This window comes from Nomascus leucogenys, chromosome 1a (assembly GCF_006542625.1).
Source record: "Nomascus leucogenys isolate Asia chromosome 1a, Asia_NLE_v1, whole genome shotgun sequence".
NCBI lineage: Eukaryota > Metazoa > Chordata > Mammalia > Primates > Hylobatidae > Nomascus > Nomascus leucogenys.
Window position 1 is genome coordinate 37,495,226 of NC_044381.1, and position 72,089 is coordinate 37,567,314.

The 72,089-nt window shown below is 38.9% G+C and overlaps 2 protein-coding genes across 8 annotated transcripts in view; both read left to right on the forward strand.

Moving 5' to 3' along the window:
* The first annotated feature begins 6,849 nt into the window (after positions 1-6,849).
* On the forward strand, positions 6,850-43,869 carry ZNF782 (zinc finger protein 782). Of its 4 annotated transcripts, none has more exons than XM_003260531.4 (6): positions 6,850-7,274; positions 8,293-8,508; positions 9,356-9,414; positions 16,365-16,491; positions 35,189-35,290; positions 39,862-43,869. In XM_003260531.4, the coding sequence occupies exons 2-6, from the start codon at positions 8,367-8,369 to the stop codon at positions 41,715-41,717; spliced, it is 2,286 nt and encodes a 761-aa protein (XP_003260579.2). In that variant the 5' UTR covers positions 6,850-7,274; positions 8,293-8,366; the 3' UTR covers positions 41,718-43,869. The 4 variants fall into 4 exon arrangements, with proteins under 4 accessions (XP_003260579.2, XP_030653812.1, XP_030653869.1 ...); XM_030797952.1 differs by having other exon boundaries at positions 6,993-7,274; positions 8,348-8,508; XM_030798009.1 differs by having other exon boundaries at positions 6,993-7,274; positions 8,411-8,508.
* Positions 43,870-63,329: 19,460 nt separating this feature from the next.
* The window catches only part of ZNF510 (zinc finger protein 510), a 25,682-nt gene continuing 16,922 nt past the window's right edge, over positions 63,330-72,089 (forward strand). Inside the window, exons 1-3 of one of the 4 annotated variants that reach the window (XM_003260530.4) lie at positions 63,330-63,426; positions 65,223-65,468; positions 66,641-66,699. In XM_003260530.4, coding sequence (XP_003260578.1) covers positions 65,399-65,468; positions 66,641-66,699 — 129 coding nt within the window. In that variant the 5' untranslated portion in view covers positions 63,330-63,426; positions 65,223-65,398. Of the gene's footprint in view, positions 63,880-65,222; positions 65,469-66,640; positions 66,700-72,089 lie in introns of those variants that run through there. The other 3 variants (XM_030798270.1, XM_012500632.2, XM_030798334.1) reach the window with 3 other exon arrangements.

Sequence of the window (72,089 nt, forward strand, 5' to 3'; positions counted from 1 at the left end):
GTCTTTGATTTAAATCTTTTTAAAATTTTTTCTTTAAGAAATAGAGACAGAAACTCACTGCATTGCCCAGGCTGGTCTTGAACTTCTGGGCTCAAGCAATCCTCCTCTCTCAGCCTTCCCAAAGTGCCGGGATTACAGGTGTGAGCCTCTGCACCAGCCGAGATTTAAATCTTTAATCCACTTTGATTTTATGTTTGCATAAGATGAGAAATAGAGGCCTAGTTTCGTTCTTCTGCATATGGATATCCAGTTTTCCCAACACCACTTATTGGCGAGACTGTCATTTCCCCATTGTATGTTCTCGGCACCTTTGTTGAAAATGAGTTCACTGCAGATGTATGAATCAGTTTCTGGGTTTTCTATTCTGTTCTATTGGTATATGTGTCTGTTTTTATGCCAATGCCATGCCGTTCTGGTTACTATAGCTGTACAGTATAATTTGAAATAAGATAATGTGATTCCTCCAGTTCTGTTTTTTGCTCAGGGTAGCTTTGGATATTCTGAGTCTTTTGTAGTTGTATATACATTTTAGGATTCATTTTTAAATTTCTATTTCTGTGAAGAATGTCACTGGTTTTTGCAGACTTGTGGAGGCACCACATTGGTGGTCTTGGATCAGAACTGGAGGAATTGTCTGGATTAGCAGGCAGAGACTCACTTCTTCCCTTACTCTCCCACAAATGAAGTCTCTCTCTTTTTGTGCTAGGCTGCCTGGAGTTGGGAGAGGAGCAATACAAGCACCCCTGTAGTCACCACCACTGGGACAGCACTGGGTCAGACCTGAAGCCAGCACAGCGCTGTGACTGCCCAAGACCCCCACTGTAACAACAACCCAGCTGCCACCTATTTCACTCAAGGCCCCAGGGGCTCTCCAATTAGCAGGTAGTGAAGCCAGCCAGGCTTCTGTCCTTCCCTTCAGTGCAGTAAGCTCCCCTGGTCCCTAGATGCGTTCAAAGGTGCTGTCTGAGAGCCAGAGCTGGAGTCATAAACTTTATAAATCTACCTGGTGTTCTGTTCTACCATGGCTGAGCTGTCACTGAATCCACCCGGCAAATCCCTTCCCACTCTCCCCTCCCCTCTCCCCAGGCAGGGTAGTCTGTTCCCACCTACAAGGTCATCACAGTCTCATGCGGATTACTGACAGCTCACCACTGATGTTCACTTAATGCCTCTGGGCTCTCAGTCAGCCTGTGGTGAATGCTGTCTGGCCTGGAACTCACTCTTCGGGACAGTGGGCTCCCGTCTGGCCCGGGCTAAGTCCAGAGATGCCATCTAAGAGCCAAGGCCTGAATCAGGGACTCCAACAGTCCACTGGGTGCTCTTCTCCACTGTAGCTGAGCTGGTGTCTAAGCTCCAGAAAAATCCTCTTTACTCTGCCTTCGGCTTTTCTCAAGCAGAGGGAGTCTCTCCTCACAGCTACCACAGCTGGGAATGTGCCGGGTCACACCTGATGCCAGCACATCTCTGAGTCTCACTCGAGGCCCATGGCATGTACTACCTGGTTACCACTGCTGATTATTCAAGGCCCAAGGGCTCTTTAGTCAGATAGTGAAGAATCCTGCCATTACTGAGTCCTTCCCTTCAAGGAAGCAGGTTCCCTTCTGGCCCAGGGTTTGTCTAGAGATGTTATCCCAAAGCTGAGACCTGAAAGGGGGGTCTCATGACTCTGACCAGTGCCCCTTCCTACTGTGAGCTAGTATCCAAGATGCAAGACAAAGTCCTCTTTCCTCTGTCCTCTCTTCAAGCGGAAGAAAGAGGTCTCTGTCAGAGCTGCGAGCTGCACTGTCTAGGGTTGGAGGAGGGGTGGGCAAGCACTCCATAGCTGCCCTAGCTGCTGTCTCTCTAGGTCACATGCCCCCAAATACACTGGCTCCAAGCAAGGCACAGCACTAGTACTTGCCTAAGAGTTGCAGTCCTTGTGGCTTAGACAACCTTTCAGGTTTATTAAGGACCCTGAGTACTTTATCCTGCAGTAGCCAGGCTTTCCACAACTCAAGTTCCAACCACTGGGATAAACAATTCCCTTCTGGCTAGCACTAATGTAAACGTTTCCACCCTGGGTGGGCACTAGTGTAAATGTTTCCTCCGTGGGTAGGCACTAGTCTAAATGTTCCCTCCGTGGGTGGGCACTAGTGTAAATGTTCCCTCCGTGGGTGGGCACTAGTGTAAATGTTTCCTCCGTGGGTGGGCACTAGTCTAAATGTTCCCTCCGTGGGTGGGCACTAGTGTAAATGTTCCCTCCGTGGGTGGGCACCAGTGTAAATGTTCCCTCCGTGGGTGGGCACCAGTGTAAATGTTTCCTCCGTGGATGGGCACTAGTGTAAATGTTTCCTCCGTGGGTGGGCACTAGTGTAAATGTTTCCTCCGTGGGTGGAGGCATCAGATGAGTGCAGCCTTGTTTTGCTTTCTGCTACAACGAGGCAGCACTGAGTTGAGTGCAAAGTCCCACAGCTGCTGTGCTCTCCCTCCGCCAAGCACGGACTCTCTCCTCGCCACAGGTCCACTGCTGAGGCTATTCCTGTGGGGAGCACAACTGGCAGAGATTTCTACTTAGCCATCAGGCTCCACTTCTGTGGCCGCATACATTTTGAATGACAGTCTTACCTACAGGCAAATGTAAAACAAACAAACAAACAAAACCTCGTGCCACTGCCTGTCACGATCTTGATCTTCACATGAGGTGTTCTTTCATATTTTCCTAAGCGTCACCCACAAAGCCATTCTCACTGTCCAGTGGGCACTCTGAGAGCCTTTGCTAAAAATGCCTCCCTGGGTCACCCTGCCTACCAGCTCCAAGGCCCTTACCTTTACAGCAGTCATGAGGCCAGACTGGAAGAAAGACCCCATGAAGCTCAAGTTTCTGTGTCCAGTTGGTGCCATCTGTGAGCAACCCCCTGACTCAGCAAGATTTATTGCACTCTCATAGGTAACTCAAGGACCCCAAAGTGCTGTTGTGGTTGTATGAGTGCCCTAGGAAGCTCTTGAGTGAGGTGAGCATTTGGTGATGTCCAGCAATGCAATGTTTCTCAGACTGCCCGAGGAGAGCTTCTAACTCATCAGCCCAATCTCTAAACACAGGCAACACTCCTGGGGGAGGGGATAGGGGCACAGGGATCTGTGGCTATTCTGTATGTCAAGGTTTCTATAAAACAGATGTTCAGATAAAGGCAGGGGAAACACCAGCAAGAGCAAATACACAATGTATGACTCAGGGTGAAGCTACACATTTTTCACAGTCTAGAGGCCCTAGACCTGTCAGCGGCCAATTATTTCAAAGGCCAGACATGTGCACCTTAAAGAGAGACTGGAACTTGCAGACGGCCTCTAGAAAGCCATAAAGATATTTACTGTACTATTATGTTCTGGTAGTATACTTGGAAGATAATTGCCAAAAATCACCAGAAAAATACTTTTCAATTTATGAGCAGATTATTACAAGAGCAATTTACCAAGACCTACCAATGAACAATGAAAACTGAACTGTTATTCTAAAGCTAATAGAAAGATGTGGTTTTCATGTCCATTTCCATCATCTGCACAATGTAACCTTTAAAAATATTTCCTAAAGTGTTAAGTTTATGGGAGCAAAAAAAAATTGAAAAATGATCAGAAAGTTCACAAAAACCTTACAAACTCACATGTCATCAGATGAAATGTTCTCAGAGAGCCTGCAGTTTTTCACACTCCCTGCAACCTCATGGTCATCGCTCCACAGCAATGGCTGTGGAGACAATCCTGTGGAGACAATAAATGGCTGACAAGACAATCCTCTTCTAGTTGGTTGGACAAATGTCAATATCAGCATAACTTTCAAGTCTTTCTGTGTAAATCTGCAAAATAGATCACTGGCCTTTGATTTAGCTTAGTTTGAGTGCTGTAATAAGAACTCTTAGGAATGACAGGTTTCTTCTGGTTTTGACCAGAAAGTAAGTGCCTTTTATTCTTATGTTCTACAGAGACTTTGCTTGATCAGGCAGAGCAAGAGGCCATATCACAATCATAGGTCAGATACTTCTGCTACCTACTGTGCCCATAGAAATGTACAGCCCAATTTTAGTCACAAGAATGATGGTACATCTCAGCCAAGGGCATCATGAAAAGAGGCAGTGTTGTCAGCTTCACACTCATAAAAGGCAGCTCACACACAGGCCCAGTGTGGATTTAAAGTCATTCAGTAAATCCTCAAGTGCCTACCACATGTAATGTCTGACACCTAGCTGGTAGGCAGATGGGAACTTTACAAGTACGTCAAGCTTGAATATGTAAAACCCATGTGATAGTGAGCAAATGTTAATCTTTTCACAAAAACTCACCCTTCTATATAGGGCACTAGCTTAAAAAACTGCGGTCAAGAGAGCCCCCCAGTGGCTGCTGTGCAGAGCAGCATGGCAGGCGCAGGTCTCTGAGGTTGTAAAACATTCCCCACAGTCAGTTCCTGGCTTGATAAGGAACACACGTGTATAAAGAATGGTCCTTCTTACAGCCCTTATTTTTCACATCTTCAAGATCACGTCGTAAAAATTGTTCTGTCTTACATCGTCTGCAACTTAGACAATTCTGTTGGTTTTAAGGTGGAAACAGCTGCCAGTCTATGTATCCCTGGGATTCCTCTAACCCTGCTAAGCAGTTTGTGAGATAATCTCATGAATTACTTTACATCTATCAATCATCTGTCCTACAAAGAACTGGGCAAACCTTCTTGGAAGGCCAGAAGGTTTTGCAAAAGCTTTAGGAAAGGATTATGGCTGAAGGCAGCCTGATCCTCTTACCTTGAGTTAATAGTAAAAAGCAAATAACAAGGGAATGTAGAGGAGTTTATCTAAATAGCTTGTTTTCTCATTGTTGTCCTAAGACTGACCTTTGATCATTCGCATGCAGGACTGCTCTCTCTGGGGAGGGTGGGAGAAAGGGAGCAGAATCTCTGTAAAATGTGATGTTCAATAACCATTTGTTTTTGAAAACATATTTGAGTTTGGTAGCTTAGATCTGGCAATGTTCTCCCATCTGATAACCATCAGACAAGAAATAAACTTGCTTAAAATAAACTTTTTCCCTTTTGTTTTGATTTAAAGAGTTCAAGTAGCTCATGGATATACTCTTCTGCAGAGCACCCTCTGAGGTAACAACACCTCGCAGCTCACCTTTAATCTTTACTCAGCTGTTCACTTTGCCCAGAGAGTGGGAGAAAATCTTCACGCTCTATGTATCTGACAAAGGACTAATATCCAGAATCTATTACGAACTCAAAAAAATCAATCTCATCAAAAGAAAAACAAACAATCCCATCAAAAAGTGGGCTAAGAACATGAACAGACAATTCTCAAAAAAGATATACAAATGGCCAACAAACATATGAAAAAATGTCAACATTACTAATGATAAGAGAAATGCAAATCAAAACCACCTTACTCCTGCAAGAATGGCCATAATCAAAAAATCAAAAAATAGTTGACGATGGCATGGCTGCAGTGAACAGGGAAAACTTGATACTGCTGGTGGGAATGTAAACTAGTACAACCACAATGGAAAACAGTGTGGAGATTCTTTAAAGAACTAAAAGTAGAACTACCATTTGATCCAGCAATCCCACTACTGGGTATCTACCCAGAGGAAAAGAAGTCATTATATGAAAAAGATACTTGCACATGCCTGGTTATAGCAGCACAATTTGCAATTGCAAAAACGTGGAACCAACCCAAATACCCATCAATCAACAAGTGGATAAAGAAACTGTGATATACACATGATGGTATACTACTTAGCCATAAAAAGGAATGAATTAATGGCATTTGCAGCGACCTGAATGAGATTGGAGACTATTATTCTAAGTGAAGTAACTCAGGAGTGGAAAAACCAAACATCGTAGTTCTCACTCATAAGTGGGAGCTAAGCTATGAGAATGCAAAGGCATAAGAATAACACAATGGGCTTTGGGGACTTGGGGGGAATGGCGGAGGGCGGGGGGGCAAGGGATAAAAGACTACAAATGGGGTGCAGTGTATACTGCTCAGGTGATGGGTGCACCAAAATCTCACAAATCACCACTAAAGAACTTACTCATGTAACCAAACACCATCTGTTCCCCAATAACCTATGGAAATAAAAAAAAATCAGCAAAAAGCAAGAAAATTCGTTATGAGCATGGAAATCTAAGATAATTAACATTAAATTTAAATATGTTGAAACAATAAGAGAATTCGGCAAGAAGCAATGTTGAGGGATAAAAACCAAAAGCTTTTCTCTAATACCTGCAGCACCTGGCTCGACCCGCCTTAGAACCCTCACGCCTGGGGGCGCCAGGACAGGGCTCACAGGTCAACAGGTCGGGTAGGCTGTAAAGAGACAAGGTGGAGGTTACAAGTTGAAAATGTATAAAATTGTAAAGTAAATTCAAAGTTATATCATTTCAATGCTAAATACTTCAGTAGTGATTCCTTTTTAAAAAAAATCTATTTTTCTACAAAATTCTTAGTTTTTTTTCACAGTTCACAAAAGTAATGGTACTTTTTTTCAATATTTGCAATTCCCAATCCATATTCAGCTTCCCAATTGTCTCCGAAAGTCTTATGGAAAAAAAAAATGCTGGTTCAACCGGGAACCAATGGAGGGCTACTCTTTATATTTGTCAGTAGCGTTCAAGATTTAACCTTTAACTTCTCCCTGTTCTTAGAGAGCCTGAGCAGGAGACTATAAAAACTCCATCCCCGCCAATTCTGAATCGCCGAAACGTGGGGAGTCACGTCGAAGGCGGACTCAAGAGCTTATGGGAAATGTAGTCCTGAATGAGTCTAGTTCGCCGCGCAGCACTCTGGGATGGGGCTACTGGGCTCCTTCTGCGCCTGTGCAGCCAGAGCCCCGCCTCCTCATTTGGGTTCTCGAGACTCCCGGGAAGCTGTTTGGGAAGCTCGGGGGTCGGCTGGGAAAGTAGAGGGAGCGCAGCTGGGGCGGGAGGACAGCGTTTGTGCCCGGAAGCGGGAGAGGAAGCGGGAAGTTCGTGGGATCCCCGCCCCCAGCGTCAGTGGGTGCGACCGGGCGGGCCCTCGGCCTTCCTGGCCCGTGGAGAGGGACTTCGGCCGCTGGCTCCCGGGGCGGCTGAGGCTGAGCGCTGGTCCGGAGCAGGTGCCGGGTGCGGGCCGCGGTGTGCGGGACGGGAGCCTGGCGCGAGCGGCGGCGGGAGGAGAAAGCGCATTTGTAACGTGGGCGACAACGTGCCCGAAATCCCCGGACGGTGGGTCTGCATCGAGACTCCGAGCTCTGGAGCTGGAAAAACCCGGGTAAGTTCCAGCTCTGGCAACTGGAAACCGAGGCGAATGCAGGGACCTGGATGAGAATCAGGTTTCTCATCTGAAAGTGAGGGTATTAATAATGACTGCTTCATGGCATTGGTTTAAAGCTCTAAGTCACCACCTGTAAAGCAAACAGCCGACTGTAGGCTACTAAGCCATGAGCGACTGCTGCTGTTATATTTAGAAGATACTTTGTTCCATTCATTGGGTGCCTATGTATACCTCACAACCACATCTGCATTAAATATAACAACTGAGGCTCAAGTCACAAGCTAGCAGTGAGGGAGCTGGGGTTCAAAGGCAGGTGTGATTTATTTCCCGTTTCAGGCGCTAATATCACACCTGCCTAAAACCAGCATTGCAGCCTTCACAGCACTTAGCAGAATGGCATGTCCCCAAATAGGGAGTGGATGTAGATGGAATCTTACCATGTGTCAAATGTAGTCTGGATTTCTGGTGTGTCTTCAGATCTCTTGGGTCAGACAGGTTCCTGGCCCCTTCTGCATTGTCAGGGTGTCTCTCTTTTAAGTCTGATGTAAAGAATTCTAAGAGTCAGATTTTTGCCACCAGCATGGTTTCTCAGGTCAGGTCCGTCCCAGGCTCCTTGAACAGAGCAGCCCTTGCGAGGTGGGAAGCAGGGGTCTCTGTGAACAGTTTTACCTGGAAGAGAACGCCTCTCAGACCTAGACCTCCCTCCCGAGCTTCAGAGCAGAGGCAGAAGAGTCCACAGAGGATCAGATCCTAGATGTGTATGGTCAGAAGCAGTTCTTGATCCTCCTTCCCAGAATGAGCCAGACTTGGTGAAGCCTCCAGAAGCCACCACAGAATGGGTGACAGTGGGTGGTTTGGGCCAGCTTTGAGAAGAGCAAAATGAGCTAGGTGGTGGCCAGGGACAGGCTGCTCAGGAAAGGCCACATCATTGCTTAGATCTGAGGGTAGGGGTAACTGGAGATTCTGTCCCCAGATCCCAAAGTAGCCCCCAGTCCTTTTGTTCTCCACTCTACAGATGCCATACTGCTGTTAACACATGTGACACTGGAGACTTTGTCCCTTCCTCATAGAATCCCAGCATGATGATACATGAAGGGTCTTCCGTGGTTATCTACTTCTGATTCTTTTGAAAGCTTTAAAGACATTGGGCATGAAAGGTTCAGTGAGTTTCCGGGGATCCCTCGTTTGTGGCAGAGCCAGGAGGAAAACAGTTCCGTGCATTCTTTCACAGGTGAGTCACCAAAAGCATCTTATCCAAAGGGCCTTTTGAGAAATACATCCCAGTTAAAACATCTAAAACTCTTTTCCTTAAAGTATCTCATCTCTTTTACAAGACTTTCTGTGGATTGTCTATACCAAGGGTAAACAATATTACTAAGAAAAATAGTTAAATGATGCACACTGAATATTTTTCAGCTAAGTTAATTTTGTGTTTTGGAGGCAGAGTCTCATCCTATTGTCCAGGCAGGAGTGTAGTGGCACAAACACGGCTCACTGCAGCCTCTACCTCCTGGGCTCAAGTGATCCTCCTGCCTCAGCCTCCCAAGGAGCAGGGACCACAGGCGCATGCCACCACACCTGGCTAATTTTTTAAGTTTTTATTTTCTGTAGAGACAGGGTCATGCCATGTTGCCCAGGTTGGTCTTGAACTCCTGAGCTCAAGCTATCCACCCTCTTTGGCCTCCTGAAGTGCTGGGGTTACAGGCATGAACCACAGTACCTGCTAGGTTAATTTTAATGAAAGAATAGTGCCTTACCCTGTGGTGTACCTTAATTCAACTAATCCTGTATTGTCTTTATTTGTGTGTGTGTGTTAGAAGCACATGTGCATTGTTAAATCAATTGGGAAAAGTTTATGTTCACTCAATAAAAAATAGCAGTTTAAGCCCCATAACTATTTCAGAGTTGTCGTAGACAATGCCACCTCTATGTGGTGCTTCTCATGCCTTTTCAAGGCCTGAAGGGCCCTGTTACTGTAGGAAGGCTGCTCCCCAACTGGGTTGCTGAGATTTGGGGAGGCGAATCTAGGAGCTGTGAGGTAGGCCAGACCATGTGACATCCTCTTTCTTTCCCCCCAGCTGAGGCTTTACAGTTCTCTATACTCTCCCAAGATCCACAGAAAATGAACACATTTCAGGTAAGCTCTTTATTCATTCCCAACTTTGTATTGTAATGGATTTATGAGGTTTAGATAGGCCCTTGCATTAAATGGAAAAGGAGAAATAGATAAGTAAATCTTGAGGGAAAATATATACAGTTTTACCGTGAACTCTGTTTGCTGTCAGCTTTGTCAGGGTTAGTAGGTTCCCTCCAGTTACCAGTTTGCCAAGATGTCATGTTATGAATGCACATGAATTATATTAAATACTTTTTGTGTATCAGAATAAATCTATAGCTGTGTCCTATAATTAATCTGTAAATATTGTGAATAATATAATGGATTTTCTAAAAGTAACTTGAATTCCTGTATAGACCCTAGTTGCTAATGAGTGTAGTAAGTTGCTTCTTACATGTTTTCCTAGCACTTTATGGTAATAATTTAGGATTTTTATTTCTGTGTTCACAAATGGGATTAAACTATACTTTCCTGTTTCCCTGTTCAGTTGGGGTATCATGGTTGTCTCATGAAAGGAAATGGGGCACTTTTTCTTGTTTCTTCTTTTCTAATAATTTAGGAAAATGAGAACATTGTGTTATATGTAGATTTTATGAAACTCACCTATGAATTTGGACCTTGCAAAGACTTTGTGTGAAGATTTTGATTATTGAATAAATGTATTAGTTCATTAGTCAGCTTCTTATAAGCTTATACTGGATTTGTACTTTTTCAATATAATTTTTGTCATTACATTTTCATAGAAAATTGTAATCATTTACTTTTTTTATTTTCTTATATTTTTAGATTTAGTAAATGTTTATTGTTGGTTAACCATTATCAAACAAGATTTTTCCTTGTCAGTATGCATCAAGTTATAGATGTACAGAGAGACAAGGTATAAACCAAGAGAAAAATAAAATGAGATACTAAGATATTTTATTTTAAAAACCACCTTGCATACACAAATTATAAAAATTTATAATTTTCACCCTGCTTTACCATCCTTGTGCTAATATACTTTGACACTGAAGATGCAACTTGCATACTTACTTAGCACTTTACTTAGATATATTTATTAAGATGCAAAAGTTTTCATAATATTGTATGTTTACTAAAACTGGAAAGAGTTTCAATTTTAATACAAAATGTATTTGAAATTTTCGACTAAAATTCTGAACATTTTACTTTTACATTTTATTTTACGTATTTTACTACCCAGGGTCTAAAAGAAGTCAAGACTTCTTTCATTTTAACTAAAATGAAAGAGCAAGACTAAAATAATAATATTAAATGTTGTCTTTTCTTTATACTTAAAAACATTTCTTTAAAATGTTTTATTTCAATAGCTTTTGGGGTACAAGTGGTTTCTTGTTACATGGGTGAATTATATAGTGGTGAATTCTGAGATTTTAGTGCACCTGTGGTCTGACAAGTAGTGTACATTGTGCCTTACAGGTAGTTTTTTATCCCTAGCACCTTTCCCTAGCCTCCCACCCTCCCCTTCTTGGTCTCTAAAGTCCATTATGTCACTTTGTATGCCTTTGCATACTCGTAACTTAGCTCCCATTTATAAGTGAGAACATATGGTTTGGTTTTCTACTCCTGTGATACTTAGAATAACAGCCTCCAGCTCCATCCAAGTTGCTGCAAAAGACGTTATTTCATTCCTTTTTATGGCTGAGTAGTATTCCATGGTGTATAGGTACCACGTTTTCTTTATTCACTCAGTTGATGGGCACTTAGGTTGGTTCCACATCTTTGCAATTGTGAATTGTGCTGCTACAAACATGTGTGCTGGTTTCTTTTTCATTTATGATGACTTCCTTTCCTTTGGGTAGATACCCAGTAGTGGGATTGCTAGATCGAATGGTAGATCTACTTTTAGTTCCTTAAGGAATCTCCATACTTTTTCCATAGAGGTTGTCCTAATTTTCATTCCTACCAGCAGTGTATAAGCATTCTCTTTTCTTCACATCCATGCAAATATCCACTGTGTTTTGACTTTTTAATAAGGGCCATTATTGCAGGAGTAAAGTGGTATCTCATGGTGGTTTCAATTTGCATTTCCCTGATGATTAGCGATGTTAAGCATTTTTTTCATGTGTTTATTGGACATTTGTATATCTTCTTTTGAGAAATGACAATTCATGTCCTTTGTCCACTTTTTTATGGGATTTTTTTTCTTGCCGGTTTATTTGAGTTCCTTGTAATTTCTGGATACTTTGTCAGATGTCTAGTTTGTAAATATTTTCTCCCATTCTGTGGGTTGGCTGTTTACTCTGGTAATTATTTCTTTTGCTGTGTAGAAGCTTTTTAGTTTAATTAGGTCCAGTTAATTTATCTTTGTTTTTGTTGCGTTTGCTTTTGGGGTATTAGTCATGAGTTCTTGGCCTAGGCTGATGTCTAGAAGAGTTTTTCAAATGTTGTCTTCTAGAATTTCTATGGTTTCAGGTCACAGATTTAAGTCTTTGATCCATCTTGAGTTGATATTTGTATAAAGTGAGAGATAGGGATCCAGTTTCATTATTCTACATGTGGCTTGCCACTTTTACCAGCACCATTTATTAAATAGGACAGGAGTCCCTAATCCACGGGGCCACTGACTGGTACCAGTCTGTGGTCTGCTGGAATGGAACGGCACAGCAGGAGGTAGGCAGCAGGCTAGTAAGTATTACCACCTGAGCTCTACCTCCTGTCAGATCAGCAGCATCAGATTCTCATAGGAGAGGGAACCCTATTGTGAACTGCACATGCAAGGGATCTAGACTGGGTGCTTCTTATGAGAATCTAACTAATGTCTGATGATCTGAAGTGGATCAGTTTAATCTTGAAACCATCCCCACCCCACCACCTCTGGTCCATGGAAAAATTGTCTTCCAGGAAACCAGTCCCTGGTGCCAAAAAGGTTGGGGATTGCTGAAATAGGATGTCCATTCCCCTGTTTATGTTTTTGTATGCTTTGTCGAAGATCAGTTGTTGACTGTGCATATTTGGCTTTATTTCTGGGTTCTCTATTCTGTTCCATTGGTCTATGTGCCTGCCTTTATACCAGTACCACACTGTTTTGGAAATTATAGCCTTGTAGTATAATTTGAAGTCTGGTGTTGTGGTGCCTCCAGATTTGTTCTTTTTGCTCAGGATTGCTTTGACTATTCTGGCTCTTTTTTATTCTGTATGAATTTTAGGATTTTTTTTCTAATTATGTAAAAGATGTTGGTATTTTGATGAGAATTGCATTGAACCTGTAGATTGCTTTGGGCAGAATCGTCATTTTCACAATATTGATTCTTCCAATCCGTGAGCATGGGATGTGTTCCATTTGTTTGTGTCACCTGTGATTTCTTTCAGCAGTGTTATGTAGTTCTTGTAGAGATCTTTCACCTCCTTGGTTAAGTATATTATTAGGTTGTTTTTTGTTGTTTTGTTTTTGCAGCTGTTGTAAAAGAAATTGAGTTCTTGATTTGATTCTTAGCTTGGTTGTTGATATAGCATTGCTGCTGATTTGTTTACATTGATTTTGTATCCTGAGACTTTACTGAATTCATTTATCAAATCTAGGAGTCTTTTGGAGGAGTCTTGGATTTTCTAGGTATATGATCATATCATCTACAAAGAGCAGTAGTTTGACTTTTCCTTTTCCAATTTGGATGCCCTTTATTTCTTTCTCTTGACTAATTGCTCTGGCTAGGACTTCCAAAACTATGTTGAACAGGAGTGGTGAAAGCAGGCATCCTTGTCTTGTTTCTGTTCTCAGGGGGAGTACTTTCAACTTTCCCCATTCAATATGGTGTTGGCTGTGGGCTTGTCACATATGGCTTTTATTATTTTGAGGTAAGTCCCCTCTATGCCTAGTTTGTTGAGAGCTTTTATAAAGGTACACTAGATTTTGTCAAATGCTTTTTCTGCATCTACTGAGATGATTATATGATTTTTGTTTTTAGTTATGTTTATGTGATGTATCACATTTATTTACTTGCATATGTTAAACCATCCCTGCATCCCTGAGGTGAAACCTACCTAATCATGATGTGCTTTTTGATGTGCTATTATATTCGGTTAGCTAGTGTTTTGTTGAGGATTTTCGCATCTATGTTCATCAGGGATATTGGTCTGTTGTTTCCTTTTTTGTTGTTGTGTCCTTTCCTGGTTTTGGTATCAGGGTGATACTGGCTTCATAGAATAATTTAGGGAGGATTCCCTCTTTTGCAATCTTGTGGAATAGTTTCTGCAGGATTGGGACCAGTTCTTCTTTAAATATCTGGTAGAATTCAGCTTTGAATCCATCTGGTCCCAGGCTTTTTGTTGTTGTTGGCAATTTTCAAATTTTTAAATTACTGATTTAATCTCTCTACTTGTAGCCTATTCAGGGTTTCAGTTTCTTCCTGATTTAATCTAGGAGTGTTTTATGTTTGCAAGAATTTATCCATTTCCTCCAGGTTTTCTAGTTTGTGCACATAAAGGCGTTCATAGTAGTCTTGAAAGATCTCTTGTATTTCTGTGGTTTCGGTTGTAATGTTTCCAGTTTCATTTCTAAGTGAACTTATTTGGATCTTCTTTCTTTTCTTGGCCAATCTAGCTGAAGGTCTATCAGTTTTAACTTTTCAGGGAACCAGCTTTTTTGTTTCATTGATATTTTGGGGTTTTTTTGTTTGAATTTCATTTAGTTCTACTTTGATCTTTATTTCTTTTGTCCTGCTAGCTTTGGGTTTAGTTCCTGTTTCTCTGGTGCCTTGAGGTATGACATTAGGTTGTCAATTTGTGCTCTTTCAGGCTTTTTGATATAGGCATTTAACACTATAAACTTTTCTCTTAGCACTGCTTTGCTACATCCCAGAAGTTTTGATAATTTGTGTAATTATCATTCATTGAATTTGTAAATTTCTATCTTGATTTTGTTGTAAACCCAAAAATCATTCAGGAACAGATTATTTCATTTCCATGTATTTTTATAGTTTTAAAGGTTCCTTTTAGAGTTCATCCCTAGTTTTATTCTGCTGTGATCTGAGTAGATACTTGATATGATTTTGATTTTTAAAAATGTATTGAGACTTGTTTTGTGGCCTATCATATGATCTGTCTTTGAGAATGTCCCATGTGCTGATGAGAAGAATGTATATTCTGCAGTTCTTGGAGAGCATTTTGTAAATATCTGTTAAGTTCATTTGTTCTAGTGTGTTGTTTAAGTCGATTGTTTCTTTGTTGGCTTTCTGTCTTGATCTGTCTAGTACTGTCAGTGGTCTGTTGAAGTTTCCCACTATTATTGCATTGCTGTCTATCTCATTTCTTAGGTTAGTAGTAATTGTTTTGTGAAACTGGGACCTCCAGTGTTAAGTGCATATAAATTTGGGATTGTAATATCTTCTTGTTGGATTGATCCTTTTATCATTATATGGTGACCTTTTTTTTTTACGGATTTTCTTGAAGTCTGTTCTGTCTGATATAAGAATAGCTACTCCTGCTTGCTTTTGGTTTCCATTTGCATGGAATATTTTTTTCCTTCCCTTTACCTTGAGTTGATATGAATCCTTCTATGTTTGGTGAGTCTGTTGAAGACAGCAGATATTTGGTTTGTGATTTTTTTTTAAATCTATTTTGCCATTCTGTATCTTTTAAGTGGAGCATTTAGGCCATTTACATTCAATGTTAATATTGAGATGTGAGATACTGTTCTCTTCATCATGTTGCTACCTAGTTTGCTTTTTTCACTGAATTATTGGTTTATAGGTCCTGTGAGTTTTAAGCTTTGAAGAGGTTCTGTTTTGGTGCATATCAAACTTTTGTTTCAAGGTTTAGAGCTCTTTTTAGCATTTCTCATAGTGCTGCTTTGGTAACGACAAATTCCCTCAGCATGAGTTTGTCTGAAATAACTTTATTTCTCCTTCATTGATGAAACTTAGTTTTGCTGGATGCAGAATTCTTAGCTGACAGGTACTCTGTTTAAAGAGGTTGGAGATAGGACCCTCAATCCCTTCTTGCTTGTGAGGTTTCTGCTGAGAAGTCTGCTGTTAGTCTGATAAGTTTTCCTTTATAGGTTACCTGATGCTTTTATCTTAGTGCTCTTAGAATTCTTTCCTTCATGTTGGCTTTAGACAGCCTGATGACTATATGCTTTGGTGAAGATCTTTTTGCAGTGGATTTTCCAAGAGTTCTTTGACCTTCTTGGATTGGGTTATGTAAATATCTAGCCAGGTCAGTGAAGTTTTCCTCAGTTATTTCCTCAAATAAGTTTTCTAGACTTTTTGTTTTCTTTTTTCCCTCAGAAACATCAATTATTCTTAGGTTTGGCCATTTTACATAATTTCATATTTCTTGGAGACTTTGTTCATTTCTTTTTATTCTTTTTTCTGAGCTTTTTGAGCTTTTTGTGTTATGTATCATGCCGCATCTCTGTGTACAGCTGCACGAGATAATAATGAACAGATTTTCATTCCTGTAAAGATTCACTTCCCAGCTGGGCACTGTGGCCCACGCCTGTAATCCCAGCACTTTGGGAGGCCGAGGTGGGCAGATCATGAGGTAAGGAGATCAAGACCATCCTGGCCAACATGGTGAAACCCCATCTCTACTAAAATACAAAAAACTAGGTGTGGTGGCATGCACTTGTAATTCCAGCTATTCAGGAGGCTGAGGCAGGGGAATTGCTTGAACCCAGGAATGCAGAGGTTGCAGTGCGCTGAGATCGCACCATGGGAAATGTATGCAGGAATCCTATTTATAATAATTTTACCTAAAAGGGTACTAAGCTTCCTCAGTATATTAAGTAACAATGTATGTGTATGATTGTAAAATAAATACAAATAAGAGCATGAGAACAAATATTTGTGCTAATTATGCATTTCAAAGGTAAGGCAGAATTAGGGCCATAATAAGAATCCCTTATAGCATTTTGTTTTAAATTCTCAACAGTGAACATAATGAGTTAGTTTCCGAAAACATTTTCCTTTCCTTGATTCTGAACACTCAGATTAATCAGAAATGCGCTGTTACAGGCATCAGTGTCATTCCAGGACGTGACTGTGGAATTCAGCCAGGAGGAGTGGCAGCACCTGGGCCCTGTTGAGAGGACCCTGTACAGAGATGTGATGCTGGAGAACTACAGCCACCTCGTCTCAGTGGGTGAGCACAGCTTACCATGGGGTTCCCTCCAGAGTGCAGTTCTGTTTCTCCTCTCTTTCTCTCTCTCCATACCAGACCATGTGACTCCCTCTACAGTGCAATTCTGGTTTTCCTTTTTTGTATTAGTCACCTTTATTGAGGTGTATTTAACAGAAAATAAAATTCAGCACCTTTCAGTGTACAAATCAATGAGTTTTGAAAAATGTATACATTGATTACCACAATCCAAATCATGGTTTGGAATATTTTTATCACCCCCAGAAGATTCTTTGTAGCCCTTTGCAGTGAGTCCTCTCCCTCCATCCCTTCCTCCACAACCTCTGGCAACTACTAGTCTGCTTTCTATTGCAATAATTTTGCCTTTTCTCAAATTTCATATAAATGGAATCATAAATTATATACTCCCTTTTGTCTGGCTTTTCTTTAGTATAATGCTTTTGAAACTCATGCACATGTGTGTATAAGTGGTTAATTATTTTATCCTAAGTAGTGCCGCTTTGTGGGCATATACTGCAATTTATTATCCTCTATCAGTTGGTCAACATATGGAATTTTTTCCCAGTTGGTGCTTTTCTGAATAAAGCTGCTATGAACTTTCACATGCAAGTCTTTGGGTCAACATATGTTTTCATTTCTCTTGTGTAAGTACCTAGGAGTGAGCTTGCCAGGTCTTTGATAAGTTTATCTGTCTGCAACTTTATGGGAAACTGCCAAATGTTTTCAAACTGGCTCCACAGTTTTTCATTTTCATGAACAGTGTCTGTGAGTTCTCATTACTCTTTGGTTACCATTATTTGGAAAATTTTGCTGTTTTTAACAATTCTAGTTGGGTTTTATTTTGCATTTTCCTGATGACTAACAACATTGAACCTCTTTTTATGTGCTTTTTAGCGATTCATAAATCTTCTTTAAATGAGCAGTCAAATCTTTAGCTCATTTTTGTTTCATTTAGTTTTTAGTATTTTGTTTGTTTAGTTGAAGAAGTTCAGACCTTTATTAGATATATGTTTTACAGACTTTTTCTTGCCATCTCTTGCTTCTCTTTTTAAAGAGAAAATGTTTTCAGTTTTTAATTTTTTGCATATATTTTAAGAAACCTTTTTTATATTGAAATAATTATAGATTTATGGGAATTAGCAAAAATTGTGTCCTCACCTTAGCTTACCCCAAAGGTTACATGTTTTATAACTATAATACAGTATCAACACCAGTAAATAGACACTGGTACAATATGTGTGAATAGCTCTGTGGAGATTGACGTAACCACCACAGTTACAATTCAGAACTGCTCTATCACCACAAAGATGTCTTTGGTGCTACTCATTCATAGTCAACACCCATGCCATCTCTCACATTGTTCCTGATCTCTGCTGACTACTAATCTGCTAGCTCTATAATTTTGTCATTTTGAGACTGTTATATAAGTGGAATCATACAGCATTTGATGTGTTGAGACTGGCTTTTTCACTCAGCGTAATGCTCTTGAGATCTAAGTTGTAGTGTATCCATAGTTCATTCCTTTTATAGCTATGTAGTATTTCACTATATGAATATCATTGTTTAGCTGTTCACCTATTGAAGGACATTTTGGTTGTTTCTAGTTTGGGGCTATTATAAAGTTGATGCGAACACTCATGTTCAGATTTTTTGTGAACATAAGTTTTTCTGGGATAAGTGCCATGAAGTGTGATTGTTAGATTGTATGGTAAGTTATGTTTTATTCTTTAAGAAAGTGCCAAACTATTTCCCAGAGTTGCTGTACCATTTTGCATTTCCACCAGCAATGTATGAGGGATCCAGTTATTCCCTATCCTTTCTGGTACTAGGCATTGTTGCTATTTTATGCATTAGTGGTTGAACAGATGTATAGTGATATCTCATAGTGATCCTGATTTGCATTTCCCTAATGGCTACTGATAATCAAATATCTTTTCATGTGTTCACAAGCCATCTGTGTATCCCTAGTAAAATGTCTGTTCATGGCTTTTGTCCACTTTTTAATTGGAAGTTTGTGTGTTTTACCATTGACTTTTGAGAATTTAGATAGTCTAGATATGAGTTTCTTTGTCAGATGTGTGGTTTGCACATTTTTATACCAGTCTGTAACTTGTCTTTTCATCCTCTTTGTGAGGTGTTTTGTAGAGCATAAGTTTTTAATTTTGATGAAGTCCAGTTTATCAGTTTTGTAAAAATGTTGTCCTATCTAAGAACTCTTCACTAAGTCTTTGGACCAAAGGTTTTTTCCTATTTTTAAAAATTGTGTAATATATTTTACATTTTAATTATGGTGCATTTTGAGTTAATTTTTATATAGGGCATGAAGTGTAAGTTGAGATCTTTTTGTTTGTTTGTTTTTGCCTATGGATATCCATTTGCTCCATGCAGCACCATTACCCTTCATTGAATAGCTTTTTCACCTGTGTCAAAAATCAGTTGGCTGTACTTGTATGAGACTATTATATTCCCACATTATATTTCTTTTTCAATATTGTTTTAACTATTCTAGTTACTTCGCCTTTGCATATACATATTGTAATAATTTCATTATGTTAAAATCTTACTGGGTGTTTGATAGGAATTAAAGCTATAAATTATCAATTTTGTGACATTTAACATCTTTACTGTTTTGAGTCTTGAGTCTTATAATCCATAAACACAATATATGTCTCCATTTACTTAGATCTTGATTTCTTGCTTCAGTGTTTTGTAGTTTTCAGTATAAAAGTCCTGCACATGTTATATTTATACCTCAGCGTTTCATTTGGTTGAGTAATTGTTAATGGCATTGTGTTTTAAATTTCTGTTTGCTTATGAAGGTTGCTAGTTTATAGAAATGTAATTGATTTTTGTATGTTTGTTCTTTTATGCTGAGATCTTGCTGAACTTTCTAGGAAGGCCTTTTTGTAGATTCGTTGGCATTTTTTAACATAAGCTATCATGTCATCTATGTATAGGGTCAGTTTACTATCTTCCTTTCTAATCTGTTTGCCTTTTATTTCCTTTTCTTGCTGTATTACACTGGATAGGACTTCTAGTACTGTGTAGAATAAGAGTGGTAAGAGTAGTCATCCTTGCCTTGTTCCCAACCTTAAGGGGAAAACATCTAGTCTTTCACCAAATGATCTTAGCAGGTCCTTTGTAGATATTCTTCATCAAATGGTGGAACTTCTACTGTATTCCTAGTTTTATGAGAATATTGATTATGAATGGATATTGAATCTTGTCAAATACTTTTTATGTATATACTGCTGTGATTACATGGTTTTTCTTCATTACTCCATTAATGTAATAGACTTTGTTGACTACTTTTCAAATACTGAACCAGCCTTATATACTTGGAATAAACCTTACTTGGTAATTTCATAGAATTCTTTTTATTTATTGTTTGATTCTATTTGCTAATATTTTGTTAAGTAGTTTTGCATTTATGAGAGAAATCGGTCTGTAGTTTTATACTACCTTTGTCTGGTTTTCATATCAGCATAAGTCTGGCCTCATAAAATTAGTTGGAAAGTGTTCCTTCCAATTTTCTGGAAGAGGTTGTATAGAAGTGGTGTTTATTCTTCATTAAATGTTTGGTAGAGTTATCTAGTGAAAACCATCTGGGCCTAGAGACTCCTTTTTGGGGAGTTTTATAAATCAATTTATTTAAGTCATATATATGGATATTCAAATTATTTCTATTAGGTGAATTGTGGTATTTTTGCTTTTCTAACAATGAGTCCATTTTATCTAAGTTGTCACGTTTATATGTGTAAAGATGTTCAGACCATTCCATTATTATCATTTTGATGTCTTTAGGATCTGTATTTATAGACCTGTTTTATTCTTTATATTGGTCATTTCTGTCTTCTTGCTCTTTTATTTTTTTGTTCACTCTTCCTAGAGGTTTTACAAGGTTACTGCTCTTTTCAGCCAACCAGCTTTTTCTCTCATTGATCTTTCTCTTTTGTTTTTTTGGTTTTAATTTGGTTGATTTCTACTCTTTACTTTTTACTTTTGCTGATGTTAGGATTATTGTGCTCTTTGTCTAGCTTTTTAATGTGAGATCGTGCACTATTAATTTGAGACTTTTTCTCTTTTCTAACGTACACATTTAGTGCCTTAAAAAGTTCAGCACTGCTTTAGCTGCAACATAGAAATTGCATATCGGGTTACTAAGACGTGTCTCTTATTTATGTCTAGAAGACATATTTCTTCTTCTTTGAACACTCATTCATACAGTATGAGACTGTATGAAGAAATGCAATTAAAACTTAACAACTGTTTAATTAATATCCACTTTTTGATAGACACCAGTGCAGTTCTCAAGTTATTCAGTAGCACAGCCTTAAGTTTCATAGGGTGATTTGAAGAGTATCTGAGGTTAAGAAAACCTTTCTATTAAAAAAAAATTGTAATTTTTTTGAAGCTGGGTGAAGGATGCATGAGGGGAGGGGTTCACTGAACTCTCTTTTTTACTTTTTCAAAGAAAATTTTCAAATTCAAAGGAAAAGATAAGTGTTGCTTGAGAAAAACTCTAAGGATGTTTAGGAATAAGCTAAATAAGGAAATATAAACATTCCAAGTAGAGAAAAGAACAAGCACAAAGACCCCTAGTAGAAGAGAAGATAGTGAGTACAGAGACCTGAAAAAAAACCAGTACACCTGGAACAAAGAAAGCAAGAAGGAATATGGTACAAGATGTGGAAGCAGACCAAGTGAATATATATTATTGAGGCCATATTCTGGGTTTTAAGCAATAAGTAGTCATCGAGGGCTTTAAGTAAAATAGTAATCAACCATATCTGCTAAGAAATATAATTTTTTGGCACTAAAAGAAATTACAGATGCGTTAATTTTTACTCAGCAACATATACAATACTCAGCAACAATACGTGCATAAACACAAAATGATATATATACAAGGTTATTCACTGCAGCATTGTTTGTAAGAGCAATAGAATATCAACAACCCAAATGTACATCATTGACTAATTGGCTGAAAGTGTGTTACTTCAACACATAAATGAAGACTATGCAACCATAAAATGGACAAGAGCCTGTATACAAATAAGGAGCGATACTCAGTAAATATTAAGTCAAAAGAAGCAGTAGAATGGTGTGCGCAGGAAGCCATCTTTGAGTAAGGAAAAGAGAGAAGAATATACGTAACTGTTGATATTTGCAAAATGAAACCCTGGGAGAAAAATCAGAAAGTGATAAAATTCAGCAGGTGGGGGACGAGTGATTAGAACAGGAATGGAAGTGAGACTTTTAGTATACCTTTTTATACAATTTGGATTTTTGAACTACATACATGTTTTGCATATTGAAAGATTACACTAAATTTAAAAGGCAGTTCTTAAATGTGAAAGTTTTAGAGACTGATGGTTCCAGATAAGATTGATTACAGATACTTCTTCCTGTTCCTCCCTTTAAGTACAGCTAAAACCACTAGGCATTATATACAAAACATATAAGAAGACTTTGAACAGTGAGAGAAGGACACAAACAAGCTAGGGATGTTGGAACCCAAGAAATGACACCTCTTTCTCAGTTTTATTTTTGCCTAATGTATCAGCCTGAAACACCAGTTGGTACAAACAAACAAAAAAAAGTCCCAAGTAAAGCCTGCTTCCTCTAGACAAAAGAACAGGAAAGCAACCACCCAGAAAGACAGAAAATTTTAGACAACTGCCCTACCCTAACTAAACACTACGGAAAAAAACTGCAGCTCTCTCCCATCACCAAAAACTGACTTCCACCCTGGTCCTAGAGTATCAGAGTACTCCTCTAGCTCTCTAATGGGGTGATTTCAGCTGAGGCCTAGTGGTAAGCCAGGACTCTTCCTACCAACTGACAGTAAAAAGTTGCCTGAATAGGCCAGGTGCGGTGGCTCATGCCTGTAATCCCAACACTTTGAGAGGCCAAGGCAGGTGGATCATGAGGTCAGGAGTTCAAGACCAGCCTGGCCAACATGGTGAAACCCCGTCTCTACTAAAAATACAAAAATTAGCCAGGCATGGTGGTGGGTGCCTATAATCCCAGCTACTCGGGAGGCTGAGGCAGAGAATTGCTTGAACCCAGGAGGCAGAGGTTGCAGTGAGCAGAGATTATACCACTGCACCCCAGCTTGGGCGACAGAGCAAGACTCCGTCTCAAAAAAAAAAAAAGTTGCCTGGATACCTACCTGATGGTGTTATTAGAGGCTAATCTGGACTCCCAACCTCACCTGGCAGTAAGAAAGTGTGTCCTCCTTCAGCTGTCATGGTATCAGAGGGAGCCTCCTAAAACAGAAGATGAAGAAGACCCAGAGTCACATAATACCTGGAATATCTAGTATACAATTGAAAGTAATAACAGTAATAATGTATTGGGTCATTATGACATATGGATAAGTGAAATGAATGAAAGCAGTGCCACAAGGGATGACAGGAGCCACAGGTAGTACTGTTATAAGATGCCCACAACACGTGTGACGTGGGATAGTTATAGTGTTATTGTAAGGTGAATGATGATTACCTTAAAACATATATTGTAAACACTAGGGCAACCACTAAAAACATTTTAAAAGAAGTATAAATGATATACCAACAGATAAAATGGATGTATATAAAATGCTCTTTAAAAGGAGAGAAGGCAAAAAGAGAGAAGTAGGTAGAAAAAAAAAATAACAAGTGCAATGAACAAAAAAGTTTAAAAAATTAATCCAGCTATGTTAGTAATCACTTTAAGTGTGAATAGGCTCAAAACACCAGATGTAGTACAGTAATACAATACAGTCGGATTAGTTAAAAAAGTAAAGCCCAACTCTACTTTGTCTATAAGAAGCAAACTATAAAACCAAAGACTCAAGTTAGAAATAGAAAAATGGGCTGGGCACGGAGGCTCACGACTGTAATCCCAGCACTTTGGGAGGCCGAGGTGGCCAGATCATGAGGTCAGGAGTTCAAGACCAGCCTGGCCAACATGGTGAAACCCCGTCTCTACTAAAAATACAAAAATTAGCCAGGCGTGGTGGCAGGCGCCTGTAATTCCAGCTACTCGGGAGGCTGAGGCAGAAGAATCACTTGAACCCCAGAGACGGAGGTTGCAGTGAGCCAAGATCACTCCACTGCACTCCAGCCTGGGCAACAAGAGCAAGACTCTGTCTCAAAAAAAAAAAAAAGAAAAGAAAAAAGAAAGAAAAGAAAACTACATCAGGCTAACACTAACCAAAATTGAAGTAACTATTAATTTCAAAGACTTCAGAACATGGGAGATCATCAAGGATGGAAGAATATTACATAGTAATAAATGGCTCAATTCTCTAAGAAAACATAACAGCCCTAGACATTTATGCAGTTAACAACAGCTTCAAATTATATGAGGTAAAAAACTGATAGAACTAAAAAGAGAAATACACAAATCTACAATTAAAATAGGGAGATTTAAACACCGCTCTGTCAGTATTGGTAGATCAAGCAGGCAGAAAATTGCTAAGGATATAAATGACCTGAACAGCAGTGTCAGCCAACTTGGATCTACTGACATTTTTAGACTACAGCAATAGAAAAATATACATTCTTCTCAAGTGCATGTGAAACATTCATCAAAAGAGACATTCTAGGCCATAAAGCACACTTTAACAAATGAAAAAGTACAGAAATCCTAAAAAGCGTGCTTTCAAACTGTACCAGAAATCAAATACAGAAAGATAGCAGGAGCATTTCCAAATATTTGGAAATAACCAACACACTTGTCAACACATGAGTCAAAGAAAAATTCTTGGTATAATTTTTTGAAAATGAAAGTACAAGAAATTTGTGAAATGCACCTAAAGCAATAATCAGAGGTTAATTTAAGTGTTAAGTGCACATAAAAGAAAAAGGCAGGGCACAGAGTCTCTCACCTATAATCCCAACACTTTGAAAGGCCAAGGTGGACGGATCACTTGAACCCAGGAGCTCAAGACCAACCTGGGCAACATAGGGAGACTCTGTCTCTACAAAAAAATATAAAAATGAGCCAAGCATGGTGGCACGTGCCAGTAGTTCCAGCTACGTGAAAATGAATAACAGAAGGAAAACTAGAAATGTTACAAATATGTGAAAAATTAACAAACTCTTAAACTACCAAGGGGTCAAAGAATCATAAGACAAATTAGAAAATACCTTGAGAGAAATGAAAATACAACATAGCATACCTTCTGGATGCAGTAAAACCAACAATAAGATGGAAATGTATAGCTATAAACACATACATTAAGGAAGAAGAAAGATCTCAAATCAATAACCTAACTTCACATCTTAAGAAACTAAAGAAAGAGCAAACTAAACCTAAACCTAGCAAAAGGAAACAATACTAGAGATTAGAAGAGAGATAATGAAAGAATAGAAAAACAATAGAGAAAATCAATGAAACCAAAGTTCTTTTTTAAAAAACCAACAAAATTGATAAACTTTTAACTAGATCGGTTCAGAAAAAAAGGGAAGACTCAAATTACTAAACTCAGAAATGAAAATGGGGACAGTATTAGCAATTCTACAGAAATAAAACTGATTATAAAGGAATGCTGTGAACAACAAATTAACCTAAATGAAAGAGACAAATTACTCGAAGCACATAATCTACCAAAACTGAATCATGAAGAGATAGAAAGCTCAAATAGACCTGTAAGTAGTGTCTAGTACCATTCACCAAGTAAAGGAACCAAGATTACTTGGGAAAATGGTTGATTCTAAGGGCTAGGGAGAAATGTACAAGATGAGTGTGGGACATCTTGTAGAATCAGAAGTAAGGAAATTGCTCAAAAAACAAAACTATGGGAGTGTCTCAGTCCATTTTGTGTTGCTAGAACAGAATACCTGAGACTGGGTAATTTATAAAGAAAAGTTTGTTTGGTTCACAATTCTGGTGGCTGAAAAATCCAGGATTGGGCAGCTGCATCTAATTAGGGCGTCATACTGCTTCAATTTATGGTGGGAAGTGGAAGGGGAGTGGCCATGTGCAAAGAGATCACATGGCAAAAGAGGAAGCAAGAGAGAAACCAGGCTCTTTTTAACAGCCGGTTCTCACAAGAAATAATCTATTCCTGTGAGAGTGAGAACTCAACCCTTTGGGAGGGCATTAATCTGTTCATGAGGGATCTACTCCCATGACCCAAACATCTCCCACTAAGCCCCACCTCCCAACACTGCTACATTGGGGATCAAATTTCACCTTGAGTTTTTGCAGGGATGAACCATACCCAAACCATACCATTCTGCCCCTAGCTCCCCAAAACTCATGTCCTTCTCATATACAAAATATAACATTCCATCCCACTAGTCCCAAAAGCCTTAAGTTTTTCCAGCACCACCTTAAAAGTCCAAAGTCCAGCTACAAGCCTGTAAAATCAAAAATAAGTTATTGGGCAGGCATGGTGGCTCACACCTATAAACCCAGCACTTTGGGAGGCCAAGGCGGGTGGATCACCTGAGGTCAGCAATTCAAGACCAACATGGTGAAACCCCGTCTCTACTAAAAATACAAAAATTAGCCAGATGTGGTGGCATGCGCCTATAGTCTCAGCTACTCGGGAGGCTGAGGCAGGAGAAGCGCTTGGAGGCAGGAGAAGCGCTTGAATCCAGGAGGCGGAGGTTGCAGTGAGCTGAGATCAGACCATTGCACTCCAGCCTGGGCGACAGAGCAAGACTCGGTCTCAAAAAAAAACAAAAAAAAGTTATTTACTTCCAAGATACAATGGTGGAATAGGCATAAGGTCTGAAACCCAGCAGGGCAGACATTAAATTTGAAAGCTCCAGAATAGTCTCCTTTGACTCCATGTCCCACATCCTCAGCACACTGGTGTGAGGAGTAGGCTTCCAAGCCCTTGGATAGCTCCACTCATGGCTTTTCTCTGCCCAGCTTACATTGCTGCTCTCACAGGCTGAAGGCAAATGCCTGCAGCTTTTCCAGACTGAGATTGCATGCTACTGGTGGCTCTACAATTTTGGGGTCCTAGCAGTGGCCCTAATCCTGAAGCTCCACTAGGCATTGCCTTAGTGGAGACTCTGCAGTAGACCTAACCCAAATTTTTGCTTAGCCTTGCCCTAGCAGAGGGTCTCTGCAGTGGCTCTGCGCCTGCAACAAGTCTCTGCCTGGGCCTATAGGGTTTTTCATACATACGTTGAAATCTCAGTGGAGTAACACACACCTCCATGGCTCTAGCATTCTGCAAGCCTGCGAAATTAACACTACACGGACTCCAAGGCTTACTGCTCGTGCCCTCTAGACATAAGCCAGGGGATGTAAGGCTTACACAGCACAAGCCTTACCTGGAGCCACTTGACCCATGGCTGCTTCAGCCGAAGCAGCTAGGATGCAGGAAGCTGTGTCCCAAGGTGTCCCAAGTGCAGCAGCCTGGCCCTTTCCCCTGAAACTATTCTGCCTTCTTAGGCTTCTGGGCCTGGAATGGGAGAAGCGACTTGAAGATATTCCAAATGACTTCAGGGTCTTTTTCCCATTGTTTTCACCTTTTGCTTATGCTAATCTCTTTAGCAAGCAGTTGCTCAGTTACATCAATGGATATCTTTTCTAAAAATTCTCCTTCATTCTCTTCCACATGGCCAGGCTGCAAATTTTTCAAATCCTTCTACTTCGCTTCCTTTTAAATTATAAATTCCATCTTTAGATTATCCCTTTGCTTGTATAACTCCAGCATAAGCTGTTAAAAGCAACCATGCAGCTTCTTGAGCACTTTGCTGCCTAGAAAGTTCTTCCACCAGTTATACTAGTTCACCACTCTTAAGTTCTGCCTTCCATAAAGCCCTGAGGCATGGAGACAATGCAGCCACCTTCTTTGCTACTGCGTAAAATGGATGGCCTTTTTTTCCAGTTCCTAATACATGCTTCCTCATTTCCATCTGAGATCTTAGCAGAATGGTCTCTACTGTCTATATTTCTAGCAGCATTTTGTTTACAACCATTTAACCAATTTGTAAGAAGTCTGAAAGTTTCCTTTGTTTTCCTGTCTTTGTCTGAGCCTCAGTAGAATCACCCTTAATGCTCCATTCATGGCAATATTGGCCTGCCCCTCCAAATTTTTCCAGCCACTACCCATTACCCAGTTCCAAAGCTACTTCCGCATTTTCAGGTATTTATAAAGCAACAACCCACTCCTTGGTACCAATTTTCTATCTTAGTCTGTTTTGTGTTGCCGTAACATAACAAATGAGACTAGGTGATTTCTAAAGAAAAAATATTTATTTAGCTCACAGTTCTGGTGGCTGGGAAGTCCCAAATTGGACAGCTTCATGTGGTGAGGACGTCATGCTGTTTCAACTCATGGCAGAAAGTGGAAGGGGAGCAAGCATGTGCAAAGAAATTGCATGGAAGCAAGAGTGTGAAACTGAGGAAGCCAGACTCTCTAAATAACTCACTGTCACAGGAACTAACACATTCCTGTGAGAGCAAGAACTCACGCCCATTGAATGGTGTATTAGTCCATTCTTATGCTGCTATGAAGAAATACCTGAGACTGGGTAATATATAAAGGAAAGAAGTTTAATTGACTCACAGTTTCGCATAGTTGGGGAGGCCTTAGGAAACTTGCAATTACAGTGGAAGGCACCTCTTCACAGGGCAGCAGGAGAGAGAATGAGTGCCCAGTGAAGGGGGAAGCCCATTATAAAACCATCAGCTCGCGTGAGAACTAACTCACTATCACGAGAATAGGATGGGGGAAACCGTCCCTATGATTCAATTTTCTCCACCTGGTCTGTCCCACGACATGTGGGGATTATGGGAACTACAATTCCAGATGAGATTTGGGTGGGGACACAGCCAAACCATGTCAGAGGGCATTAATCTTTTCATGAGGGATCCAGCCCCATGACTGAACACCTCCCCCACTAAGCCCCACCTCCCAACACTGCATTAAGGATCAAATTTTATCATGTATTTTGATGGGGACAAACCATACCCAAACCGTAACAGGGGATACGTCAAAGAACAGGGGAGCCAACTGAAAGATCTCCCAGTAGCCAAAATTGCAACAGTTAAAATAAACAACATAGTATTGGTTTATAACCCAAAGTATGAAAAACTCGTGAGTCCATATTGATATAAATAATTGAATAAATGAGAATAGAAAATCTCCCAAATAGAAAAATTCCTAATAATTTATGTAGTTACTCCTCTTCAAGGAAGTGGAGCATAATTCTCCACTGCTGCAGTGGACTGTGCCTGGTGAGAGTCTTCTAAAAAGTATAATATGCATACTGGAGAAAAGGAATAACTATAATGGAAAACCCTGGCATCCATTACCTCCACCAGGTGATCAAAGTTACCGTCAGTGATAAATGTTGATGGCATATTCCCTTGATGAGATGTGATGAGAATGGTAGATGCTTTACCTCTGTGGTCTTTCTCTGAGGAATACATAACCCCACTTTAGTTATGAGGAAAACATCAGATAAACCAAAACTGAAGAACATTCTACAATGTCCTTTAAACTGTCAAGGTGATCCAAAATACCACAAAACACTTATAGTTTACAGGAGCCTACAGAGACAGGATGACTAAATGTAATGTGGGATCTTGGATGAAGCTGTAGAACAGGAAAAAGATATTAGGTAAAAAGGAGCTCTGAATAAAGTGTGGACTATATTTCATAATGTATCAGTATTATTAGTTATGAAAAAACTGCCATCGGAATTTCTGATGTTATATGAGAAAACTGTGGTAGTTTCAGTTGTTAATAGTGAGGGAAATTGGTTGCTAGGTATACAAGAATTCTTTCCAACCTTGCAACTTTTCTGTAAATCTAAATTTACTCTACAACTTTTTAAAAAATCATTACATGTGCACAGCAGCAGGATAGAGAAGACGGAGAGAAGAATTGCTGAACTTTATGACAGATAGAAATGAGTCATTTTTTACAGAGAAAAAACTAGACTGAATAAAAATGAACAGAACCCCAGAAACTACAAGAAAATCTCTAATGTTTGTGTAATTTGAATCCCATAAGAAAAGGCTAAAAAAAAAATTCAAAGAAATAATGGCTAAAATTTTCCCAAGTGTGGCAAAGGACATAATCCTAGAGATTCAAGAAGCTGAGTAAATTCTATACAGGATAAACCCAAAGGAATTCATGCCAAGAAGCATAATTATGAAACTTCTGACAACTAAAGATAAAGAAAAAAATCTGACAAGCAACTAAAGGGAAACAATGTATTACTTCTGGGGAAAAAGAATTTGAATACAAGTGGATTTCTTATTAGAAACCACGGAGAACACATTTTTCAAGTGCTGAAGGAAAAGAATTGTTAACACAACTCCTTATCCAGCATAAATATCTCTTGGAAATGAAGGGAAAATTGAGACATTCTCAGATGAAGGGAAACTAAGAGTTTATTGCCAGCATACCTACCCCGAAAGAATGGAAGGAAGGAAGTTCTTGGAACAGAAATCGTAAAAGGAATCTTTCAAGCATCAGGAAGGAAGAAAGAACAATGGAAAGTAAAAATGCTGGTAGATACAATATGCCTGCCTTCCCTCTTGAGTTTTCTAATTTTGTTTGATGGTTGAAGGGAAAAATTGAACGTTCTCTGATGTGGTTCTTAATGTATATAGACGAAATAGTTAAGATCATCATATTATAAACAGGAAGCAGATAAGGGACTTAGAGTCCCTTCATCTTTACACTCCACCTGAACTAGCAAAATATTGATACTTGTCACAGTGAACTGTGGTAATATGTGTATAATTTAATATATAGAGTAACCACTAAAAAAACTATGTTAAATGGTATACTCAAAAATATTACAGGAAAATAAGTAAAAAATGGAATTCTAAAAAAAAATGTTCAAAAGAGAAGATCAGGGAAAAATTAATAAAAATTCAAGGGAACAAACAGAAAACAAATGAAATAGCAGATTAAAGCCCTAGCTTATCAAGAATTACATTAAATGGTCTAAATACACTAAAAGACAGATTGAAAGAGTTGGTTTTTAAAGTTCACCTAAATATATGCCATCTACAAGAAATTCACTTAAAAAATAATAGGTAGATTGAAAGTAAAAGAAGGTATACCATGGAACATTAATCATAAAAAAGCAGGGTTGGCTATGTTAATATCAGATAAAGCAGACTTCAGAGCACAGAAAATTATTGGTAACAGAGTGATGTTACATGTCAGTCTGCCAAGAAGACAGCAGTTTTTTTTTTTTTTTTTGAGACAGAGTCTCGATCTGTCATCCAGGCTGTAGTGCAGTGGCGCTATCTCGGCTCACTGCAAGCTGCACCTCCTGGGTTCATGCCATTCTCCTGCCTCAGCCTCCTGGGTAGCTGGGACTACAGGCGCCTGCCACCATACCCAGCTAATTTTTTTTTTTGTATTTTTAGTAGAGACGGGGTTTCACCGTGTTAGCCAGGATGGTCTCGATCTCCAGACCTCGTGATCCGCCCGTCTCGGCCTCCCAAAGTGCTGGGATTACAGGTGTGAGCCATGGCACCCGGCCTAAAGACAGCAATTTTTAAATCCTAAATGTTTCAACATTCCGAGAGATACATCTTATGCAACTGTAGTACAATGTCAGTACAGGAAGTTGACATTGGCACAACAAGTGTATGGTTCTTTGTTATTTATCACATGTATAGATTGGTGTAACCACCACTACAGTCAAGTCAACAGAACTATTCAGTCACCACAAAGATCTTTGTCCTACCCCTTTATATAAAGTCAGCCCAACTCCTTTTACTATCCCTTAACTCATGGCAATCACTAACTTGGTAAGCTATCATTTCTTCTTATACTTTTCAGCCCCTCCCTTTTCTCCCCTCCTTCTGAAACTTCTATGACACAATTGTTAGATATTATGTTATAGTCTCACAGGTCCCCGTGGCTTTAGTCTGTTTTCTCTCTGTTGTTCAGATTGGGTAATTTCTACTCTTCTGTATTAAAATTCATGGATTCTTTCCTCTGTCCTCTTCATTCTGCTGTTGAACCCATCCACTGAGTATTTAGTTATTTTTCAACTCTAAAATATCTACTTCATATATCTTCTCTTTCTTTGCTGAGACTTTCTATTTTTGTTTCATGTTTCTTATTGTTTGTTTAAACATTTATATGATGGCTTATTAAAGTCTTTATCAGATATTTTTAACTTCTGTGCCATCTCAGTGTTGGCATCTATTGATTGTCTTTGCTCAATCAAGTTGAAGTTGCCTTAGATCTTGGTATGACAAGTGATTTTAGATTGAACCTATTTGGAAATTATAAGATCTGTGTCTGATTTAAATCTTCTCATGTAGCAGGCATTCTCTGACGCCACTGTGGCAGGGGAGGTCGGGGGGTGCTGCCTTATTATTAAAAGGTGGGCTGAAAGTCCAGGTTTCCTACCCAGCCTCTGTCGGCACCTGGAGGAGGAGGGGTTGTCATTACTGCTGAATGGTAGTGGTGGTTCAGGATCCCCATTATGCCTTCACTGATAACACCCTGCATGGTAGGATCTGGAGTGCCTCGTTACTGCTCCCCATGGGGCTTCTACTGACACTGGGGGGCAGGGGACCTTGTCACTGCCTGGCTTGGAGACATGTCTCAGCCCCCAGTCAGCCCTTTCTGACATGACCCTGGTGGAACAGTAAGGGAGCCTTCTTACAGCCTGGTGAGCACAGACATTTGAGTTCCCCACTTGTCCTTTCATGGCAGCAGTAGAAGTGGAGAACATATTTTTTATTTTGTGTTTGGCTGAATTAAGAACAGTCGTTGTCTAAAAGTTTTCAATCTTGTTAGGCTGCCTCTTTCCTGAACTTCTGGCTTGAGAGCACAAGCTTTGGGTTGTATGTTTTGTCTTGTTTTTCTGTCTCCACATTCATGTTGTTTGTTGCCAGCTTCTCCAGCTTCTAATTTGGAATATATGAGGCCAAAGAGAAGTGCAGGGAACTCATCATTGTCATACCTTGAGTCCTGAGGTCCTTGAACAATCTGCTGTCTTCTCTCCACCTTTCAGCATCTTATGTTTTTAAATATATAATATCCATAGTTTTTAGCTATACATACCAGAAAAGATAGGAGAATACCTCTACTCCATATTTCTAATAGAACATGGCTTTTTTATTTTAAATTTTTGGCTCTTTGAAAATTTTTTTACTATTATTGCTTTCTCATTTAATTCCTATTTGGAGAGCAAGATTTTTTAATCCTTTTAAAGTTTATTTAAACTCGTTTCAGGTCCCATCATATGATTTATCCTCGTTAAATGTTTCATATGTATTTGAAAATAATGTGTTTTCCTTTTGGATCGGTGTTCTATAAATGGAGGTCATGTTGGTTGATAATATTCTTCAAGTCTTCTGTACTCCTTCTTATTTACTTGTAATCTACTTCTATAAATTATTGAGAAAGGAGTTTTACTGTCTAACTACAATTGTGGATTTGGTTATTCTTCCAGTTTCATCAGGATTTGCTTTATGTATTTTGAAGTAGTGTTATAAGATGGACAAACATTTGTGATTGTTATATCCTCTTGATTAATTATTCCCTTTATCATTATGCAGGATTTCTCTTTATGTGTGCTATTTATATATTATAAAACCCATAATAATATTGTCTACAAAGATAACTTGAAAGATAATGTTCTATTTAAAGAATTCCAAGAATGAGAAAAGTATATTTTATTTTCATCCTCTTTTTTCCAGTTTATGGTGCTCTTTATCTCTATAAATTTTTTTATATAAATCAGAAATTTTCATAGTACCATTTTTCTTCTGTCTGGAGAATTTAACATTTCTTGTAATACATCAGTTGCTGATAAATTGTTTCAGCTTTTTTTTTTGGTCTGAAACATCTTATCTTTGCTAAGTATAGAATTTTAGGTTGATTTTTTTTCTTTCAGTACTTTAAAAGTATCACTTCACTGTCTTCCAGACTGTAAAATTTCTAACAAGAAGTCAGCTTTAATTCTCTTTGTTCTTCTGCACATATTATGTCTTTTTCTGTCTACATAAAATTTTCTTTTTTTCAGCAGGTTTTAGCAATTTGATTATAATGTACATTGGTGTGATTTTATGTTTCCTCTTGGCATTTATTTAGCTTCTTGGATCTGAGGGTTTATATAGGTCATTAAAATTAGAAAATTTTGGCCACTGTTGCATCAAAATTTTCTCTCCCTTTCCTTTTTTTCTTCTGGAATGCTGATTACATATATGTTAGACTACAAATTTATTTAACCACAGGTCACAGATAACTCTGTTTATTATTTTCCAGTCTCTCTATGTGTTGTCCAGGCTGGTCTTGACCTCCCAGCTTCAGGCAGTCCTCCTGCCCCACCCTCCCAAATAACTGGGATTACAGGTGTCACTGTGCCTGGCCATATGGGCCATTTCTTATTCGGTTGTTACAGATTGATTTTTCTCCTTGATAAGAGTCTTGTATCACTGCTTCTGTTCATACCTAGTAATTTTGTATTGGGTGCTAGATATTGTGAATTTTACATTATGAGTTGCTAGACTTCGTTGTATTATTTTGCATATTTCTGAGCCTTTTCTGGGATGTAGTTAAGTTACGTGGAATTAGTTCGATCATTTCAAGGTACACTTTAAGCTTTGTTGTGTTGGATTCAGAGCTCACTTTAGAACTAATTTGGACCCTCTACTAAAGCAGTACCCTTCTGGTTATTCTACCCTGTTGGTCATTAATTAGGAGGTTTTTCTACCCTGGTTGGTGATGATATAAACTTCCTACCTTTGTATATGCTGTAGTGATTTTTCAGCCTATTGTTTTTCATTGGTCTTTTCCTAACCTTGAGTGATTCTCTTACATGCTTATACAAGTCAGTACTCCGGAGACTCTTCTGCAGATCTCCAACATTTTATATCAGTATAGCTCTTTCTTCGCTGGCATTTACTCCCACAAATTCTAGTTACCAGGGCTTCCTTAAACATCCAATTTTGTCACATCAGCTTACCAAGTCTGCCAGGCTCTGTTTTGGTGTTCTTTTTCCGCTCTGGTTTGGCAAGTCTCACAAGTAGCCTGTGATAATCATAGGGCTCACCTCATTGTTTCTCTACTTTCAAGGATCCCTGTCTGCACTGCCTCTTGGCTAAAACCTCATTACCATTTTTTATATTTTGTTTGGTTTTTTAGTTGTCTGTTATGGAGCAGTAAATCAGTTCCTTTTACCCTGTTACAGCCAGATGTGGAAGTCCTCATGAAATCTCTTCCTTGATAACCAAGACATTGGCCATTTTAGAATTTTATGTTACTTAGGTGTGCAGTTCAGGGGTTCAAGGAGACTGATCATTTATGAGAATAAGAAAATGTTTTTTGGCCAGGTACAGTGGCTCGTGCCACCGTACTTTGGGAGGCCAGGGTGAGACGATTGCTTGAGGCCAGGAGTTTGACTCTATCTTTACAAAAAAACTTTAAAAAATTAGCCGGGTATGGTGGTGCACACCTGTAGTCCCAGCTACTCAGGAGGCTGAGGCAGAAGGATTACCTGAGCCCAGGAGTTTGAGGCTGCAGTGAGCCATGGTAGCACCACTGCACTTCAGCCTGAGTGACATAGGGACCCTGTCTCTAAAAAAAAAAAAAAAGTAAGAAAAGAAAGAAAATGTTTTTTGTGGTTACTTCCCCAAAGAAGGTCCAGTGAGCACCCTGAATATGCCCCTTCTGAAGCTGTACCTTCTTCACATTCAGAAATAGTAGAACCTATGCAACTAATGCAAATGCTAAATTGTTTCCCATTTATAGGGTACTGCTTTACAAAACCAGAACTGATCTTCACATTGGAACAAGGAGAAGACCCATGGTTATTAGAGAAAGAGAAAGGATTTCTAAGCAGGAACTCCCCAGGTGAGTTACTGAATTCAACGAGAAGAAGGTTCACTGATTCACTTAGGAGGACTCACACAACTCAGCATATAGTCATAATAATGGTTAAAATTTATATAGTGAAAAAATACAAAGAAAAATCAGCAAAGATAAAAGGTGCATGGGGCAAAGTTCGTAGGAAACAAGCTACAAGCTTCTGAGAGTTCAGATAGTTCCCCAAACACGGTTTCCTAAGCAATGAATTTTGAAAACATATGTAAAATGTTGTCTACCCAGAACTGGTACCCAGGGTTTTTATTGTGGGCTAATCATGTAGACACCCTCTGTCTAGCATCTGCCAAAATTACAGACTTTGAGATGGAAAACTGGTGTTCTCTATCATATTGTTTGTGCAGGGCTGGCACAGTGAGCCCCTCAGCAGTTATGGGAATCTTGTTTCTAGATGCCAGCCAAGGGCAAACCTTACAAGAAAGCCTTTCTAAGAGTAGCAGTCTCAGGCCTGCTGAATCAACTCTTATCTACACAAAAGCTATGCAGATCCCTGGCATAACGTAGAGTAAGACAAACATATTTGCCATATCAACTAATGTAAGTGGATTAAATTCACCTATTAAGAGAAAATGCTATTAGATTTTGTTAAAGAGGAATATTTTAAAAATAATTCGAGAAGTTCAAAATACGTTTATGAATTGCTAAGGCAATAAACTAAAATAATTCAGTGTTTATTTGCTTCAGATTCCTACTTCTATAGCATAATCTTGGAACACTGTATCCTATACTTTCTCTCTTCTTTTTGTAAACTCAATGACACTAAAGTTAAATTCAGGTCAAAAAAACAGAAGAGAAAGGGCATTTTGATAATGCTAAAATAGACAGTTTTAAAAGGATATTTTAAAAGTAGACAACTTTAAAATATATTTAAGAGTTTTGAATATTTGTGCACTAAATTTTCATCAGGTTTCATAAAACAAAAAACTGCAAGTGTTCTGAGGAAAAATGGAAACATATTAGGTCACATAGACTTTAATTTACCTCTTTGATTTCATACCAGTGCCAGTGGATCACAACTGAGTTCCTAGAGTAGTGCTCAGCAAATGAGGACACAGGTGAAATTCTACCTGCTGCCAATTTTGGTCAGGAAAGATTTTTCTAGAACACAGCCATAGCTATTCATTTATGTGCTCATGCTACAAGGTAGAATTGAGTAGTTACAACAGAGACCGCATGATCAGCCCAGTGGAAAACATTTACTCTCCGGCCTTTTACAGAAAAAGTTTACTGACTCCTGCTCTAGAAGTTATAAATAACATATTTTATAAAAATGAATCTGCTGTGCCTTTCAAAACTCTACTCTGGAAACAGAATGAACCCTTTTTAAAATGACCATGGGACCCTGACAAAATATAAAAGTATTTTGTACAAAAATCAATAAATCCACGAAGTAAAGATATTATTGTCCAGTAAAACTGCAAATTGCAAACAATGTGAGAAGAATTAAAATCTATCTTAAAATTAATAAGGAATGCATATCTTTAAAAAACATATTTAATCAAAGAGTAAATGGAAATCAAAATTGTCCAATATCCGGAAAATTTCAAAGGTAAAAAACATGCATATTAGAACCTTTGGGATATAGATAAAGCAGTGCGTAGAAAAACTTTTAGTCTTATATTAGTCTTATGTACTTGTTTTTAAAAGTGAGAAAGTTTTCAAAGAAAACTAAGCAAAACAAAAGATGTAATAAAAATAAGACTATATTAGTATAAATTTTAAAGCCAAAAGTGGTTCTTGCAATAAAAATAACTGAATAAAATTGTCTCAATTAGAAAAAGGGGGAAAGCACTATTACTCAAAGTTTTGATTTAAATTCCTACTTCTGTGGTATAGTTTGAAATACTTTAGTGTATGCCTTATCTCTTCTTTTTGTAAACTCACAGTCTACTTGATAGATGTGTTAAAAGAAAATGAAACACTGTGCCAGAGAGCACATAGCTATGAATGCACTCCATTCCCACCTGGATTATAACCCACTAAAAAGAATGGTCTCTGCTTTACTCTTCTATATGTTGAGTCCATGCAATAGAACATGTAAGTATTTTTAATAATATTGTGTATTAACTTCAAAGCCACTCAGGAGAGGTATTTCATATTGATTCATTCAAAAAACATGATCCCTAAATGCAAACACCCAAGTCAAATTTCTGAGACTTTTGAATAATCAGGTGTAGGTTAGCATTGGGTCTGAGCACTTGTGTAGGAAAGAGGAGGTAATTTTGAGCCACACTGCTTTTTAAGAGTCACTGTCTTCATTTATATTACAGAGAGATACAAAGTATATCAGAATGAAGGTTATATTTTGGAAAGGAGAACAAAGCTGCATAAAATAATTAATACTGTTGATTAAAAAGTGAACTATTGGCCAGGCGCGGTGGCTTATGCCTGTAATCCCAGCACTTTGGAAGGCCAAGGTGGGCAGATCACGAGGTCAGGAGATCAAGACCATCCTGGCTAACATGGTGAAACCCCGTCTCTACTAAAAATACAAAAAATTAGCCGGGTGTGGTGGTAGGCACCTGTAGTCCCAGCTACTCGGGAGGCTAAGAATGGCGTGAACCCGGGAGGCGAAGCTTGCAGTGAGCTGAGATTGCGCCACTACAGTCCAGCCTGGGCAACAGAGCAAGACTCTGTCTCAAAAAAAAAAAAAAAGTGAACTATTATTTTACATACAACTAAGAAAGAGAAAATGCCATTTAACCATGCACATGCTGTAAGTTTTAAAATACTTCCTAATTTGAATGATGATAATTTTTTCTTAAAAAGTCATGAGTGTCAGATATATGAGTACTATCTATATATCCCTTGTTAAAATGAATACTATAGACAGTAACTACTTTCAGATTTTAAATAAATGTTCCTTATATTTGTGGGAAGACACAAGAAGCCTTTTGTGTGTGTGTAATTTGGGAAATGCTTTGCATTGCCTGAAGGACATCTAGAGTCTACATAAGTCTAAGGCTAAAAAGCAGAGTGATTCAGAGAAAGAATATAAGATTATTGCTGAAAATATACTATTTACTGGTGATATCCTGTCAAGACTAGAGCAGAAAAGACTGGGCTGTTGCAGTGAGAGCTACAACATGTAATGAGCCTACAGTTAGTGTAAAACCTTCTTTTCCTGAATATCTCTTAGGGCACTAAGGCAGTATAGTATATTTAAGGCCTTGGAATATTTTTAGCACAGGGCTGACATTTTTGCATGGAATGTGGGTAGCAGTAGGACAATAGCAGTCAAATATACACAAGAAATCTATGATAAATAAATATAAAGGATACGTGTAAAATTTCTAAGTCCAGGTTAAAATATATGATCCATAAGGTTCTCACAGTCAATAAAAACTAGCAATGTTAAAAAGTAGATTGAAAGTAGAATTAAGGATTGGACAAACACACGGCTGGTTTTAGGGAAATGAGTGAGCAAACTGAAAAGACGAAAGTTAAGATTCTATGATCTAAAAAGATTCACTATTGGCCGGGTGTGGTGGCTCATGCCTGTAATCCTAGCACTTTGGGAGGCCGAGACAGGTGGATCACCTGAGATCAGGAGTTCGAGACCAGCCTGGCCAACATGGCAAAACCCTGTATCTACTAAAAATACAAAAATTAGCCGGGCGTGGTGGCACATGCCTGTAATCCCAGCTACTCGGGAGGCTGAGACAGGAGCATCACTTGAACCCAGGAGGCGGAAGTTGCAGTGAGCCGAGATCACGCCACTATACTCCAGCCTGGGTGACAGAGCAAGACTCCATCTCAAAAAAAAGAAAAATAAAAAAGATTCACTATTGAACAACCCTGACATAATAAACCAAGTCACCAGAGCTAGGGCAGAGCAGTGAATCCAGTCTAGGTGGAAAAATGACTTTAATTCCCATCAATTTTACATTTCCACTTATACATGTGTGTTCCTTTGATGATAATGCAGACAGAATTAAAATGTGGTCTATAGTAGTATTTCTTTTAACATGAGGAAATTGGTGTCATTATAAATTTCTTTTGTGATGTGTAGAATGGAAATGGAGCTCCAACTGAACTATTGTAGGCTAATGATTATCCTACCATTGTAATTTATATTTGTATAAGAATCTAGACTAGCATTACTCCCTAAGGCAAACCCTGTCTCAGATAAAACCACTAATCCATTGATTTTTCTTGTTGTTATCTACTTCATGTTGGTAATCTTTTTTTTTTCATCCTATTCTCTGATTTTCCTGTTCCCAGGATCCAATGCTCTTACGTATACACCATTCTCAGTCATTTCGTTGATTTATATCCTCTTATCTATTCAGTTTTGAAAATTCTATTTTAAGATGCCAAATACATATGTATATTCATTTCCCATTTCTTTTTCTACTACAAAAATAATTTAAGCTATAAAGGGAAGATAGGGAATATGTACTTGAAATTACTTTATTGTTGAGAAACTGAGCCAGAAACTAAGGAATCAAATACATAATGGGCATATATATACATATATGTCCCATTCCATAAGAAATGTGTTAAATATCATAAAGTTTGTTTAATTTTATCATTTTTAGAAGACTCCCAACCTGATGAAATCTCAGAGAAGAGCCCAGAAAATCAAAGCAAACATTTGTGGCAAGTTTTATTCACCAGTAAATTATTGACTACAGAGCAAGAAATTTCAGGAAAACCACATAATCGAGACATAAACATTTTTCCTGCAAGAATGATGCCTTGTAAATGTGGCACTGCGGGGTCTGCTTGCCAGGGTCTCAGCCTGATGGCCCCACACTGTCAGTATTCAAAAGAAAAGGCTCATGAGCATAATGTTTGTGACAAACGGTTCATCAATATTAAGGATGGCAGAACTAACACTCAAGAGAAGTCTTTTGCTTATAGTAAAATTGTGAAAACCCTCCGTCATAAGGAGGAAGTTATTCAACATCAGACAATTCAGACTTTGGGGCAAGATTTTGAATATAATGAAAGTAGAAAAGCTTTTCTTGAAAAGGCTGCCCTTGTTACATCTAACAGTACCCACCCAAAAGGAAAATCTTACAATTTCAATAAATTTGGGGAAAACAAATATGATAAATCAACCTTTATTATTCCTCAGAACATTCATCCAGAGAAGAGTCACTATGAGTTTAATGATACTGGAAATTGTTTCTGTAGAATCACTCACAAAACTCTCACAGGAGGGAAATGCTTCAGCCAAAAGTCACACATTAGAGAACGTCATAGAATTCATATAGGGGTGAAACCCTTTGAACATGGAAAAAGTTTCAACCGTAATTCAACCCTCCCAGTGCATCAGAGAACTCATGCAACAGATAAATACTCTGATTATCACCCATGTACAGAGACATTCAGCTACCAGTCAACTTTCAGTGTACATCAGAAGGTTCACATAAGGGCAAAACCCTATGAGTATAATGAATGTGGGAAATCCTACTCTATGAATTCACGCTTGATTTGGCCTCAGAAAAGTCACACAGGGGAGAAACCCTATGAATGTCGTGAATGCGGGAAAGCCTTCAGTGAGAAGTCACGCCTAAGAAAACATCAGAGAACTCACACGGGAGAGAAACCATATAAATGTGATGGATGTGAGAAAGCTTTCAGTGCAAAGTCAGGCCTAAGAATACACCAGAGAACCCACACAGGGGAGAAACCATTCGAATGTCATGAATGTGGGAAATCTTTTAACTATAAGTCAATCCTCATAGTGCATCAGAGAACTCACACAGGGGAGAAACCTTTTGAATGTAATGAATGTGGGAAATCTTTCAGCCATATGTCGGGCCTAAGGAATCATCGAAGAACTCACACAGGGGAAAGACCATATAAATGTGATGAATGTGGGAAGGCTTTCAAACTGAAGTCAGGCCTGAGGAAACATCATAGAACACACACAGGGGAGAAGCCCTACAAATGTCATCAGTGTGGAAAAGCTTTCGGTCAGAAATCACAACTCAGAGGACATCATAGAATTCACACAGGGGAAAAACCCTATAAATGTAATCATTGTGGGGAAGCTTTCAGTCAGAAATCAAACCTCAGAGTACATCACAGAACTCATACTGGGGAGAAACCCTATCAATGTGAGGAGTGTGGAAAAACTTTCAGGCAGAAATCAAATCTCAGAGGGCATCAGAGAACTCACACTGGGGAGAAGCCCTATAAATGTAATGAATGTGGAAAAGCTTTCAGTGAGAAGTCAGTCCTAAGAAAACATCAGCGAACTCACACTGGGGAGAAACCATATAATTGTAATCAGTGTGGGGAAGCTTTCAGTCAGAAATCCAATCTCAGAGTACATCAGAGAACTCACACAGGGGAGAAACCCTATAAATGTGATAAATGTGGGAGAACTTTCAGTCAAAAATCAAGCCTTAGAGAACATCAGAAAGCCCACCCAGGGGATTAAACGTATGCATATAAAGAATATGAAAAAACTCTGAGCTGGAAATCAAACCTCACAATACATAAATGAACACACAGGAGAGAACTGTTAACATACTGAGCACTGGAATTTCCTCTACAATTTCAGCCTCCACCAAATATCAAAGAATAGAAGATAAATTGTTGAAATCTATTTTATATGGGCATTCTTTCAGCCAGAGCGCAGTCTTCTATGGATATTACAGAACTCACACAGCAAAGAAACCGTATAAAGATAATGAATATGGAAAATACTCTTGTGAACTCACTCCTCAGAAAACTCATGCTGCAGCAAAGCTCTGAGAAAGTAATAAAAATGTGAAAACTTCGTGCCAACAATCAAAACTCATTCACCATCAGAGAAATCACACAATGACAAAAGCTAGAATATAATAAGTGTGTGATAAACTTTAATGAAAAGTCAGTACAGCAGAAAATACATTCAAGATAGAGACCTCATAGTATATTAAAACAAACAAGAAATGAAGTTAATGGATGTGGGAAATTCTTCTGCCATGTCAGCCCTCATTTTAACTTACACAGAGGTAATCCCTATATGTCATATAATAACTATTGAAATGTTCACTAGTAATCATTTTCACTTCTCCCTCATGCCACACCTGGCCTAAATTTCTCAACCACTCTCATCTAAATGGTGTCATATTGTTACCCTCTAGCTAGTGGAATATGGAGGTCAATGACAGGTCTTAAATACATCAGTCAAATTCTCAATATTTTCTTCTATCCCTCATTAGAATGGAATGGAGGAAAACCTTGGGACTCAGGCTCTGACGATAGAAAGTACAAGATGGTAGGAACCCGGGTCAGAGAAGGACCCTGTGGCATGGAGTTTTCTCCTCCATGTACACAGTTGGACTTTTTGCAGTGAGGAAATAAATGTGTTCTCTGCTGAACTTCTAAAGGTTTGGGTATACTTGGTACTGAGAGAAACTCAACAACCCTCACATAATAAAACTTACGAGTATGATTTTTCAGGACATCTGAACTCAATGTATGTCAGAAAAGTCACATAGGACAAACCTCGGACAGCATCCTGAATGACCATGGCTTTTATCCCCAAAGTCTTCCTCATCAGACAGGTAATATCATAAGAAATCTGACATTTTAACAAATGTAGGAAATTCTTCACACACACAGACACACACTCACACATACACACCCAAAATATCATTAAATATATGATAATTTAGTTTTGAATGTGTAAAAGTTTTCAAAAAATTATCATATTTTATATCAGAGCTTGTTACAAGGAGAAAATCTATCAATTTGAGAAAGGTAAGTAATAGCCTTTATCTAGATATTGCTTTATCAGAACTGTTGTTTCATATATAATATCAAAACTTTTAATGAAATATAACATAAGACATTCACTATAATAAAAATCTTAAAAAGAACAAAAAACTGCATAAACTGAAAAGCAGTGTTGCAAATATGTGAATGTTTTGTGAGTTATTGATTGTTTATGTATGTATATGTGCATGGTACTTACCAGGTATTTGTTTTATGTTTCTTAGACCTCAACATTGCTGTAAGAGAATTGTGTTCCCCTTGCTTTATAACTACTTTTACATAGCTACAATTTGCCACATGAATATTAATAACAAACCTTTTACAGAAAATATCTGATATCACATTCCTTTCTCCTGCTGCCTTCTAACATGTCTGTCTAGTAAAGGCTGTTGTTACTAAACTGCCTCTTTTCAAAGAAGCCAGTGTCAACCAATACATTTCTCTCTTGTTTTTTTCTATATGTGTCTCTCACACACAAATACACAAGCAAATATATATATATCTTTAACATCACTGATTCTTTCCTAGCAGTGTTGAGTATAATAATGGACCCTTGGAAGGCATTCTTCATTTATGGTACTGTGTTTCATTTTTAGCATTTTAATTTTATTACAGTTTTTATCTCTGTGCCACAGTTACCTACCTGATACTGCATGTTGTCTAGTTTTCCCACTGGAGTCACTTTATATGGCATTTGGCATTCTTTCTCTCAGTTAAAAAACTGCTTGGATCTTTGTTTCTCTCTACAACCACCTAGTTTTCCAGATAGCTTTTTTGCTCTGTGGCTTCAGATATCTGGTGCATTGAAGAAAAGTTAAAGTCTTCCCAACTATTTTCTTGTTTTATGAATAGAAGCAGTGCTCTTGCCTGCTCTCTATTTCTCTGAGTTGTAACTGAACATCATCAGTTGTTTTTTGACAAATGTTCCAGGGTAATTTGATGGGAAAATTATGATTGTTTTCAAAAATGATGCTGCTGGGCACAGTGGCTCACACCTGTAATCCCAGCACTTTGGGAGGCCGAGGCGGGTGGATCACAAGGTCAGGAGATCGAGACCATCCTGGCTAACACCGTGAAAACCCATCTCTACTAAAAATACAAAAAACTAGCCAGGCGTGGTGGCGGGCACTTGTAGTCCCAGCTGCTCGGGAGGCTGAGGCAAGAGAATGGCGTGAACCCGGGAGGCAGAGCTTGCAGTGAGCTGAGATCGCGCCACTGCACTCCAGCTTGGGCGACAGAGCAAGACTCTGTCTCAAAAAAAAAAAAAAATGATGCTAAGATAATTGTAATTACTCCATTCTCACACTGGTATGAAGAAATCCCCAAGACTGGGTAATTTGTAAAGGAAAAAGGTTTAATTGACTCACAGTTCTGCATGGCTGGGGAGGCCTCAGGAAACTTATCATCATGGCAGAAGGCAAAGAAGCAGGCACCTTTTTTACAGGGCAGCAGAGTGAGTGCAGCAGGGCAAATGCCAGATGCTATAAAACCATCAGATCTCATGAGACTCAGTCGCCATCACAAGAACAGCATGGGGAAAACTGTCCCCCATGATCAGTTACCTCCAGCTGGTCCTACCCTTAACACGTGGGGATTATGGGGATTACAATTCAAGATGAGATTTTGGGTGGGGACACAGGCAAACTCTATCAATAATGATACTTATATATTGTAAATGCAACTTGATCTTTACAACATAATTTAAAACTTACTCAAATCACAGATCCAAACAAAATCGCTAAAAGTACAAAATTTACGATAGAAAACAAAAGAAACTGACCGGATGTGGTGGCTCACCTGTGTAATCCCAGCACTTTGGGAGGCCAAGGCAGGAGAATTGCTTGAAGCCAGGAGTTCAAGACCATCCTGCACAACATAATGAGACCCTGTCTCTACAAAAAATAAAATTAACCAAGCATAGTGGCACATGCCTGTAGTCCTAGTCCCAGCTACTTGGGAGGCTGAGGTGGGATTGCTTGTGCCCAGGAATTTGAGGCTGTAGTGAGCTGTGATCATGCCACTGTACTTCAGCCTGGGTGACCGAGCAAGACTTTCTGTCTCTTAAAAAGAAACAATGTTTATAATACAGAAAATGCAGTTATAATGGACCAAAAAAAGGGAAAACATTAAAATAGATATTTCACTAAAAATATATAGTTAGCCAATAAATACTAGAAACAATGTCCAAAGCTTTGGTCAGCAAGAAAGTGCATGTTCGTGTGATAGCAGTACAAATCCATTTCATAGTTCCTTATAAAGATAACAATACTTTACCTACAACCAGCAATTTTCATTCTAGGCATTTACCCCAGAGAAAGATAAGAATTCTATGCAAATGTTCATAGAATCTTTACTCATAATAACCCCAAATTGTAAATAATTGGGTTCTTAACAGAAAAATATATAAACAGTAATATTACCATATAATGGAATACAGCTGTACAAGGAAGAAACTGCAAATGCATGCAGCAACACTCATAAATCTTCAGATTGTGCAGAGCAAAAGAAGCCAGGCACAAGAGGGTAGAGCTGTATTAGATCCTATTTATATAAAGTTCTAGGAAAGACATCAAGTCTAGAGGGATAGAAAGAAAGTGGACCATTCATTGCCAAAGGCTGGGGGCAGCGGGGTGTGAGGATACACTGGTTAGAGGAATAAGGAAATTTTTTTATTATGATGGAATGTTCCATATATAAATGGTGGTGATCTTTACAGAGCTGTGTAAGTTTTTAGAACCCATCAAAATATACTAAAAATTTGTCTACTTTGCATAAAGCATACCCCTATACAGTTAACTTGTAAAATAATAAAAGTGAGTTTAGGGTCCCCAGTACGTTATGAGACCCAGCAGATTCTCAATTTACTAAATGGTTTATTGACATCACTAGATTATTCATTCTCTTTCTTCCCATATGGCTGTGACCTTGGAAAGTCAGTTCTCCTTTAATATGTCTCAGTCTCCTCATCACCATAATGATGGTAATTACCTACAGTCCTTTCTGAAAGAATTGTCTGAGTTCATCTGTGTCCGTTCCTTAATACGTGGCACAGAATAAGTGAGCAATAGGTAATAATTATTACTATTACATATTTTACCAGTATTATTAAAAATCAAAGGCCTGTGTTCCTTAAAAGAGCCTCAAGAAAGATTATAACTCATAAAACAAAAAGATAAATTAGGCCTGAAGGAGATTCAGCCATGATGTGATGGGGGTGTATGAGTTCCTTGTACTATAGTAACATCAATTTTTCTTTAACTCTCTGATGAGACCGTTTCTGAAAATTTTAAAACCTTGAGCCTTTTATTCTGTCAACTGGCTGACATGACTTAGCCCAGTTTATAAGTGTTGAGTTCCCAAAAAATTGCTTTTCCACAAAAAGCTCCTGCATGACTTCATGCACCCCCAGCCTTCCTCTCCTGGAAGTTTTAAGAATCCAGAACTAAGGTGGAGTACTGTCAACCTTGGGTTTTTTTGTTACATTCCAGGAGAGAAGTTACACACCAGATATGTAAATACTCTAGAGAAAAATCATTTCAGGTATTGAAGGATAGCACACACCCACCCCTTAGCTTTTTTCAGCATATAATGGCCACTCTTGCCTTGAGTTCTGTTTCCCGGTTACACTGGAGGTGATTTCAGTTGTGTCCCATGATGCATTTTACACAGGAACTGCATTCTGAGTTATCTAGGCAGTAGAATCACATCACAGCAACTTCGAAAAGAAAAAGAGAATTCAGAGACTGGCAGTTGAGTTGGCCCTCATCATGGGCAAAAAGAATGAAGTTTCCATTAGCTATGGTTTGAATGTGTCCCGCCAAAGTTCATATGTTGGAAACTTAATTCCTATTGCAACAGCGCTCAGATGTGGAACCTTAAAGAGGCGATTAGGTCATGAGTGCTCTGCCATCATGAATGGATTAATTTCTCTATCACATGAGTGGGTTCATTATCAAGACAGTGACTTTGTTATAAAAGTTCAGCCCTCTCATGGGCACTCTCACATGTGATGCCTTCTGCCATGTTATGACATAGCAAGAAGTCTCACCACATGTGGCCCCTTGATCTTGGATTTTCCAGCCTCTAAAAGTGTTTTTTTTTTAAAAAAAAAAAACAAACTTTTATTCTTTATAAGCTACCCAGTTTCTGGTGTTCTGTTAAAACAACACAAAATGGACTAAAACAGCATTCTTCACACATGTCAGGACCTGAAAAAAAAAAACATCATTTCAAGTAGTAAAGGGAACCCTGCCAGTGTGTAGAGTTCATGGGGGCATGACTTGGGCCAGGTTTTGAGAATTCATCTTCTGGGTTAGTGTAGAATTTTAACAAGGATTCTGAGAGGAGACTGAACTCACAGAGGCCATTCCATATTCCGAAGGGGAACATTTTTATCAGTGATAAGGATATGACAGTACTGGTGAGGTGAAGTGAAGTTGAGCTGAGTGGTGACACATAGGCAGTATTTCATTTGGTAGTACAATTTCTTTTCATATCAAAATTACTGGAACAGGACAGAAGACAGACAATAGTCACAACGTATAGGAAAACAAATACTGAAGTTTATATATAAGTATATAACAAAACCATTAAGTTGCCAACAGTTTAAACTGCCAAACCTTTTTCCCTCATTAATACTTTATATACACATCTTTTTAATGGGGAGTAGGGGCTCAGCTCATTTTTCCATTTGCATCATATGCTTTGGTAACATCCTTGGAAAAAGCAAAATTGAGTGTTCACATCACCATAAGAGGATGAATAATGTGTGATGCTGGGACTGCAGGCCAAGTGCTTGTCTTCCAGAAGCACCATGCCAACCAAAAGTCCTGGGCAAGATGTGCTTGGCACGGATAACATAAAGATTGATGTCTTCAAACAAAGCAACCAGGTAGCCAGCAAAGCCCCAATAGCCAGGATCTAAAGAAGCGGATCAGATTACAGTGTTTGAGCAACTTCCTGAACCCATATCTGGAAAGGGCTCTTGAGGCTCCTGGGATTTCTGGTACCACCTGATTTCTTGGAGACGGTCTAGGGCAGGGAAGGATGTGGCATCTATGTAACCCCTCAGGGGGGCTCCATCTTGCAGGCGGTTGTGGTAGTCAGGGACTTGCAGTGGGCTGAGATCATGGCAGGTGCTTTTCCTGGTGGGCTTGATACACCACTGAAGTTGCTAAGTAGTGCTTCTCAGCACCTGCCTTCCCTTCTTTGTTGTCTCCAAGAGCAAGAGTGGCCTCAGTGCCTGAAAGAGAGTAAATGTGGCTGCAGCTGCAGACACAAAGTATGGCTTTAGCTCTGGACCACATCCAGTTGTACCCTGCATTAAGTTCAGGCATATCACACCTGCTCAATAGAGGTTGGTCAAACAAAGGAGTCAGCAAATGACATTTCTAATGAACACGCTGGTAATTTGTTTTTATATTATTCTATTTTTTTCTTGAAAGAAATGAATACAACTTTTTAAATTAAGTCTAGCTTAGCCAGACTCCTTGGCATGTGTTTCCAATCTTTTTGTATTATTTAGCTGTAAATTTCCCCCTTACTCCTACTTTTTCTGTATCCCATGAGTGTTTATATTTTTATTTTTCATCTTCATTTGTTGCTTTTTTTTTTTTTTGAGACAGGGTCTCGTCTCTCATCTTGTCACCCAGGCTGGAGTGCGGTGGTACAATCAGCTCATTGCAGCCTTGACCTCCTAGGCTCAAGTGATCCTCCCACCTCAGCCTCACGAGTAGCTGGAACTACAGATGTGCGCCACTGTGCCTGGCTCATTTTTGTATTTTTTGTAGAGACCGGGACTCTGTCTGTTTCCCAGGCTGGTATTGAACTCCTGTGCTCAAGCAATCCTCCTGCCTCAGCCTCCCAACATGCTGGGATTGCAGGCATGAGCTACCATGCCTGGCCTACTTGTCTCTTAAGTATTTTCTATTTTCCCTTGTAATTTCATCTTTGACCTGTTTCTTGCTTGAGGACATGCTGTTTAATTTCCACAAATTTGTGAATATTCCCATTTTTCTTGTGTTATTCACTTCTAACTTGTATTAGAAGAGGTTTTGTATGATATTTTTTTTTTCAATCTATTGAGGCTTAATTTGGGTACTAACACATAGTCCATCCTTGAGAATATCCCATGTGCACTTGAGATTAATATGTATTCTGTTTTTGTTGGGTAGAGTGTTCTGTATATGTCAGCTCTAGTTGGCTTATCATGATGTTCAGGTCCTTCCTTATTTGTCTTCTACCTGGTTGTACTATTCATTACTGACAGTAAGGTACTAAATTCTCCAACTATTATACAACTGTATTTCTCCCTTCAATTCTGTCCATTTTTGCTTTATGTATTTTGATGGTTTGTTATTAAGTATGTAAATGTTTATAATTTTTATATCATCTTGCTCTATTGAATCTTTTTATTAATATATAATCTCCTTTGTCTCATGTAAACATCTGATTTAAACTTTATTTTGTCTGATAATATAGCTACTTTCTATCTTTCAGTTACCGCTTGCATGAAATGTATTTTTCTGTCCTCTCACTTTCAACCAATTTGTGACTTTGGAGTTAACATGAGTTTCTCATAGGCAACATAGAGTTGGATCTTTTTTTTTTTTTTTTTTTTTTTTGAGACGGAGTCTTGCTCTGTCACCCAGGCTGGAGTGCAGTGGCGCCATCTCGGCTCACTGCAAGCTCCGCCTCCCGGGTTCACGCCATTCTCCCGTCTCAGCCTCCCCAGTAGCTGGGACTACAGGCGCCTGCCACCTCGCCCAGCTAATATTTTGTATTTTTAGTAGAGACAGGGTTTCACAGTGTTAGCCAGGATGGTCTCGATCTGCTGACCTTGTAATCCGCCCGCCTTGGTTTCCCAAAGTGCTGGGATTACAGGCGTGAGCCACCACGCCTGGCTGGATCTTGTTTTTTTAATCCATTCTGTGAGTCTCTTGATTGGAGGGTTGATACATTTATATTTAAAGTAACTACAAATAGGCTGGCGGAGTGGCTCACACCTGTAATCCTAACACTTTGGGAGGCCAAGGCAGGCGGATCACTTGAGGTCAGGAGTTCAAGACTAGCCTGGCCAACATGGTGAAACCCCATCTCTACTCAAAGTACAAAAATTAGGCAGGCATGGTGGTGGGCGCCTATAATCCTAGCTACTCAGAGGCTGAGGCAGGAGAATTGCTTGAACCCAGGAGGCAGAGGTTGCAGTGAGCCGAGATTGCACCATTGCATTCCAGCCTGAGCGACAGAGTGAGACTTCATCTCAATAATAATAAAAAATAATAAATAATAAAGTAACTACTAGTAAAGAGAAACTTCTATTGTTTTGGTACTTGTTATCTATATACCTTATAGCTTTTTGTTCCTCATTTCCTACGTTAGTCATCTTTTGGGTTTAGTTAATTTTTTTGTAGTGAGACATTTAAATTCCCTTCTCATTCCCTTTGTGGACATCCTGTACCTACTTTCTGGTTACCATGGGCATTACAATTACCTTCCTCAACTTATAACACTCTATAGAATGTTATAAATTAACATACATACAAAACAGCTTAACAACATACAAAAAAATTGCCCCTATAAAGCTTTATTTTCACTACTTTTCAGTTGTTGATGTCACAAAATTACATATTAATGATTTTGTATCTAAAAACAGACTAGTAATTTTTTAATATTAGTCTCATGAGTCATGTAGAAAACAAAAAGAGTTACAAACAAAAGTTATAGTAACACTTTTATGATTGTATATTTCCCTTTTTCAGAGATCTTTATTTCTTCATATGGCTTTGAGTTACTATGTTTCATTTAAGCCTGAAAGACTCCCGTTAGCATTTCTTGCAGGGAGGCTTATTTGTAATAAATGCCCATAGTTTTTGTTTGTGTGTACACACACACACACACACACACACACACATATATATGATATAGAACCTGGTTTTTTATATACAGTGAAATGTTTACTACAGTCAAGCAAATTAAAAGACCCATCATCTTACATACTCTCTTTTTGTGGGAATAGAACCTAAAATATACTCTCTTAGCAAAAATTCCAAATACATTAAAATATTATTGACTATACTCCTCATGCTGTACATTAAATCTCTAGACTTATTCTACATGCTTGCAAACTTGGTACCCTTTGACTCACCTCCTCTCATTTGCTCCTCACTCCTATTAACCCCCTGGTAACGACCATTTTATTCTCTGTCTCTGTTCTACTTTTTTTTTTTTTTTTTTACATTCTACATGTAAGTGAGTGAGATCATGCTGTATTTTTCTTTCTGTGTGTGGCTCATATCACTTAGCATAATGTTCTCCAGGTTCATTCATGTGTGGCAATTGGCAGCATCTTGGGCTGACTAATATTCCATTGTATGTATGTGTATACACATGCCACAATTTATCCATTTACCCATTGACATTTGGGTTGTTTCTATATTATGGCTATTGTGAATAATGCTGCATTGAGCACGGGTGTGCAGATATCTCTACAAAGTGCTGATTTGGTGTTCTTCAGGTATATACCAAGCAGAGGGATTTCTGGGTCAAATGGTAATTCTATTTTTAACGAAACCTCCATACTGTTTTCTGTAATGGCTACACTAGTTTTCCTTCCCACTAACAGTATACAAAAGTTCCCTTTTATCTATACCCTTACCAACACTTGCTATCTCGTCTTTTTTTATTATAACCATCCTAACAGGTGTGAGGTGATATCTCATTGGGGTTTTGATTTGCATTTCCCTGATGATCAGAGATGTTGAGCACATTTTTGTATCCTTGTTAGCCGTTTGTATGTCTTTGGAGAAATGTCTATTCAGATTCTTTGCCCAGTTTTTAATTGGGTTCTTTATATTATTTTCATTTTGAGTTTGCAAGTTCTTTATATATTTTGAATATTAACCCCTTATCAAATGTATGGTTTGCAATTTTTCTTTTTTTTTTTTTGTAGTCTGTAGGCTGCCTTTTTATTTTGCTGGGTTTTTGTTTTGGTTTGGTTTTTGTTTTGTTTTCTTTAGCTGTGCAGAAGCTTGGGCTTATTTTTGCTTTTATATACTGAGCTTTTGATGTGATATCCAAAGAGTAATTTCCAAGGCCATTGTCAAGAATCTTTCCCCCTTTGTTTTCTTCTGGACTTTTATGGTTTCGGGTATCTCATTTAGGTCTTTTATCCATTTTGCATTGAGTTTGTGTATGGTATATGATAAGGGTTTGATTTAATTATTTTGCATGTGGATATCCAGGTTTCCTGCCACCATTTATTGAGGAGACTATTCTTTCCCCACTGTGTATTCTTGGGCCTTTGTTGAAAATTAGTTGATCACATATATTTGGGTTTCTTTCTGGGCTCTGTATTTTGTTCCATTGGTCAATGTTTCTGTTTTTATGTGGTTTTGCTTGCAATACTTTTGTAAAGAATTTGAAATCAGGAAGTATGATGCCTCCAACTTTGTCTTTCTTTCCCAGAATTTTTTGACTATTCAGTGTCTTTCTAGCTTGCAATCATGTTCAACATATGTAAATCAATCAATGTGATACATCACAGTAACAGAATGAAAGATAAAAACAACATAGTCATCTCTATTGATACAGAAAATGTATCTGACAGGGTCCAACCTCCTTTCTTAGTAAACACTCTCAACAGTTTAGATATAAAAGAAAAGTTGCTCAACATAATGAAGGCTATTCATGAAAAACCCAGAGCTAACATAATAATCCATGGGAAAAACCTGAAATCTTTTCCACTAAGATCTGGTACAAGGATCTGTTTTTCTTCTCAATTGCTGTGGGGGTCTTTTGTGGTTCCAAATGAATTTTAGAATTGTTTTTACCATGTCTCTGAAAAATCACATTGGAATTTTGGTAAGGATTATGTCAAAGCTGTATATTGCTTTGAGTAGTACAGACACTCTAACAGTATTAATTGTTCCAACTTGGTACCCTTTGACTTACCTCCTCTTATTTGCTCCTTACCCCGAGAAACCCCCTGGTAACCATTTTATTCTCTGTCTCTATGTATTCAACTTTTTTTTTTTTTTTACATTCCACATATAAGCAAGATCATGCTGTATTTTTCTTTCTGTGTGTGGCTTATTTCACTTAGCATAGTGTCCTCCAGGTTTATTCATGTGTGGCTAATGACAAGATCTTTTTTAAGGCTGAATAATCCATTGTATGTATGTGTACCAGGAACATAATACATCTTTCCATTTATTTGGGTGTTCAGTTTCTTTATTAATGTTTTATAGTTTTCAGTGTACAAATCTTTCACTTTCTTGGTTAAATTTATTCCTAAGTATTTTTTTCTTTCTTATGTGATCGTGTGTTCTCAATTTTTTTTTTTTGGATAGGTCATTATTGGTATACAAAACTGCAACCCATTTTTGTTTGTTGATTTTATATTCTGCAACTTTACTGAATTCCTTTATTAGTTCTAACAGTTTTTTAGTGGAATCTTTGGAGTTTTCTTCTTATAGGATCATGTTAACTGCAAATAGAAATACTTTTACTTCTGCCTTTCTGACTTATATCTCTGATGAGCATAGATGCAAAACTTCTTAATAAAATACTCACACACTGAATTCGACAATATTCAGTTGTCTTTTATTTATTTTTCTTGCCTGATTGCTCTTGCTGTTACTTCCAGTACTACTTGAATACAAGTGGTGAGAATGGGCATCCTTGCCTCGTCTTAGAGGAAATCTTTCTTAAATCTTAGAGGAAAGCTATCTGTTTTCCCCCATAGATTATGATGTTGGCTATGGGCTTTTCCTAAATTTCCCTTATCATATTGAGGAAATTTCCTTCTATACTTATATTGTTGAGAGCTTATAATCAAGAAATTATATTGAACTTTTTCACATGCTTTTTCTGCATCAATTGAGATGATCATGCGGTTTTTATTTTTTATTGTTTTAATGTGATGTATCACATCGATTGATTTGCATGTGTTAAATCAGCCTTGCATGCCACAGATAAATCCCACTTGGTCATGGTGTATAATCATTTTGATCTGTTGTTGAATTCAGTGTGTGAGTATTTTATTGAGAATTTTTGCATCTATGCTCATCAGAGATGTAGGCCTATGGTTTTCTTGCACTGTCTTTTGTTTCATTATCAAGGTAATGCTGGCACCATAAAAATGTATTTGGTAGTATTGCTTCTGATTATATTTTTGAAAGAGTTTAAAAAGGATTGGTATTAATTCTTCTTTGAATGTTTGGTAGAATTCAGCCATGATGGCATCTGGTCCTGGGCTTTTCTTTGTCAGTAGGTTTTTAATGTCTCCTTCAGTCTCTGTATTTGTTATCAGTCTGTTCAGGCTTTTCATTTCTTTCTGATTCAATCTTGGTAGGTTGTATATTTCTGGTATTCATCCATTTTCCCTAGTTTATCCAGTTGAGTGGCATGTAATTGCTCATAATAATACCTTGTGATCCTTTTTATTTCTGAGGCATTCGTTGTAATATCTTCATTTTATTTACTTGAGTCTTTTTTTTCTTAGGCTATGAATTTATTGGTTTTATTTTTTAGAGAAACCAACTATTAGTTTTTTTTAAAATTTTTTTTTCTATACTTTCTCTGTTCTCTATTTGATTTATTTCTGCTCTGGTCTTTATTATTTCTTTCCTTCTGCTAACTTTGGTTTTAGTTATTCTTTTTCTAGCTCCTCAAGGTGTAATGTTAGGCTATTTCTGTGAGATCTTTCTTTTTAAATGTAGCTGTTTATGGCTATAAACTTCCTGCTTAGAACTGCTTTTGTGGTATTCTGTAAGTTTTAATATGTTGTATTTCCATTTTTGTTTGTCTCAAGATATATTTAACTTCCCTTTTGATTTCTTCTTTGACCCATTGATTTTTGGGAGTGTGTTGTTTAATTTCCACATATTTATTAATTTTCCAGTTTTCTTCCTGTTATTTCTAGTTTCATAACATGGTGGTTAGAAATGATACTTGATATAATTTCAGTCTTCTTAAATTTTTTCAGACATGTTTTGTGTCCTAACATATGATCTATCCTGGAGAATGTTTCAGTTCATTTGAGAAGAGTGTGTGTTCTGCTGCTGTTGGATGCAATGTTCTGTGTGTGTCCGTTCGGTCTATTTGGTCTAATATGTAGTTCAGTTTCAATATTACCTTGTTAATCATCTGTTGGTGGATCTCTCCAGTTTTGAAAGTAGGGTATTCGAGTCCCTACTATTATTATATTGCTGTCTATTTCTCTATTTATGTCCACTGATATTTGATTTACATATTTTGGTGTTCCAATATTAGGTACATATATATTTACAATTATTATGTCCTCTTGATCCCTTTATCATTATGTTATGAACTTCTTTGTCTCTTGTGACAGTTTTTGACTTGAAGTCTATTTTTTCTGATGTTAGTATAGCAACTCTTGCTCTTTTTTGGTTGTTATTTGCATGGAATATCTTTTTCCATCCCTTCATTTTCAGCCTATGTATGTCTTTCTAGTGAATTCTTATAATTTTATGTTTCTTTGGCATTTATTCTAAATCTAGGTTGGACTTCCTCATACTAGAAGCAGGGGACAGTCACCCCTGCAACAGTTTCTACTTATCTGCCTCTTTATTGTTCCTCATCATGGTTGATACAGGTATCTGCCTTATACAACCACCTCCTGGTGACCACCTCCCTATGGGTCAGTAGATACAATGTTCTTGCTTTGTACCACTGACCCCTACACCCCACATGGATCATACAGATATGTAGTGACCACCTCTAAGTGGTAACCTGCCTCCATGGATCTCACGCCTGATTGCTCTAAACCTACCAGTTAGAAGTCTCTGTGGGAAAACTTCTTGGGTAACACCCTGGGTCCCAATAAATGCCTCAAACCACAGGTCCATGTCTCTCTCTTTTGCTCCCCACCCACTGGTTGTGTATGCATCTCCCAGATGGCTCCCCAGTTCCTATTGTCCTATGAGGCATGCTTCCCTCTTCTCTCTGGGTTCAGGAAGTAATAAACTACTTCTGTTACTTCCTGTGTTTTGTTGAGGCAATGAGAGGGACACATGACCACAGGTCAAACACTTAGGCGTTAGACTGTCTGCCAGAATAAAGAAGTATCCTAAGAAAGGTACAATGTAAACATCCATCATCAAATCCTTTGGAGTTCCATCATTAAAGAGCTAGAGTCTCTATAAACTCTTGAGAGAGATCTCAAGAGCTAATTAGAAAGAAAACACACACACACACACACACACACACACAATAGTCCTTAAAGTGAGTTTCTTATAGGCAGCATATAGTTTGATCTTATTTCATTATCCATTCGGCTACTTTATATCCTTTGGTGAATTTAGTCCATTTACATTCAAGGTTACTATGGATAGGTGAGGATATATTACTGCCATTTTGTATTTTGTTTTCTAATTGTTTGTGAGCTCTTTGACTTTGAGTGGCAGAGTGCAGTAGTGACATGGCTCAGGGAATGAACAGGTGCTTTAGAGGCTCAGGCACCAGAGTGTGGGGCACAGAATCAATTTAGGTCACAGGAGTGTCAGAGTGCAGCAGCAACTCAGGCCCCAGGGAACAGGGCACCACACAATGGTGACTCCAGATCTTGGGATGGTGGAACATCATAGTAGCCCAGGTTCTGGGAGACAGGATACAGTGGCGGCAAGTACCCTGGAGTGGCAGGGCACAGCTATAGTTCATGTCCCAAGAGGCAGGTGCCACAAAGATGACTCCATTCCCCAGGTGGAGCACCTCAGCAGCTCAGATTGCAGGGAGTGATTCTAGTTCCTAGGGAGGCATCACACAACACAACTGTAATTTTGGTTCCTGGGGAGCGGGGGCTGCACAGCTCATCTGAGGTTCTGGTTTCTGGGTAGCCACGGGGTACCATGACACTTCAGCCTCAGGAGGTGGGGCTGTACAGCATAGCCACAGTTACAGTTTCCAAAGAGGTGGGGCACTGTGTCAGCTCAGCCCCAGGAAGTGGGGCTGAATCACTTAGCCACAGTTCTGATTCCCAGCAAGGCAGGGCACAGACTCCACTCATGCCCAGAAAGGCCAGACACAGCAGCAACTGGGACCCAGGAGGATGGAGCAGCTGTGTGGTAGTCTGGCCCCAGGGAGTGGGGTACAGCAGCAACTCAGCTTAAAAATGGTGCATCACTGTGCAACCCAGGCTCTGGGGGTATGGGGTGCAGTGGCAGCAAGCCCCAGGAATGAAGGGCACAATGTCTTCTAAGGTCCCCAAAGTAGAGCACAGAGCAGCAGTGGCTCCAGTTCTAAGATGTCATAGCACCATAACAGCTCAGGCCATGGAGACAGGGTGCAGCTGCAGCTCCCTCTTTGGGAAAAGCACCAGGAACATCTAGTCATTCATCTTTCTGACATATCTCCATCCAGATACAGGATTCTTGGTTGACAGGGTTTTTTTTTTTCCTTCAGCATTTTGAACATACCAACTCACTGCCTTCTGGCCTTCAAAATTCCTGCTGATGATCTTATTGGCATACCTTGTGATATGGTTTAGATGTTTGTCTCGTCTAAATCTCATGTTGTAAAAAGAATAATAAGCAAAAAAAAAAAAAAAAAAAAACCACACACACACAATAAATTTCATGTTGTGATGTGATTCCCCATGTTGGAAGTGGGGCCTGGAGGGGGAGGTGATTGGATCATATGGGTACATTACTTATGAATGGTTTAGCACCATCCCCTTGCTGATAAGTGAGTTCTTACTCTGAGTTCACACAAGATCTAGTTGTTTAAAAGAACGTGGCACCTCCTCCCTCTGTGTCATGAGAGGGACCCAGTTGGAGGTAGCTGAATAATGGGGGCGGTTATCCCCATGCTGTTCCTGTGATAGTGAATGAGTTCTCCTGATATCCATTCCTTCCCAAATGAACCACGGTAAAGGCTCGTACCCATAGTTCTCTTCTCTCCCTCTGCCTCTTGGCTGATTTTGGTGCCTCCCTGTGTGGACCCCATGGTGCGGTATACCCCTTTTTCTTTCCAGTGGCTGTTGTGTCCTAATCTATTGGCCTTACTATATCTCAAATTTTCCATTAATACACTGTATTTTAAAACATCACTAATCATTAAGAAAATGCAAATCAAAGCCACAAGACACCACTTTGCACCCATTAAAAAAGCTGTCATAAAAGTTAATTATAAACAGAAAATAAGTTGATGAAGATGTGTAGAAATTGGAACTGTTTTGCACTGCTGGTGGGAATGTAAAATGGTGTAGCCATTGTGATAAACAGTACAGTGTTTTCTCAAAAAATTAATAGAATTACCACAAGATCCAGCAATGCCACTTCTAGGTATATACCAGAAATAACTGAAAGCAGCATGATATGGTTAGGCTTTGTGTCCCCACCCAAATCTCATCTTGAATTGTAATCCCCAGGTGTTGAGGGAGATACCTGGTGGCAAGTGATTGAACTATGGGGGAGGTTTCCCCCATGCTGTTCTTGTGATAGTGAGTATTTTCAGGAGATCTGATGGTTTTATAAATGATAGTTTTTCCTGTGCTCTTCTCTCTCCTACTGCCATATGAATAAGGTCCTTGCTTTCCCCTCACCTTCCACCATGATTGTAAGTTTCCTGAGGCCTCCCCAGCCATGTGGAACTGTGAGCCAAATAAACCTCTTTCCTCTATAAATTACCCAGTCTTGGGTATTTCTTTATAGCAGTCTAAAGACAGACTAATACACAGGGACTCAAATAAATATTTTTACGCCAATGTTCATGATAGCATTACTAATAATAGCCAAAAATGGAAATGACCCAAATGTTCACTGACAGATGAATGAACAAAATATGATGTATACATATAATGGAATATTATTCAGCCTTAAAATAAAATGAAATTCCGATATATGTAACAACATGGATGAACCTTGAGGACATTCACTAAGTGAAATAAGCTAGACACAAAATGACAAATATTTTATGATTCCTCTTAAATGAGGTACCTACAATTCATAGTGAAAGTAAGTAGAATAGTGGTTACAGAGGTGCCAGGGAAGGCAGGAATGGAGAGTTGTTGAGTGAGTGTGAAGTTTCAGTTGGGGGTGATGAAAGGCTCTGGGGACAGACAGTGTTAACAGTTGCACAACAATGTGAATAGGCTTTTCACCACTGAATTGTACACTCAAAAATGTTTAAAATTGTAAGCTTTATGTTTTGTGTATTTTACCACAACAAGAAAAAAATTTTTAATCAATGAATGTAATTCACAATATTAACAGACTAAATAAAAATAGCCATATGATCATATCAATAGATGCAGGACAGGTATCTGACACAATTCAACATATATTTGTTGTAAAATCTCTCAGCTAATTAAGAATAGAAGAAACTTCTAATGTAGGGTATCTACAAAAACTTTTAGCTAACATCACATTTAATGATGAGCTGAAGAAGGCAACTGCTATGGTTTTAATGTTTGTCCCCCTCCATAATTCAAATGAAAAGTTAATTGCCATTGTAACAGTTTTAAGAGAGATTGCTATGCATTTTCAACTTTAAGAGGTGATTAGGCCACGAGGGCGTCACCTTCATGGGTAGGATTGGTGCTATTATAAAAAGGCGAGTTTGGCCCTCTCTTGCCCCTTTCTCTCTTCTGCCATGTGAGGAAGAGCATTCTGTTCCTCACCTCACCCCATCCCCCAAGGGTGCAGCATTCAAGATGCTGTCTTGGAAAACAGATTAAGATAACAGTGCTCTCTCAGTACTCCTATTCAACATCATCCTACAAGTCTTGGCCAGTGAAATAAAGGAACAGAAAGAAAAGTCATACAGTCTGAAAAGGAAGAAACAAATGGTCACTATTTGCAGACAAAATGACTATATATGTAGAATATTTCAAACAATATACCAAAAAAACTTACTTAATTAATAAGCAAGTTTAGCAAGTTTTCAGGACAAAGGTCAATATACAAAAGTCATCTTATTCCTATATACCAACAGTGAACAACTGGAATATGACATTTTTAAAAAAATCTAAAACAGAAGGAAGAAGGAAAAAACAAAGGTACACCTCTGTACAAATGTATCAAAATGTGTGCAGTATCTATATGTGTACTGAAAACTACAAAACACAGCTGAAAGAAAAGAAAGATTTACATAAAATACCCCATTTTCTTTTTTTCTTTTTTGAGGTGGAGTCTTGCTCTGTTGCCCTGGCTAGGGTACAGTGGCCCGATCTTGGCTCACTGCAACCTCCACCTCCTGGGTTCAAGCAATTCTCCTGCCTCAGCCTCCTGAGTAGCTGGGATTACAGGCACGTGCCACAATGCCTGGTTATTGTTTGTATTTTTAGTAGAGATGGGGTTTCACCATGTTGGCCAGACTGGTCTTAAACTCTTGACCTCAAGTGATCTGCCTGCCTCAGCCTCGCAAAGTGGTGGGATTACAGGTGTGAGCGACTGCACCCAACCAAAATACACCAATTTCACTCATTGAGAGACTCAATATTGTTAAGATGCCAGCTCTCCCAAATCTCAGCAATCTTTTTGTAGATGTCAACAGGCTGATTCTAAAATTTCCATGGAAAGGCAAAGAAACTAGAATAGCCAAAATAATTCTTAAAAAGAAAAAATTGGAGAATTTACATTATGAGATTTCAAGGCTTTCTATAAAATTAGAGTAATCCAAACAATATATCTGCAAAAGAATAGACATACCAGGCAACACAAAGAAGAAAGGATTTTTTAAAGTGAATTGAAATTTTATTTTAATGCAAAAACCTGTGTGTGAATCTTACATTACAGGGTTATTCATAATTGTCAAAAATTGGAAACCACCAGCTGCCCTTCAACAGGTGAATGAAAAAAACACTACTAAATTAGTGAGCGATACTTTAAGAGAAACATGATGTTTTATAGCCTCAAAATATCTCACTGCAGGCCAGTCATGGTGGCTCGCGTCTGTAGTCCCAGCACTTTGAGAGGCAAAGGTGGGTGGATCGCCTGAGCCCAGGAGTTTGAGACCAACATGGACAAAAACAAAGAAGAAAGAAAGAAAAAGGGAAGGGAACGGAGGGAGGAAGGAAGGGAGGGAGGGGAGAAGGGAGGGAGGAAGGGGGGGAAGGGAGGCAGAGGAGGGAGGGAGGGAGGAAGGAAGGGAGGGAGGTCCAAAACTTAGCTACTTGGGAAGTTGAGGTGGGAGGATCACTTGAGCCTAGGAAGTCCAGGCTGCAATAAGCGGTGATCGCACCATTGCACTCCAGCCTCGGTGACATAGTGAGACCCGGTCTCAAAAACAAACCAAACCTCACTGCAAACATTTATGAGCTGCGGTGGTGCTGCATCTACACACACAGCGCCGAACTTGGAAGTTGGCGGAGAGCAGCTCCTTGGGCACCAGGCAAGGTCTCAGCCTTCGGACAGAAGTGAAGGGCGAGACTTTCCGTGGAAAGGAATTAAAGGGTTTATCTTTTTAAAACACATGTTTTTCTTAAAAACCTAAGAAATGTATAATTTAAAAATTTAAAACTTTGATATTATTTTTAATTGCTTATTGTTGAATGAATCCTTGTGAAAATTATTGATTGTAATGTTAGTGCCATGGATATGTCGTTTGTTGCAGCGCCTATCTCATTGTCCTAACGAGGTTACTGAAGGTTCTCTTTCCACTGCTTTAAAAGCCAGCTGATACATACTACGTTCTTTCTTTTTCATATAGTTGAACTTTTACTGCACCAGGATAAATTTTTAAATATTTAGTGATAGTATACATAGTAAATATAGAGACATTGCTATGCATTTTCAATTCTTTTCTGATCATTACCATAAGTTTATATTAGAATGAAAGTTGGAATAATTCCTTTAGGAAAACAGGCAAAAATATATAAATGTCAAAGAAAATATACACTTAGAAAACATAGATGATTAGAATTTTTAAAAACAAATGTTAGTCTTTTCCTCCAGTATCAAAGTGTTTTTCAGTGTCAACAGTAAAGTTTTATACCTTGATTCATATATACTGCAGTAGTTTACTGTTGCCATTAATCTTTTTTCTTGCTAATCAAAATTTATTATCATTGCCATGTAAAATAACCTGTTAGAAAGTATCAACCTTGTGTGTGTGAACGTATGTGTGTTACTAAAAAGCGTCATAAAATATTGTGCTGAGAGGTTCCTAATTTGGTTCCTGATTTCAGAAGCATACCACGTAAGGTTTAAGCAAGCTCATCTCTAGGAGATGCATAATTTGTGGATAATGGTTTTCTTATTTGGGATTGTGTGTACTTCAGGTATTATGTAATACTGAACAGCTTACTTGCTTTTTCTTTTTTTCCCCCCAGAGATAAACTGAGGATCACAAATACTATTCTTTTATGTTAATAATGGTTTCCATTTTCTAGTATTTGTTACATTTTACAGCTTTATTCACAAAGCTGTTTATATATTTTTTGTGGCAGCTCTAAGTTAAAAGGCACACTTGTAACATTACACTCCCAATTTTCCCTTTATAAACTTTATATTACAAAATTTTCCAACACATAAGAGAAAGTAGTCAATAAGCATGTCCATATTCTAGAAGTAGATATTCTTAACATTTTGCCATACTTCCCATTTCTAATTATTTTTTAAAAAGAACTTACAAACGGGCCGGGCCAGGCGTGGTAGCTCACGCCTGTATACCCAGCACTTTGGGAGGCCAAGGCAGGCGGATCACTTGAGGTGAGGAGTTGGAGACCAGCCTGGCCAACATGGTGAAACCCCGTCTCTACTAAAAATACAAAAATTAGCTGGGCGTGGTGGCGGGCGCCTGTAGTCCCAGCTACTTGGGAGGCTGAGGCAGGAGAATCGCTTGAACCCGGGAGGCGGAGGTTGCAGTGAGCCGAGATCGCGCCACCGCACTCCAGCCTGGGCGACAGAGTGAGACTCCGTCTCAAAAAAAAAAAAAAAAAACCCAAAAACTTACAAACATAATACAATCCTAAACACTTACATATACATCTCTTTATGAATAAGCAAGATTACCTACATAATCCAGTGCTGCCACAATTAATTAATAATTCTAATTTCCAGCCCGTATACAAATTTTCCCAATTGTTTTCAAACGTCTTCCGCGGCTCTTGCTTTCTGCAACCACACGCTGCGTTTGCTGTTGTGTCATCAAGTCTAACCCACAGCCTCGGGCTCTGACAGAACCCGGGCTCCAGTTATCAGGACCGTCCATGTTATTACTCCATAAATCTTGGGGGAGAAACAAAAACAAAACACTGACAGCTGGCGCGGTACTGCAGGTGAAACGTAGTCTTGAATGTTATGAGTTACCGCGCAGCATGCTGGGAACGGATATGTTGCGTTTTCGTCTGCGCATGTGCAGTCAGCCCCACTTTCCGGCTGCTCTCTGTCAGTGTTTGTGGGTGCGGAGGGTTCGCAGCCCAGGTGAGAGCTTCGGGCCTCCACGCGGATTGCGGACCTGCAGGGAGGGATGGGCTAGTGTCCAGAGGGCGGGAACGCGACGTACCGGGAACTCCTGCAAAGCAGGCCCTCCGCTCCCTGTGCCTGGGTCGGCCTGGGACCTCAGCCTGAGAAGGGCCGGTGGGGGCGGGCTCCGGGGGCGTCAGGTGGGGCTGAGTCCTAGTTGGAAGATGCTCGGTGCGGGCAGAGGTGTGGATGCCAGAATGCAGCCAGGCGTCGGAAAACCCGGTGCTGGCTTCAGGAGGGGAATGCGCGTTTATTGTACTGATCATGAACCTAACACAAAGCGCGTACGGCCCGTGGGTCTGCGGTGAGAGCCCGAGCCTAGAAGCTAGAATGACCTGGTGAATTTTGACTCTGTCACTTGAGCGTTTGAAAATGAGGATATTAGTAAAAACTGCTTTGTGTCGTTCAGAGGTAAGTCATCCCCTGTAAAGCATTTAGCTAAGCGCTAGTTGCTAAGCAGCATGTAAATGTCGATTCCCGTTATAATTGGAAGACACTTTGTTCTTTTCATGTAGTATTTCATTTAATTCTCATAACCACCCTATTTGTATCATTAAAAATGAAGAAGGAGGGGTGAAAAGATAGAGCCAAGCTCACAAAGGATGAGAGAGCTAGGATGTCAATACATAAACACTTTACTCCCCGAATCAGGCTGTTTGTAATGGCCTACCTACCTAACCCAGCATTGCAGCCTTCACAGCACTAGGTGAGTGATTGTCCCCAAAACCCCAGGACAATGATTGTGAAGTCAGCGTGGACAGAATCTTACTATGTGGCAAGTGTATTTGTTGTGGGGTTTCTGGGATGTCTCCAGAGCCTCTGGGTTAGACTGAGGCCCCTGCCACCTCCTGTGCTGTCCCTGCTGTCTCTGTCTTTAGAAGTCAGCCTGATACTCTAGGGCAGTGAAGATGAGTCACCTACGTAATTTTAAATGTTAAACTAGTAGCTACATGAAAATCTAAAACATGAAATTAATTTTAAGAACATACTGTGGTTTTCTCAGTGTATCCGAAATGTTATTTCAACATGTGGCCCTAGCCACATTTCCAGTGCTCAGTAGTTGATGTGATTGGAGGCTGTAGTCATGGATAGCAGGGTTCTAATGAATGCCAAGAGAATCAGGTTTAAGGCCTTAGGTCAGTTCTTCACCAGGAGGATTTTGCTCCCCAGGGAACTTTGGAAATGTTTGGAGACTTTTTTTGGGGGGTGGGGAGGGGGACTGAGTTTCTCTCTGTCGCCCAGGCTGGAGTGCAGTGGTGTCATCTCGGCTCACTGCAACCTCCACCTCCCAGGTTCAACTGATTGTCCTGCCCCAGCCTCCCAGCTTGTAATCTGAGCTGGAATTACAAGCATGCACGGCCATACCCAGCTAATTTTTTGTATTTTTAGTAGAGGTGGGGTTTCACCATATTGGCCAGGCTTTTCTTGAACTCCTGACCTCAGGTGATCCACCCGCCTTGGCCTCCCACAGTCCTGGGATTACAGGCGTGAGCCACCACACCTGGCCTGGACACATTTCTGGTTGTCACAACAGGGAGAAGGGGTGTCCTAGTGTCTAGTGCATGTTTATAAATGCTCCTAAACATCCTACAATGCACAGGACCACTCCTTATGTCAGAGAATTATCCAGCCCAAAATGTAAGTTGTGCTGAGGTGAAGAACACTGCTTTCCATGAAAGTTTCAACTAAAATGAATTTGTTACCCAGGCCTCAGGCCCAGCTTCTCTGGAGCAAAGCAGCTCTTTATGTTGCAGGAAGGAGGGAGCCCCAGAAACAGGAGTCCTACTGAAGAACTGCCCTCTGACAGAACAGAGACCTCCTCACCAGGGCTTCCAAACAGATGCAGAAGAACCCAGAGAGGAGCAGGTCTTGATTTGCCCAACCAGCAGCAGTTCTTCATCCCCTTGCCCAGAGAGCACCAGACTTGGTGATGTCGCCACATCCAGAAGCCATCACAGATTGTGTGACACTGAACACTGTGGGCCAACTTGCAGAAGGTGGTAAGCCGGGGTTGAGAGGGATGGGTGACTGTCAGACTGCACAGGAAAAGCCACATTACTGGAGGGCTTTTCTCCATGGTCTCCAAGGAAGGCATAACCAGCCAGGGCTGAGGAAATTGCCTCTAATCCTCCTCATAGAGCCCCCATTTTCTTCATTCTTGCCTCACTCTTTCCAGATTCTGAGTCACTCTCACACAACATCCATCACATGTAGCATCTAGAAATTTACTAAGGTTGCCTCTATCCTGAACCTGTAGAATCACAGAAATGATAATACAGGAAAGGATTTCTATTTCTGACTCTTTTAAAACCCTAAAAAGTATTGAACCTAGGATGAACAGTTTGTCCATGGTCATTCAGGACAGAGCTTGGAGCAAAGCACAGTGCTGTTCGCTCTGTCACAGGTGAGTCACCAGAAGTGTCTTATTGAAAGTCTTTTGAGAAACTGTAAGTTAGAACAAAAATATTTTAAAATAGTCTGTCTTTCAGCATCTCCTTTTTTTCAGTTTTGTGTTTTCTATTGGTGTAAATAATATTAACAGAATATTAATGTTAATTCTGTTTTAGTTGTTAGTCAAAGAAGACATACATTTCAAATAAATCAATAGGAAAATAGTTTACAATCACCTGATGAAAAACAGCAAGGGGCCAGGCCTGGTGGCTCACCCCTGCAATCCCAGCATTTTGGGAGGCCAAGGCAGGCAGATTGCTTGAGGTCAGGAGTTCGAGACTAGCCTAAGCTACATGGCGAAACCCCGTTTCTACAAAAAATACAAAAATTGGCCGGGCGTAGTGGTGGGTGCCTTTGGTCCCAGCAACTCAGGAGGCTGAGATGGGAGAATCACATGAAACCAGGAGGCAGAAGTTGCAGTGAGCTGAGATCACACCACTGCACTCCAGCCTGGGCAACAGAGCCAGATCCTGTCTCAAAAAAACAAAAACAAAAACAAAAACAAAAACAAAAAAAAACACAGCAAGGGTTCATCCACATGATCATATTAAAGATGCACATATTCAGGAGGTGCTTTCTCTGTAGTGCTTCCTGTCCCTTCTCAAGGGTCAAAGGAACACTTTTTGTAGAGAGGCCTTTTTCCCCAGCTGGTGTGATGACATTGGTAGGCAGGTAAGATAGAGGCTGCCCAGATCTCTCATGACTCCTTCCTCACCCCCAGGTTATCCTTTACGGTTCTCCACACTCTTTCAGGAGCAGCAGAAAATGAACATATCTCAGGTGAGTTAATTACTAATACCTTTTTCATCATGGATTTCATAGGTGTTTAAGGGTCCACATATTAATATGGAAATGTAGAAATGGATCAAAATCATTCAAGGAATATATAGAAAAGCAGGGCAGTAGCACAGCAGAATTGGCATGTGGAAAGATGGAGTTCCCCTGATGTTATAGATTTTCCAAAATGGAACTGCAGTTTTCATTCTTTCTGATAGCCATGGCAGAGAGCCAGACAGTATTTATTTACAGATTTGCATTGATGAGAAGCTTAAACCAGGCTGATTCCTCACAGAATCTAAAGTTACCAAAGTCAGGGAAAACATCTTTGTTGGTCTTCATGTGTCAGTGCAAGTCTTTCTCATAATAGCCTTGAAATAAATGCAGTATGTTGCTTCTGCTTTTTCCTCAGTGGAAGTAGACGGCTTAGTGCCAAACTCGGGCTTTTATTAATACAGTTTTTCAGTTTTTTTATTAATACAGTTTTTCAGGTAACGGAAACAGAGGTTCAGGTAGACAGATTGTCAAAGAAAGGACAGACTGATGGTGTAGGCTCTGTTGATCAGAGGTGGAGAGTTTAAAAGGATTTTGTCCTGAAAAATGGGTAAGGTTTTCATTGTTGCAGTACGGGAGATTACTGCATTTTGAGAGCAGGCTAAACAAGGCATGCAAGGTCCAGTAAAAATCTTTGCCCATTGCAATTTGGACTTCCTCTTAGGGAATAATAAGAGAGGGGAGGGAGATAAAGGTTAGAGCCTTAGTATTAGTTTGATAGGGCTGCTATAATAAAGAACCACAGACTGGGTAGATTAAACAGCAATTTATTTTCCCACCATTCTGGAGGCCAGAAGTCTGAGATCAAGATGTCATCAGGGGCCAGGTGAAGTCTGAGATCAAGATGTCAATAGGGGCCAGGTGCAGTGGCTCACGCCTGTGATCCCAGCACTTTGGGAGGCCAAGGAGAGCAGATCACTTGAAGTCAGGAGTTCGAGACCAGCCTGGCCAACATGGTGAAACCCTGTCTCTACTAAAAATATAAAAATTAGCCGGGCGTGGTGGCGGGTGCCTGTAATCCCAGCTGCTAGGGAAGCTGAGGCAGGAGAATTGCTTGAACCTGGGAGGCGGAGGTTGCAGTGAGCTGAGATCGTGCTACTGCCCTCCAGCCTGGGCAACAGAGTGAGACTCCATCTCAAAAAAAAAAACAGATGTCAGCAGGTTTGGTTCCTTCTGAGAGCTGTGAGGGAAGGGCCTTGTTCTGTGGCTTAGATGTCTGTCCTCACATCATCTTTCCTCTGTATGAGCCTATGTCCAAATTTTCTTTTCCCGTAAAGAATTGAGAAATTGTTCAAATATAGAAAGATACAAAGAAATAATATAATAAATGTTTCCACCTTCCCAAATTACCAACTATATATATTTTGCTAAATTTTTGTTTCTCTTGTATGCACTCTTTTTTCCTTTTAAAAACTTAGTTCTTTAACTGAGATGCAGTTTCAGTACCAGTAAAGTGTACTCTGAAGTGTGTAACTGGATGGATTTTTGCATATGTAAATTCATGTAATTTAGTACCAAGATTAAGATAACACCACTGCTCCCCTCTACAGGGCAACCACTATTCCGACCTCATATGTTAGGGAAAAAAGATAAATTCATTTTTGAATATGATACCAGTAGAATCATACAAAGTGTATTCTTTTACAGTTTTCAAGGGAATGTTTTGCTCTCTATCTTAATATTTCCCTTTTATCACTGGGCTGTATTTCATTGTATGAATAGACCATAATTTATTTCCTCATTCTCCTCTTAGTGCATTTTTTCATTTGTTTTTCCTGTTTGAGGCTATCAGGAATAAGGCTGCTGTGAATATTCTTTTGTGTCTTTGGGTATGTCCTCATTGCTTTTGGGATATACTTAGAAATGTAGTTGCTGGTTCATAGAATAAACATATGTTCAGTTTTAATACATACTGCAAGTAGCTTGCCTAAGTGGTCGAATCAGTTTACATTCCCACTAGCATTCTGGCTGTACCAGATTCTGAGCAACACTTGTTATTATCAGTCTTTTTGTTTTTAGCCATTTTGGTGGCTGTATAGTGTGGTATCTCATCAAAATTTATAATTTGCTTTTCTATGATAAATACTAATGTTGGGCACCATTGTTTGTGTTTTGGCCATTTAGACATCCTTTCTTTTTATGTAATATATAAAGTACCTATTCAACTCTGTTTTAATTGGGTTATTTGCTTTTTTTAAGTAGGAATTATTTCAATATTTTCAGTAAATGTTTTTTGCCATGTGTGCATTACTAATGTTCTTGGATTCTGTGGCTTGCCTATTCATTTTTTAAATAATATCTTTGACAACAAAGTTTTTACATTTAATAAAGGTCAGATCGTCTTTTCTTTAATGGCAGTTCCTTGTGTATCGTATTTGAAAGCTCTTTCCCTACTCTAAGATCATACAGATATTCTCCTATATTGTTACTACATACTTGTTTATTTTAGCTTGATCTACATAGAGTTAGCTTTTGTGTTTGGTATAAGATGAGTGTCAAGGTTCATATTTCCGTATGGATGTCCAGTTGCTCTAGCACCATTTGTTAGAAAGACCGTCTTCTGTCAACTGAATTGCAGCTGTGTTTTTTGTCAGTCAAGTGACTTGTATGCGGGTCTAATGTAGACTGTATATTTTCTTCCTTTGGTCCAATTATTTTATCTTTTTGCTAGTACTTCACTGTCATAATTACTGTTGCTTTATAGTAAGTCATGAATTTTGTGAATTTATTTACTATTTTAGGTCCTTTTCATGTTCATGGAAGTTTTATCAATTTTCATAGAAAATCCTGATGGAAAGTTTTTCAGAGTAGAGGTGAAGTCTTTCACATCTTTTATTAGATTTCTTCCTAGGTATTTGATCTATTTTGATAATAGCACAAATGATACTGCATTTTAAATGTCATTTTCCAGTTTATTGTTAGTTTATTAAAATACGATGGATTTTTTTAGTATTGATCTTATACCTAGGCATTTTACAAAATTCACTCATTCTAATAGCTTATCTGTGGATATTTTTGGATTTTAAATGTGCAAAATTTTTTTTTGCAATAAAGACAATTTTACTTCTTCCTTTACAGTTTTTATATCTTTAATTTTTTTTTTAGCCTTACTGCTAGGACTTCCAGTACAATGTTTAGTACAAATGGTGATAATAAAAATCCTTGTCTTATACCTCACCTGAGGGGTACGCAGTATTTTACCATTGAGTCTTATTTTAACTACATATTTTTTGTATATGTCCTCAATTAGAATAAGGAAGTTCCCTTTTTTATTTTTAGTTTCCTGAGTTTTTTTTTTTTTTTATCATTCATGAGTATTTTGTCAGATGGCTATTCTTGCTTCAAGTGAGATAATCATATTATTTTATTCCTTTAGTCTGTTAAAGAGGTGAATTATACTGATAGATTTATCAATGTTTAACCAACCTTGCATTCCTGGGATAATTCCCACATGATAAGGTAGTGCTATCACTTTATTTCTGGATTCAATTTGTTAATATTTCAATTAATATTGTTGTGTCTACATTAATGGAAAGATACTGGCTTGCAGTTTTTCTGTCATGTCATGTCACGTTTTGGCGTCAACATTATATTCTCAAAAAATGAGTTTGGAAACAGTTATTCATTTTGTTTTCTCTGAATGAGTTTAAGATTGCTGTTATTTCATCCTTAAATGTTTGGAAAAATATACTGTGAGGTAGTCTATCCTTGGAGTTTTTCTTGTGCCTGGTTTTTGCTCATGAACTCAGTTTCTTTAACAGGATATAGAAAATCCAAATCATGCTACTTATTCTAGTGTCCTTTATTTTTAACAGCTTTATGGAGATACAATTCACATACCATATAATTCACACTTTTAAAGTGTACAACTTTGTGGTTTTTAGTATATTTGTAGAGTTGTGCAGTCATTGCCACAATCAATTTTAGAATGTTTTCATCACTTCAAAAAGAAATTCCATATCATTTAGCTATCTTCCCCCATCCTGACATACACAATCTCAGCCCTAAACAACAAGTAATCTGTGTTCTGTTTCTATATGTTTGGCTATTCTGGACATTTCTAATAAGTGAAGTCACATAATATGTGATCTTTGTGACTATTTCTATTTTTTTTTTTTTTTTTTTTTTTTTTTTGAGACAGAGTTTTGCTCTTGTCGCCCAGGCTGGAGTGCAGTGGCATGATCTCAGTTCACTGCAACATCCGCCCCCCAGGTTCAAGCAGTTCTCCTGCCTCAGCCTCCCAAGTAGCTGGGATTACAGGCACCCACCATCATGCCTGGCTAATGTTTCTATTTTTTTTTTTTTTTTAGTAGACACGGGGTGTCACCATGTTGGCCAGGCTGGTCTCGAGCTCCTGACCTCAGGTGATCTGCCCACCTCAGCCTCCCAAAGTGCTGGGATTACAGGTGTGAGCCACCACACCTGCCCTTTGTGACTATCCTTTTTACTTAGCATACTGTTTTCAAGGTTCATCCATGTTGTACGTGTCAATACATCATGCCTTTTTATGACTGAATAATATTCCATTGTGTGGATATACCACATTGTTTATTCATTCAACTGATGAGCATTTGGATTGTTTCTCCCTTTTGACTGTTGTGACTAGTGCTGCTATTAACATTCATGTACAAGTTTTTGTTTGGACACCTGTTTTCTCTTGGGACTAATCTTAGAAAAGGAACTTCTGACTCATATGGTAACTCTTGACTTATCTTTTTTGGTAACTGCCAAACTGTTTTCCACAGTGGCTGCACCATTTTACATTCCCACCAGCAGTGTATTAGGGTTCCACTTTCTCCACATCATTACAACAACTTGTTATTTTCCCTTTTTTTAAAATTATGGACATCCTAGTGGGTGTGAGGTGGTATCATTTGACTTTGATTTGCATTTCCTTGATTAATGACATTCAACATCTTTTCATGCGCTTACTGGCTATTTGTTTATCATCTTTGGAGAAATGTCTATCCAAGTCCTTTGCCCGTTTTGGATTACATTTTTTGTTGTTCAGTTATAAGAGTTCTTTATGTATTCTGGCTACTAGACATTTATTAAATGTAGTATTTGTGAATATTTTCTCCTATTCTGTAGGTTCTTTTCACTATCTTGATGGTATCCTTTGCACAAAAGTTTAATTGTGATGAAGTCCAATTTTTTTTTCTTTGGTATCATATCCAGGAAGTCATTGCCAAATCCAAGGTCATAAAGGTTTACTCCTGATTTCGTCTAAGAGTCATGCAGTTAAACTCTTATATTTAGGTCTTTGATCCCTTTCAAGGCCAATTTTTTTTTTTTTTTTTTTTTTTTTTGAGACAGAATCTTGGTCTGTTGCCCAGGCT

Excerpts from the sequence above, each read along its gene's own strand:
- ZNF782 (XM_003260531.4), top strand. The coding sequence starts at position 8,367 with ATGAAGGGTCTTCCGTGGTTATCTACTTCTGATTCTTTTGAAAGCTTT. Across the intron at positions 9,415-16,364 it reads AGAAAATGAACACATTTCAG|GCATCAGTGTCATTCCAGGA; the intron begins GTAAGCTCTTTA and ends GCGCTGTTACAG. Across the intron at positions 16,492-35,188 it reads CAGCCACCTCGTCTCAGTGG|GGTACTGCTTTACAAAACCA; the intron begins GTGAGCACAGCT and ends TCCCATTTATAG.